At 36.5% G+C, this 69,615-nt stretch overlaps 3 protein-coding genes and 1 long non-coding RNA gene across 6 annotated transcripts; all 4 read right to left on the bottom strand.

Annotated features, from left to right (window-relative positions):
- Positions 1-10,148: 10,148 nt before the first annotated feature.
- Positions 10,149-16,544, bottom strand: LOC130013213 (uncharacterized). 2 transcript variants are annotated; one of them, XR_008788580.1, is made up of 5 exons: positions 16,323-16,544; positions 13,353-13,423; positions 11,775-11,920; positions 11,047-11,151; positions 10,149-10,243 (listed from the first exon to the last, which is right to left on the bottom strand). It is a non-coding gene; the product is annotated as an uncharacterized LOC130013213 (long non-coding RNA). The 2 variants fall into 2 exon arrangements; XR_008788579.1 differs by lacking the exon at positions 16,323-16,544 and having other exon boundaries at positions 13,353-13,677.
- A 7,810-nt stretch (positions 16,545-24,354) lies between these two features.
- Positions 24,355-27,528, bottom strand: LOC130013212 (uncharacterized). The gene is made up of 2 exons (XM_056101947.1): positions 27,415-27,528; positions 24,355-25,408 (listed from the first exon to the last, which is right to left on the bottom strand). The coding sequence occupies exons 1-2, from the start codon at positions 27,430-27,432 to the stop codon at positions 24,371-24,373; spliced, it is 1,056 nt and encodes a 351-aa protein (XP_055957922.1). The 5' UTR covers positions 27,433-27,528; the 3' UTR covers positions 24,355-24,370.
- Positions 27,529-36,138: 8,610 nt separating this feature from the next.
- LOC130010426 (uncharacterized) lies at positions 36,139-53,154 on the bottom strand. The gene is made up of 10 exons (XM_050552791.2): positions 52,634-53,154; positions 49,705-49,775; positions 48,126-48,271; positions 47,398-47,502; positions 46,524-46,622; positions 43,982-44,126; positions 42,785-42,915; positions 40,962-41,098; positions 37,181-37,352; positions 36,139-36,401 (listed from the first exon to the last, which is right to left on the bottom strand). The coding sequence occupies exons 2-10, from the start codon at positions 49,743-49,745 to the stop codon at positions 36,139-36,141; spliced, it is 1,239 nt and encodes a 412-aa protein (XP_050408748.2). The 5' UTR covers positions 49,746-49,775; positions 52,634-53,154.
- Positions 53,155-54,684: 1,530 nt separating this feature from the next.
- On the bottom strand, positions 54,685-66,166 carry LOC126823798 (uncharacterized). 2 transcript variants are annotated; one of them, XM_050552804.2, is made up of 4 exons: positions 66,072-66,166; positions 63,524-63,634; positions 60,536-61,484; positions 54,685-54,821 (listed from the first exon to the last, which is right to left on the bottom strand). In XM_050552804.2, the coding sequence occupies exons 2-4, from the start codon at positions 63,539-63,541 to the stop codon at positions 54,703-54,705; spliced, it is 1,086 nt and encodes a 361-aa protein (XP_050408761.1). In that variant the 5' UTR covers positions 63,542-63,634; positions 66,072-66,166; the 3' UTR covers positions 54,685-54,702. The 2 variants fall into 2 exon arrangements, with proteins under 2 accessions (XP_050408761.1, XP_050408764.1); XM_050552807.2 differs by lacking the exon at positions 54,685-54,821 and having other exon boundaries at positions 59,372-61,484.
- Between the last annotated feature and the right edge of the window lie 3,449 nt (positions 66,167-69,615).

Below are 69,615 nucleotides of genomic sequence, written 5' to 3'. Positions count from 1 at the left end.
CGTTTCTTTTAAGATGACGCCAGTAATTCTTTAATTGAGTCGAACTTCTAACAGGGAAATTTGGCTGTGCACAGAAACGTTTTTCAATTTCTTTCCAAGTCTGTTCTTTGAGAGAAACCGATTCTATATCCCTTCGCTTATTATCAATTATATTTAGGAATTCTTTTACCACTGTCAATAGGAATTGTTTCTCGAAATCTGTCATTGAAGGTGAGCGACTTTTTGGGGTATCCATCACGTACAAATTATGTCTGTTGTACTGAGAAAACTTATCACAACTCTACTTTATAAATATTCACAATAATACAATAATAGAAGCATTGCAAAAGAAATTGGCCAGAGTATAGTACAAACGGTAGTTGTGTACAATATACACAAGATCTGCTACGTCACACAACGTCTTTCAATGCGACTTTTCCGACAACGATACCATTTCGTCCACGCCGTCAGTTATTTCGCTAGGACAAATTTTGTGGTAATTCACTGTTTAAACAAATAAGCTTCGAAATCAGGTGTTTTGGCTGACATGTTGTCTATATCCCACTGTTTGACTTTATCTTCTTTGCAATTCCACTCTGTCAGGAATAAATAGGATTTACCCATACTATCAATATAGCTAAAGTCGGCTTTCTTAGCCGCGTCAATACATTCGGCTTTACACTTGTACAACACACGGGAATGTGCCAACTGGATGACTTTTCCATCTAGTATTCCTTTGTATTCCCATCGGTAACCACCACCCAAAGACCCTTTAATCATTCTCATATAGGGGCAGTTTGGTTTATATTTAGCATGTTCGTGGAATGGATCGTCGAATGGCTTCCAATCCTTCAATATCAATTTACAACTGAAACACTGCACACGACCATTATCCCCGAAATAAACAAATCCGGATTCACTTAACTTGTAAGCTGATGGATGAACATGGGTCCATTGGTTGTCAAACGTGGCTAGACGATTATTATACTCAATGTACTCAGACATGACCGTCTAGTAAAGATGCTTGGTGTGGTGTGTGGGGTGTGTGGATGTGTGTATGGTGTATATCGGGGCCAAACATCTGAAGGTACAATTACCACAAAAATTGTCCTAGCGAAATACCTGATGGGTGTGTATATGGTGTATATTGGGGCCAAACATCTGAAGATACAATTACCACAAAATTTGTCCTAGCGAAATAACTGACGGCGTGGACGAAATGGTATCGTTGTCGGAAAAGTCGCATTGAAAGACGTTGTGTGACGTAGCAGATCTTGTGTATATTGTACACAACTACCGTTTGTACTATACTCTGGCCAATTTCTTTTGCAATGCTTCTATTATTGTATTATTGTGAATATTTATAAAGTAGAGTTGTGATAAGTTTTCTCAGTACAACAGACATAATTTGTACGTGATGGATACCCCAAAAAGTCGCTCACCTTCAATGACAGATTTCGAGAAACAATTCCTATTGACAGTGGTAAAAGAATTCCTAAATATAATTGATAATAAGCGAAGGGATATAGAATCGGTTTCTCTCAAAGAACAGACTTGGAAAGAAATTGAAAAACGTTTCTGTGCACAGCCAAATTTCCCTGTTAGAAGTTCGACTCAATTAAAGAATTACTGGCGTCATCTTAAAAGAAACGAAATGAAGCTAACGAGAACGTCAAAGAAAAGGCCGGGTGAAAGCGTAAAAAATGGGGCTTCGTTTGGTAAGTAATTAAAAGCCACTTAAAACACTATACTACGTTAAAACGACACATTAGATGCATCGGTGGATACGTTGTTTTGTGCTTGAAAGATTTAGATACATTGCAACAACATAAATTATTCACATAATTAAAATATTGATATGTCTTTGTTAGACTAAACTATTTGGATATTTTCTTTTTTCAGATAATACTGAATACTGTGGCGGTCGCCACGGTGGTAATGTAGATCCGAATGTAATCAGTCAGCATCCACTCGACATCATTTCCGAACCATTCAGTGTAAATAATAGGACATCTGCGCATGATTTAAGACTGGCATTGTTAAATGCTAAGATCAATGCTATCGTGAATGAACATAAACTTAAAATGGAGATTCTGCGACAACAAGTCATCGAAAGATAATAAAACCCCATTACGAAATCCAACGAAATTCTAGAGTGGCATACCTAAAACGTATCGAAAACAAAACAAATTTTGTCATACTGGCATGGTTAATATGTTGTTTTTATATATATATACGACATAATCTTTTCGATTTTAAATTTCTGATACCGTAATGTGTATAATAAAGATTTCATTTGAAAGTATGAATTTTGTTAGTTTTCTTGTCCCCCCCCCCCAATTTGTTTATTGTTACTAATGACAAAACGAAGACTAAGTGTGTATCTAGAAGATTATTCCATATTTTAGATGCTCTGACAGTGAAAAACATATTCTGTCAGCACTTGAAGAACAAAAGATTGTATTGCCAGGGGAGTATGGAAATCGAAATTTTGGAAAATAATTTTTAATTTTGGAAAATAATTTTTGATTTTGGAAAATAATTTTTAATTTTGGAAAATAATTTTTAATTTTGGAAAATAATCTTCAATTTAAAAAAAAAGAAATAATTAAATTTTTCGAATAACTTTTTAATTTTATAAATTCATTTTTAACTTTATAAATTCATTTTTAATTTTATAAATTCATTTTTAATTTTATAAATTCATTTTTAATTTTATAAATTCATTTTTAATTTTATAAATTTTATAAATTCATTTTATAATTTTATAAATTCATTTTATAAATTTAAAAATTCATTTTATAAATTTAAAAATTCATTTTATAATTTTATAAATTCATTTTTAATTTTATAAATTCATTTTTAATTTTATAAATTCATTTTTTAATTTTATAAATTCATTTTTAATTTTTATAAATTCGTTTTTAATTTTATAAATTCATTTTCAATTTTATAATGACATTCATTTACAATTTTATAAATTCAATTTTAATCTTATAAATTCAATTTTAATCTTATAAATTCAATTTTAATCTTATAAATTCAATTTTAATCTTATAAATTCATTTTTAATTTGATAAATTAATTCTTCGTTTTTTTGGTTTTTTTTTTAAAGTTCATTAGAGTAACAGATTATATAATAAGGGGGGGGGGGCTTAACTGCATTTAAAAAAATGGATGCTTGGTTTACTACTATAAGGGAATACCCTGTCGTTCCTGTGTTGATAACAGACGGTTGTACATTCGACATACTTCAGTCATTTTAGTACTTCCATTTGATATCACCAGCACACAAATAATATACCTTTCAAACTGCGGTGTCGTTATTTGTCGAGATGGAGTTACTTTTACGTGGATAAACTTAACTGGACTTCGTCGTTCTGCAAAACTGCAGATATTTTAGTCTGAAGAGGCATTTTTCCCTATCTGAACATATGGTCATTCTGTTGCATGAGGCTATATTTATTATTAGATGATTATTTACGCACATAGGGATGATCAAGACAATATGAGCTATATGGTTTGGAATAAGCTACCCCTTTTATTCACAACTTATATGAAACGGGTTAAACATTATTTGGAAATTTCCCCTTCACCGACATTCATTGACAAATCTTTCCCTGTCTAATACCTTATACAATTACTTCCATTCCCCATAACGCGATACAGTTGATTTCCGGCTTTAAATTGAGGTTTCTAGATGGTTTATTATGAAACTTAAAAAATAGGCATGTATCATTTTCCTCGCCGCATTCACGACATATGGAATATGCACCCCGAACATTTGAACTTTAATAAAAGTGCAATTATCGAAATGTATATATATGCCGTTACATTGTCTAGTACAAAACATATTTAAAATTCACGGTTCAAGTCAAACAACTCGGAAAATCACCGTTACAATTGATTAAACACTGAAGAGATTATTTAACAAACATCATTATAAATCTATGTCAATAATGTTTAATCTCTCCAATGAAATGTTTTTATACTTGTTCGAAATAAAACAGTGGTATATACTTACGTGCATCTTACAGAGTTCCCTATAAACTGCAGATATTTTATTATATCAGTCTGAACAGAGATTTTTCAGTCTGGACATATATATCATATAGTAATATTTTTGTCCAGTCACATATTTTATATTCTCTGTGATTTTTAATGAATGCTTATCGTATCTATGCACCGATTGGTAAGATTTTTCCATGAACGTATGAATTTTGAAGCGTTGTGTGTTGTTTATTCACTTACATTCATGGTTATTATATCGTGGAAACGTTATGCTTTATCCCTGTTATGTATATTTCCGGTAGATTATTATAAAATTGTAAAATTTCATATAAAAAACAAACTTGTAACTTTTATCTTTAACTTAAAGATACAGTATGTAAGATTTCGATAAAGAGCTAGCCATTCTTGCTATAATAGTTCGACAATAGATAATGTAAAGTGAATAATTTGAAATTTTCATTCCAATTACTCTATTGCGAGAGAAGATATTAGCCTTTGAAGGTTTGACAAGATGTTGCAATAATTGCAGCCATTAAAATATGGCTGAACCGTTCTCATCTATTTAATATCTGAGAAATCCGAAGCAATCGAGAGTTGATTATGGCCTTGGATCAGTTAATTATGGCCTTGGATCAGTTAATTAATGTCTAATTAATAATTTAGAAAACATTTCAGGCCTAAAGGAAGTCCTGCAATAGGGAGATATAGCCCTTGCATAATGTATGTTTAATGTCTACATCTACCATTTATGGAATATAAATTTGGTATTTCTATGTGATCAACATCTTTTTTCCATATCTTTAAAAAAAATGTTGGTATTTCTATGTGATCAATATCTTTTTTTCCATATCTACAAAAATTATTGTTAAAGTAGCTAAGTCTCTAACTCAATATCATTAAAATCTTCGACATTGAAAACACGAATTATTTGTCAATTCAAATCAGCATTGGTCTTGTGATCTTACAAGGAATAGATGAGCTTCTGATATCCAATATTCAAGACAAAAGAAACATTTTACCATTGATACACGAATCGTGTACCATAATGCGTTTCAGTGCCATTTGGCACAAGGGGCTCGAAGACCGAGGTTAAAAAAAATTCCACAAGTCATGTCAATGCTATATTCTTATATGGAGAGCATGCGCAATAAATACCATCGGTTTAGACTGGAATAACCAGACGCTAAAGATCGTCATTCAATTGAGACTTTGGCGCATTTCGCCGAACATAACTGATTAGAAATTACGGTAAAAACAGAAACGATTGAATGTAAATCAGTTTATATACATTCACATTACCTTATTATATTCGTTGCGACCCATTTCTGTCAATTTCTAGGTCCCATAAATATTAGCGATTTAGCTCCTTTAACGTTTTTTATAGTTACTGCTGATGTATTAATGTTATAGTAAATCAATGTCCGAATATAGGTATTTCTTATTGCAACAAATTTCCCCCGTTTGATAAGCTAATCACAATTGACGTTTGGTGTGTGATTGATGCAATTTGAGAAAATTATTGATAAAACTGCTATTTACTCTCAAAAATGACCAAGTATGAAATACAATAAAATGAACACATTGCATGTATAAACTAGGATGATAATTAACAATTAATTTATTTCTTACAGGTTTTGGGGATATACGGTAACTCGAATGATTTAGTATTTTAGATAATATTATTCACGGGGATATTAACGCTCAGAAATTTGCTTCCTAAACATTTTTTTGTGTGGTTTTTATTTTCAAAATAATGGAATATTGAATGATTAAGTATTTTAGATAATATTTTTTCACGGGGATGCTTTAAAAAGCTCAAAATGAATATTACTCGAAACTAAACGATATAATAGTTGCACACGCGGCTATATCATTTACTTGTGATATTTCAAGAATATAATAAGTTACGTGTTTCGGGCTGAAAAGGGAGTTCAAATAGATAATGAAAATACATAAAGACAAAAAAACAATGACATGAGTAACGGAGCGTTCTAATCACCAATTTTTGAGGAGAAAAAAGAGTAAGGTTGGTATGCATATTTTTAAAAATAAACGACCGTGGAAGAAATATATACATTTTGTAATAAAAAACATGTAAAGGTATTATTCGTGCTGGTTGTCTGTCTTTTCACCATTACATGTGTACTGGAGCGTTCTAATCATCATTTTTGAGATAAAGGTGAGTAAGATTGGTATGCATAATTTAAAAAAACGACCGTAGGGGGGAATATATACATTTTATAATAAAACAACATGAAAAGATATTATTCGTGTTGATGTTAAAGTCTGTGATGGGGTGTTGGGTGTGTGCGCATGTGAGGGGCGGGACCGGGGGGGGGGGGCAAATTTAAATGACATCTGCTAGTTTTCAAAGGTTCCACAATTTGAAAATTTGTTTTGCCTAAAAATATTTTGGCAAGAAGTATAAAATATTCCCCAAAATAAAAAAAAATAAAGTATGAATTCTTTCTTTAAAACAATAAATGTCCAAATAAATAAATGATTTCGACAATTGCAAACGAGAATTTCTAAATTCGCCATTTCGTAAAACAGGGTTAGTTTATGGGGCCACCGTCTCATTTTAATCGAAGTGAACCCTGATGCAATTTACGATAGGTTATAAGATGTAGCTCTCACTAATCCAGTGATTGTTCTAAGGACATCAAGATTTACGTTTTCAAGGTACAGGACCTTGGTTTTTGTAGTACACTCATTTCGGAGTACGTACACGTAGTCGAATAATAGGCGACATTAAAGCCCAGTATATTGATTCTAGATATTTTAAACTTCTGACACAAATCAGTCCTTTTATAACGGAATAATTAGTATGAACAGCCCCATTACAATTACTAATTCTTAAGTTCTTTGCTATCAGTTAACCCAGCTCCAGCACAGCAAAGAGTGTTAAGAGTGCGGTTTAATTTTCTTGAGAAGGTAATAGTCCTTGTTTTGTGTGGATTAAAGTTGATTTTTCAACTTTTTGATTTTTTTTTTTGGCGGGGGGGGGGGGGTAATGTAATTGCAGTATGTAAAAATGCGTTCAAGAGATTTCAATATTCGAAGAACAAAAACTACCCAGTGAAGATTCTTTTATTTTGATTTTGAATGAAAAGCCGTTATACTCTTCAAAAAAGTAGGGGATATTGCAATGAAAATACCTATGCAGTTGTGATATGATAAATAGTCATGGACATGCTCTAAGAGTATGTTCACAGATGAAGAACTTATCACCCCAACAGAACCACGGGGGGAGGGGTTCATTGTCAAATTTGACACTTGAAGGATGGGTTGATGAAAACTCTCGCCTGCTGGCTTATCCTATCCATGTTTGCTTTCCTATCGATTCTTGCATAAGATTTCCTATTTATGGTATCTTTACTTTAGTGTTCTACGTTTAATTTGATCGGAAGACGTGTTCGTCGGCGTCAACGTCAACCAACAACACGGCAAGAATTGGCCGTGGCACTGCAAGATGAGTGGGTCAGATTTCCCCAAATCGTGATTGGACGGTTCATTAGGAGCATGCCACGACGAATTGCTGAATGTCTGAGGATTGTTGGAGCAATTACTCGTTATTAAGACAAATATCAAAAATGTAAGGTTTCTCTAATTGGCACCTGTGACGATTAGTGTTGGCTGCGCGAGTAACGTGAAAGGTAGCACGCTGTGATTGTCTAAATCTCCCAGCGTTAGTGAGCGTTTGGCGCGTACCTTTATCAAGTTGATAAAGATTCTAAGATAAAAACCCACGGAAAAAGACTTGGGAATGTAAAATTCGAGAATTTATTGGGCTTCGATATTTATGATAAATAATCAGTGATTAAAGACAACATCGTCTTGTATGTGCAATGCATTCTCGGTAATCTAGGGTTACCGCTTATTTTATTGCTCAAATTGAATATGCGGCAGTTTTCCGTTTCATCTCTCTATTTCACCATTTATTTATTGATAATGGTTTAGTATATTTAGATTTAACTTGTGTTGAGTAAATGGTCTTTGCTTTTAATCTGATTCCGTCTTTTTATACATAAAAATTGAGATATATGTATATGTTAAATTTAACGTTAAATTTTGGTTGATATTGCCAGAAAACATTTATAATTCATGGTTGATTGCATCCATTGAGAAGTGTATGTTCACTTTGCCGTTACAACCATTCACAAGGGGGTCAGTCACGCGTGCCATATCGTCTGCTACGCGGTCCTTTATCAAGGAGCCTCTATGTGGTTAAGTCGCCGGTTCGCTAGCCTGCAGGTCGCACGTTTAATCCCTGCATTGGCCGAATAACTTCGTCGCGATTGTCTGGCCTCGCCCTCGTCCGGCTACGACGAAAAACTGAGGCCCGTGTATATATTGGCGTACAAACCCTCCTTTCCTAAACCTATCACATCCAGGGGGGGGGGGGGGGTTCCTCGCAAGTAAAATTATCTCAGGTGTGTGTGTGTGTGGGGGGGGGGGGGGGCTGGTAACTGAGTGGAAGGGGGAGGGGGGTAACCAACCCCGGATAAACAATCGCAATCCAATCAATGGTCGATCTTAACATTAGCCCTTAACGCTAGACCACGCACGACCTGACCTCAGCACGAACCCCGACGCGGCTGTCTATAAAGGGGCAACCCCACGCCCCCCTCACCCCCCCCCCCCCCCCAATAATCAATGCGTGACCTCCAGCTAACCTCGTAACAGAAGTCAAACGAGGTCAAAGGATAAACAAGAGTTCATTATAACAATACCTATTCATCTATATTCATATCCCCATTGTTCGGATAACAATACCCTATTCAATCTATTGAATAGAACAAAGGCGTCAACTCTCCTTGGTAAAAATATGGCCAGAAGGCCACAGATTATAACTGACGACCCTACTCCTTGTCACGTAAAACCTGGAAGTCGAATCTACGCCAGTTGACTCAATGTCAGACCTTGTGACACAACGCGCACGCTCTAACCGACCTTCCCGGTGTTAAATGAGCTAAACCTGTAACTCAATAGTTATTATCCATAATTTTTGAAATGTAAAGCATGAATTAGAATTCAATATTGGGCCATTTCAATCAATATTGATGTTGTTATCCTGAAGTAAAAATATGGGATAAATATATCCAATAGCAAAGACACAATGGGCATATTATAATCAGTACACGAGTCGCGTGTTCTTTATTTTCGGATGCCAATTGTAATGAACAAGGAAAACATATCCTATAAGACAATGCTAAAGCAATTGGCAATGGCTCATTCACAAACTGCAAAACAATAATTAAAAAAGCTTATAGAATAAACTAAGCAGGTGTAGGCCTAAACGACTTTCATTCAATTTGGACTGTATACGTATTTCACCGAACATAATTAGAAATTACAATAACGATTTTAAAAATTGAATATAAGTCACTTAATTTGCGATCATATTACATTAATATGTGATATTAGACCCATATATTTCGCCTATCTTAAAGGACAATATTGGTGTCAGCCATTATAAAATATGTGATAGAACTAGTTAAATACATCCCAAATATAATTTTAACACAGAGATCATTGCTACGGGAGATGTGTAACAAGCACGTGAAGAAACGGGAAGTGACGCCAAACATGACAAACACAGTTGTCCTTCTATATAACTTATTGAATTAACGAGCGATAACAGACACGCGATCGAATTTCATTTCACTGATAATTCCGTTGAAGATGAAAAGTTATTATATGAGACGATGAGAGGATATCTGACAATAACAAGACTATATATATTGCTTGAACATGAAACATAGATAAGAATGTTAAAAACTGTTTTAATGTAACATGAAATAAATTGTAGTTAACTAATTCATTCAACACACTTCGGTATAATGAAATGAAATGCCCGTTTAGTTACCCAAACTGGGATACTGAAGGTGGGTAAAGGTCATGCAGTTGGCTTTGAGAGTAATTTTGACAGGATAGCTGCGTTTCCTCCGACGCTTAATCGATTCCAACTGCCGTGGGTTCTTTTACGTGCACGTCAACGCCATCCCCCATCCCCGAATGACTAGACGTGTGTATTAGAAAATTAGAGGATGTTTGATTGAGTGAATAAGACACTAGCGGTTTTCAGATTTAGAATCCAATCGGTTTGTTTCCTAAAGAACCTCAAATCTGAATATATATAGATTTTACAAACCCTGGATTCTTTTAAATAATGAATTGAAATCACTCTCTGGCAAATCTTCATACATTACATGAATCTCTTTGTTTTTTCCACACTTTGATCGAATAACACCTGAAATTGACATGTACATAGATGTATTATAATACACAGTGTGAAGACAAAGATATCGGTATTACTTCATTAACACATTCAGTAGAGGTTGCCTTAATATTTAGATCTAACCTTCAGTAGAGGGGGATCACGTGGCTAAGTGGGTAAGACGCTGGCTTGCTAGCCTGGAGGTCCGGTGTTCGATCCCTGCATTGGCCGAGAAAGTTCATCATGATTTTCTCCCTTGTCAATAATGCAGGACGGAGTGCCTAACAAGGACAGCCGTCTAGTCATTCAGATGATACGAAAAACCGAGGTCTCGTGTATACATTAGAACGCACGTAAAAGATCCCTTGGCAGTTGGAATTCGATATAAGAGTAGGCGATAGTGCAGCTGCCCGGGCAAAATTTCCCTCATTGCACACTGTATGGCGTATGCCCGTCTTCATTAGCCCAGCATAGGAGCAGAACAGTAGGACGTTAAACCCCATTTCATTTCATTTCACTTCAGTAGAGACGGCTTGATCTTAACGATTCAGATTGTGTTTAGCGTTCGTCACATTGATAAGTTACATTTGTAAAGCCAACGTGTATTTATGGTATTTGTATTTAATTGCGATTTAGAATCAAAAGTAGTTTATTTTGCTGCCATAGAGAGGAACGATTACTCGGTTACCAGATGTCTCAGTAACTAGCTTCGATCCAGATGTTTTCAACATGTCTTCCCCTTGTCATTGATGAATGATGAAAGGTCTGTCATAGAAAAGCGTCTAGTCGTTAGGATGGGATGGAAAACCCATTTCATTTTACAACAATATACTTACTAATTATGTCAGTCATTAGTTCCATTGAAATCGAGCCATCCGCGGCACCATATTCGGCTACAGTAAATGGTTCATTTTCTGGATGAGTTTTGGTAACCAGATTTTCTGAAATATTTTGTAGAATGGAAGTATTAGCAAAACTTTATAGATTAATAATAAAAGTAAAACACATATTGATAGCTACGTGAACAATTGAACACGTAATCTGCCTCGTACATGACGTAGATTTCAGTAGTTGTTGCCATTTGTCTGTTAAGATAGCTTATATACAAATCATCGCACTAGTTGTTAAGGATGCAATATGTGAAAGCGAAATCTACATATTTCAGGTCTTTATTTTGGCTTTAAATGTCATATCGACTATTATGCAATGATTTATTTACATGACAATTGACATAAACGGGTGACCGAGCCGCGAAAATTAAACGTTTAACGATAAAATGAGCAATTGCGACTTAGTCTCAAAACCAAGTACCATTGCTACGATAATGAACGGTCTACACTAGATCTTGTTAAACCTTATAACGCAAATAAATTAATTTGAATGGAATTTTCTGTATATTCAATTTTCATGATCTATTTTTGAACTATTATAAATGCTAGCTTTTTATTTCAGGGGTATGGGTTTTTCGATATTATCGCCTTCAAATAAACATTTGATATTCATGATATTGTGCTCTCTGAGAATTATTAGCCCACTTTGATTTTAAAAACAATCGCTAACTAACCAACTATTTTGAGTATCTTGTCTTTAGAGTTATCACAAAACGCTTTGTTTCTTCTCTGAACGTCGCCGTATGATGTCCCCTGTCCACCTGGATTCATCACATTGTAGGACGACCATCTGGACATCAATTTCAAGGGAGTCCCCAATCTACGTAAAAAAGTTAATCCAATTAAATCTTCTACGTGTACATGCATTCTTGGACTAAGTGCGTGGATCGGTTCAAATATAGATGTCGTACCCTGTCCAAATCAACTGTAGGTGTCGTAATACAAAAACATAATATGGAACACAATTACTATTTTAATTAAAGCGACGTTTCATTGAGGGTTCTCTCAACGTTTTCAAGCAAATGATGCTGAAAATAATGTACAGAAGGTTTATATACAAAAACAAGTAACAACTAATTAATCATATTCAATAGGGAAACCATTTAATATATTAAGATTATGATTAAAAACTAATTAAAACTGAGTAAGACGTTGACTCGCTAACCTGAAGGTCCCGTGATCGATCCCTGCGTTCATCGGGATTTTCCGGAGTGCCCCCCCCCCACCGCCTTGTCAGTGGTGCAGCAAAGAGGGTCTGGCAAGGGACAACCTATAGTCATTCGAATTGGACTAAAAACCGAGGTCCCGTGCATTTAAGAGATCATTCACAAAAATTAGTCTTAGGTTACTAGGTTAAAAATGCCCTGTGTGTACCATACTTCATTTTGACAGTTTTCAATACCGTCATGTAACATTGCTTTTTTATTTAAACAATATTTTTATTCATTAAATCTGAATTTGGATTGGGGAACAGGCTATGCCTATGTGTAACCCCTCTCTCTGAGTTAGATACATGTACACATTATAAATATTTACATACATAATTACATAAATATAGAGCATATATGATACATCATGGATAATATAGAGACTTAGATGATTATACAGAGTGCAGGGCTTGGAATGACTTAAGAGTTGTTTATGGAGATTTAAATCTTTTTGATAAGAAAATTAATTGTTGGACTTCTTGGAAAATAAGTGTGTTTATCTCTGGACTAAGTTTTGTTGACCCATACAACAGATAACTGACTGTTTTATGTTTATGTTGAAGGTTATGGATTGTCCGTTTTCTTGCATCTGAATATAAGTGGCATACGAGTAAATAGTGTTCGGTATCTTCGAATTTGTGACCACAGAGGCAAGCAGGGTTATCACCGACATGTCTGAGGAATTTATGGCCTTGTAGGTTCGAGCAGCATAATCTTAGTTTACAGTGGATTATTTGTAATTTTCTTATCCCTGTATAGTAATATGATGGCACGGTGGTATCTAATTTATTTAGTGAATTTCCAAAGATAGCAGGGGATCGGGGGTTTCTAATTTCAACGTTAAGTTTGTTCAATTCTCGTATACTGGAAGGGATGAAGGACCCGGAGAAAATTTCGGTTCTGCATCTGGTTTCCTTTAGTTTATCTTTGTAACATTGCTTAACCTTGAACCCTCTCCGATACATAAGTGGAATGAGAGATAAGCATACCCGGACATTAAAATCATAAATTTCATAGTGCTACATTCTATTCATAATTATTTACCTGAACAAACCGACACATCTACATACCGACATCATCATCATTTCTTAACTGAACACCAGAAATCTATTCTTCTGAAATATAAAAGATAGTAGATCCCGAATTATTTTTAAGTCCCTATTATATTAACATACAAAGACGCCTGTTGATTTCAGGTCCATTTGGTACTCTCAATGTTGTTGTTGTTTATTGCAAATTTAACGTCCAATACATAATATTATGGACATGTTGATTCAATTAAGATTATTTACATATGAAGGAGTAATAAAAAAAAGGGTAAAGGAGTAAAAACATAAAAAAAAGTTCTTGTATATAAAAAAAAGTCACAGCGGAAATCACGGTGTTAAAATTCACCGATGAGGATCAAAATGTAGATATGTATAAGATATACTTTTGAAATTTATACGTTTTAGTAATTGTGTGTATAATTTATGTATAATTTATATAAGCTTCTGCTTGTTTTCAAATCTGTCGTACTGGAAATAAAATATTGTTTAAAGCTAACTTCGTTGTCGTGCGAAGAGAGGGTTGGCCATCTTCTTCCTTCGTCACAATCTGTTAATAGTTGTCAAAACTTGTCTTATAGGAGTATATGTCCGGGTATGCTTGTTGTCACACATTTTTCTCCATTCTGCACACCTCGACAGCCCCAAGTACACTATTTGAGCGTCTTACTTTTAAAGTGACAATTTCATATTTTTAAGTTATATTTTTAAAATGTATTAAAATAAAGCCCTAAAATAGATGGTATCTATAAACAGTCCTACCTTGTTAAAGAATAATACTATTAATCCTATAATTCACTATTGCCAGTTGAGAAATTGGCAAAAATATCATTTTCAACTTCAAATACAAACGTTTGAAGATAGCTATTCCACGGTGGGGAATAGGAAAACAAGGGAGGTAATTGGGAAGTAATTTTATTATTTCCGGTGTGAAGATTTTTAAGTGTGAGAAAGATAACCTATGATCATATAATAGTGAGTTGACAACCTATTGAGCAAAAGACATAGAAATAATTATGTTTTGACTTTCTTAGAAAATATGAAATTGTAACTTTAGCAACGCAATATAGCTTTCCATTAGAAAACATTTATTTATCTAATAGAGGATTTATCGCAAAATATTACATTTCCCACGGCTTAATCCACTGCATTAAATATATACCCAGATTTATCATTTAACATTTGAGAGAACACAATCAAATGTTCAAACTTTAGTAGTATGTGCATTATCTCCCGGTTTCGATTCCATAGGATTAAAAACAGACCCGCCAATTACATTTCGCGAATCAATCACGACGTCATCCGACAATAAAAAAGGCTTGTAAATAAAATCGCCAAACTTCAATGTTTTAAGTATTAATATATAACATTAACATCCTATACTGTCTAATAAAGATAGCTAAATAAGTTATTTTTCCCTATTAAACTAAAGTCAGAAACAATTCCCGTCATCCAAAACCTGGGCAAAACAAAACCCCTTAGTTATGATTCTTATAACATAAAAGCTGGTAATGACACATAGTAATATACCCCCTTAACGACCCTAGAAAATTAAATTCTGAAATAAAATTGCCTAAACTATGCATGTTATTCATTTAAAATATACATTATGTAAGATTTAGATAAAGAGCTGACCGTTCTTGCTATAATAATTTGAAAATAGATAATGAAAAAGGAATATATTAAAAATTTCAAATTAGTTTATTCTATGCCAAGTTATAGGCGTTTGACGTTTTGACAAAAAGTAGCATGACCGCAGTGTTCAAATCTACTTAAAATCGGAGCAATACAATGGCCCAGGGAGTTGATTATGGGCTTGCTATTTAACGAGTGTTTAAATAATCCGTCTTCATTAGCCCAGTTTAGGAGCAGAACAGTAGGACGTGTAACCCCATTTCATTTCGTTTCGTTTAAATAATAATTTATATAACACGCCAGAAGAAAGACATGCGATAGGCAGTTTAGCTTTTACATAATGCATCTTCAAAGAAAAGTTTACAGACAATTTAAAAAAAAATATATCATCCATAAGTTATTCGTGCCTTGCAAATGTTCCCATTGTCGATTAAAGAATTATGGGCGTAAGCTTCGTTGTCTGAAATCCTTCTGGAGATAAACCGCATATTTGTAAAACGAGTCCTTGACGTCATAATATATACCACAATACTAACGCCTTGCGAAGTTGAATAGTTATTTTTAAAAAAAAAACCAGGTCAATGGACAGATGCGTTCGTAAAAGTACAATAATAAAATCTAATGTTAGATTTTTTACCTGGGCGCAGGAGGCTTTATTTCTTTTTTAAAACAGGTCAATGAACAGAGGTGCTCGTAAAAGTAGTGTTAGATGTTTTACCTGGGTACACTTCCACCAATGCTCCAAAGGTTTTTTTTCTATTTTTTTAGGGGGATCAATTATTCACATTACAATTGACCCTTTCGCCGAAGCCTAAATATTCTAAAATCATTGCTGTACTGTTATTTCCCCCATGGAACATAAATCGTTGGCAAAAATTCGTTTCTTAGGAACGCTGTCGACTGTACCTTCCAAAGTCTCCAAGTGCAAGGCTAATTCGGTAACATGATCAACCTCCGCTGTTATTTTTGTTTGGCAATATAAATTAAACATTCAGAGCATTTTTTTTTGAAGAACGTGGATACTGATACAATAAGGATCAAATGTGAAATCCAACTGATCTTTACTGTAGTATTACTGGGTCGTCAGTTATTAAATTAGGATTTCGTCTTTGACTGCTAACCTTGTGCATTTCCCCGTGACCCCCCCCCCCCCCAAAAAAAAAAGGACTGCTGCAGTTAAACAATGGGACATTATTCTTCGGATCCGGGTATTTGAGTGAAATATTGTAATAAAGCACCCCTCCCCTCCCATCACATACAAAAATAAACAAATCCTCCCCCCCCCCCCGAAAAAAAACAAAACAAAAAATCCAAACAATCAGAATTTACTTACCTTCGTCGTGTAAGGTGAGGGTGGCCACGATTGACAAAAACGCGCGCTACTGTGTTGAGATGACTACCAAAACAATGTAGGCTATGTATATATATATTCGAGGTCATGGTCATTGGTTACGATGTCATCGCTGGGAGGTAGTTTTATTTCATTTGTTAGTTATTATCGAAATATATATAGATAACAATTACTTTCTTCATCCTAATGTTTATGAATTTCAGGTGCACACTTTCGGGGAACCTCGAAAGTTGGAAAAAATGCCCACAATTTAAACTTCAGGTTCCTGCGCTACCTCTAACCCTGGTATCAAATTCGAGTTGTTAAGGATTCTTTTACGTGCACACTAATGTGTACACGGGACCTAGGTTTTCTGTCCCATCCGAACGACCATATGTTGTCCCTGGAACCACGCCGGAGAATCCAGATGAACTTTGTTGCCAACACCGGGATCGAACAAAGGACCTACAGGTTAGCGAGCCATCATCTCTTACTCACCGAGCTATTGTGGCTCCCGATTTGTAGAAAGTACGTGTTTCCTTTTAAAGCCCATGTCGAAATTTAGAGAGAGAGAGAGAGGGAGAGAGAGAGAGAGAGAGAGAGAGAGAGTTTAACGTCCACTCGACACAAAATAGGTCATTTCGGGACTAACATATGATTTAATTTTATTTCAATAATTCGCTTGCGCGTAGGGGTCTTTAGCAGTGGGAGGAAACCGGAGGACCCAGAGAAAACCCACGAGGTTGGACAGGCGACCCTACTCTGTCGAAATTATACTTCGGATTAACCGTAACACCACTGTAACCATGATTGGTCATACAAGGGGGCGGTGCCACGCCCCGTTTTTTGTCTGTAAATTCTCTACAGGTCGCAAGTATTAACAGGTTTTGTTCGAATCATTTCAATAACAGGATTATACCAATTTATCAACGGCGGAGCTATGCCCAGTTTTTTTTTTAGCTTAAAGTCTTGGGGCAACACCGAAAAATCCTAAGATGAGTCACACCAAGATCAATTGAAAATAGATGAGTCAAAAGATATGATGACCAGGAGAAAGGTCTGTGACAAAGTATCTGAATTTACTGACCCCCAGCTGGTTTTGATACCCCATAATGATCTATGTACAACCTGGTGGCCAGCTAATCTAAACAACTCCAAATATGATAACGACTTTGTGTTGTAAGGGGCAAAATGGTTGTAATATAGGAGCTTTTCCGCGTGACGTACTTCCGGTGTATATTTTCAGCCTGGCCTTTTTCGTCACGTATGTTAACATGGTAAATTCTAAGGAAAACTGGGTTTTTAGTCTTTTTCTTTTAATAGAAAACGCATTCTTGAATGCCACTCTTGTTGTAAGACGCGTGTAGCATTCGTAATAAATTACCGATTTTAAATCATGCCTAATTATTTTTTTTCGTTTTATTGACGATATACTGAGTTGTAGCACACGATCCAGTTGACCGCTGTAGGCAAAAGCATAAACAAAGATGCATTGCTGCATGAAGCCGATTTATATGTTTTGTGTTAATTTTACTGCAAACAATTAATAGATAACATCTGTTTGGTTGTAAACTGCCACGAAATAGAGTACAAGAGTACATAATACAATAGGTTAGAGTGGTGACCTGTGGGTTTTTAGTCTTTTTCTTTTAATAGAAAACGCATTCTTGAATGCCACTCTTGTTGTAAGACGCGTGTAGCATTCGTAATAAATTACCGATTTTAAATCATGTCTAAATTATTTTTTTTCGTTTTATTGACGATATACTGAGTTGTAGCAGACGATATATTCCAAGCTCGCACACGATCCAGTTGACCGCTGTAGGCAAAAGCATAAACAAAGATGCATTGCTGCATGAAGCCGATTTATATGTTTTGTGTTAATTTTACTGCAAACAATTAATAGATAACATCTGTTTGGTTGTAAACTGCCACGAAATAGAGTACAAGAGTACATAATACAATAGGTTAGAGTGGTGACCTGTGGTTCTACGAAAGAATTATTCAAGACGATATTAAAATTTAAGCACGACCGTAGCACATCTAAAAAAAGAACAAATAGTAATCACGCTGTAAAAAATAATTCTGTATAGAATGCACCGAGTCTAGTTATATATTTGCATTCAACAGTTGCTCTCTGGACCAAATACTGAATTAGAAATTGATAAAAAAGTTGCGACAGTAGAGATAAACTGACTACGATTTATGTGGTTACATAAGGAAAAGGGTTTTAGAAAAATTCACAGATTCAACTTGATCATCGTTTTATTCTTTCTGTTATTCATATTCCATCAAATGGAAATTTTATAAATTTTATAAATAAATTTATAAATGTTACCATTGGTTAGAGCCGTCTAAACGCGGCGGGGAAGTTTACAGTAGCTATTGGCCAACAGCACGCATAAAAAATCAACAGGGGCGTGGCAGTAGGCTTTCCCATGATGCCTCTTGAAATAAATACGCTTACTTGAACCTGTAAAAAAAAGTCAGGTTAAAATTTCACCTATGTTAAAAGGGGAGGAGTGTTACCAATGTTTTTAAGTCTGAGAATGAAATTATTGTTGTTGCTACGATGCCCTATGTTATTGCATATGGAGCCGCTTTAGCATGAGAGAATATAACTACGGGGTCTTTAATTGACACTGGTTTATAATACAGTACGCCACGAAAAATTAGGGATAATACAATACATGCTCCAGCCGAAAATATATTTTTGGTATTCTAATCGCCCCCGTTACTCTCCGAATATGGTCTTTTACATTCACGGATAAAGTGTATGTAGCTCCCATAACAGATACAGATTTCTAAAGAAAATGGAAAATTATCATTGACTTATTACATGGGTGTTTGATATTTACATAGGTCATGAGACTATCCCTATGGCAACTGGAATAAAGCCTACATGTAATACTACTAGTACCCCATACTGCCCCAGCTATGGCCCCGACCACGGCTAGGTCAGTTACTCGTCTACCTTGTAAAATGGATAGGACATTAACAGATTGTGTTATCGCGCCTGTATTAAATGAACAGTTACTTATTGGTCGCACTTTACATTTGGGTACTAAAAATAGTATCCGTAATTAAACAAGTCCTAGAGTAGAGAGTTAAAACAGTGTCCACGCCAGACAAACTTGGACAATAAGGGCCGATGGTCAGGTCTTAATGTTATCTTTTGAAAAGGGCCATTGGAGAAAAGATTGGGACGCTCAATTGTCAGTCCATTATGTTCCGAATTGAAAGAATTGCAGTTGAGTTGCGCGGGATTCAGTACTGTCACAGTTCTGATAGTCCCGACGACGGAGGTGGTGCATGTAGAATCGTGACGTAATTCAGCACTGCGAATCCATGTCAGCTTTCATGGTTGGTTGAGATATATGTTTATGCTATCGGCGCATGCGTTGTTGTTCGAAATCCCCATTTGCATTCGATTGTCCCTATTTTTGAGATTGAGTGAATTCAATTCCGGAACGTTTAATCCATGGAAGACCAAACAGCTCTTTATTCAGTGTTCTTAGTCCTTATATTTCTTAATTCATAGTCCTTAATTCTTATTTCTTCATTTGTTGTCGTATTTCGACATTTGTACACTAAAATTAACATTTGTATCTTAAAATCAATATTTGTTTTACATGTCAGACATTTGTCATATCAGATTTGTAAAATGTATTGTAATTGCATTTTAATATAAACATAAAATTTATTTTAGAAATCAAAATTAATTACCCTACATTTACATTTCAGAGACATAGAACGAAAAACAAATCTGGAACAAATTTCCAACAAATCTCCAAATACAAATCTTACAAAACATTTCTCCAAAAAACATTTCTCCAAAAAACATTTCTCCAAATAACATTTCTTAAATAACATTTCTTTAAAAACATTTCTCGAAATCCATCGAACCGTAATATTATGACGACTTGAGCGGAATTCAGCCTGGCATACAATAAGGCACCATAAAATAAAGGAGAATCGAGCAAGCATATTATATACAATAAGAAAAATCGTTCGATGACCACGACTCTGGGGAGTGAAACCACGGGCCGGACCTTCGAGAAAGAAAATAAATGGAAAGTAATCTATTTTCAGAATTTAGGTTTTGTCTGAAAGCGACATAATTATTTCTTTTCTCAAACACTCTTTCGTTTGAGAAAAGAAATAAATCTCTTCTAAACCCTGTAATCATGAATGTACCAGGGAATAAGTAATATATTGAAAGAAGGATAAATAAATATATACTTTCCGCTCATGCATTACACGATAACCCGTATTTTAACTTTTCAATATAATTCTTTGCTATAGATTTCACTTTTACTGAACCTGATTACATTACGGCGTAGTGATACATCATTTTTTGATTCAACCATTTCAAAGTCCTTTATATTGACCCAGTGTTTCCACCAAAGTCAATTAAATATAAATAGCCCCTTTTTAATAAGAAAAAGGTTACTTTTAATAAAAAATGATCAAGGGCAATAACTTTGGCAGTAATTATCGGAAATCGTTGAAAATCAATATGATTCTTTGGCTCATGACCTCAAACACTATAAATTTAAAGTCAATCGGATATTAACTGTAGCCTCTAGAGCATTTACAAGATATTTTGAAGTGACCAAGGACCATATCTCTGGCAGTAATTATCGAAAATCGCTGAAAATGAAAAGACTTCTTCGTCTCATGACCTTAAACACTGTGTATAAATTTAAAAGTCAATAGGATATTAACTTTAGCCTCTAGAGCGTCCACAAGATTTTTCAAAGTCATCAAGGGCCATAACTCTGGCAGTAATTATCGGAAATCGCTGAAAATCAATAGGCTTCTTCGGCTCATGACCTGAAAAACTGTGTATAAATTTAAAGTCAATCGAATATTAACTTTGGTCTCTAGAGCGTTCACAAGATTTTTTGAAGTGACCAAGGACCATAACTCTGGCAGTAATTATCGAAAATCGCTAAAAATGAAAAGACTTCTTCGTCTCATGACCTTAAACACTGTGTATAAATTTAAAATCAATCGAATATTAACTTTGGCCTATAGAGCGTCCACAAGATTTTTAAAAGTGATCAAGGGCCATAACTCTGGCAGTAATAAATCGGAAATCGCTGAAAATCAATAGGATTCTTTGTCTCATTACCTTAAACACTGTGTATAAATTTAAAGTCAATCGGATATTAACTTTAGCCTCTAGAGCGTCCACAAGCAATTGTGGAGGCCGGACCGACGGACGGACGGGGGCGGCGACAATATAAAAAGAGGGCTTATTTGCCATTTGTTTCGCACAAATCAATAATCAATAACAAATTTATTTTTGGTACAAAAAATATTTGACAACTAATTTAATGCTTTAACACAGTCGAATAAATAACACCCACAGTCTTGATAATTGTGCACAAACGTTGTGGGCATAATCACCATGGCTCTGAAAGATCTGGCGGGCTGGAAGTCTTTAGGAGATATTTTACCCAAACATGTCCAAAGGTGTGGCGCATGGACCGAAAATGGAGGGTTCCCAGACATAGTAAAACGTCTGCAGGAGTTCATTTTTAAATATATATATATTCTATTTATAGCCAATAAAAAGCAGATTTCTTGAATTTAGTTTCTTAAATCGTCGTACGCTAACACCACGTGATGTAGGAAACACCCCAATGGGTAGGGAATTAGTGTTTGTACAAATCGGGCTTGTTCTGTGGTATTTAAAAATAAATCTGACTGCAATCTCTGACAAGAACACGTTTCTTTACTTGAACTACGTGAGTTTTCTATTCTCAAAACTTCTGTCAGGGCAGTCATATAAATTCTTGTAAGGTGGTCGTATAAATTCCTGCAAGGTGGTCACTTAAATTCTAAGAAAATGGTCATCACATAAATTCCGGCAAGGCCGTCACATATATTCTAGCAAGGCGGTCACATAAATTCCAGGAAGGCGGTCACATAAATTCCGACAAGGCTGTCACATAAATTCCGGCAAAGCGGTCACATAAATTCTGTCAAGGCGGTCACATAAATTCTGTCAAGGCGGTCACATTAATTCTAGCAAGGCAGTCGCACAAATTGCGGTAAGGTGGTCACATAAATTCTAGCAAAGAGGTCACATAAATTCTAGAAAAGCGAGAGCGCGGGCGCGCGCGAAAGAGAGAAAGAGAGAGAGAAAGAGAGAGAGAGAGAGAGAGAGAGAGAGAGAGTGTGTGATTTCGGGACTAACATATGGTTCAATTTTATTTCAAGAATTCGCATGCGTGTAGGGGTCTTTAGCAGTGGGAGGAAACCTGAGGAACCGGGGAAAACCCCATGATGTTTGATAGGTGACCCTACTCCTTGTCACGTACAACCGGGAAATCGAAACCACGCCAGTTGACTCATTGACGGACTTTATAAACAGCGCGCATTCGCCCCCCCCCCCACATTCTAGAAAAGCGGTCACATAAATCCAGACAAGTCGTCACACAAATTATATATATTCCATTTAAAACGTTTTAAACAGCCGCGGTCATACGCAGACAAGAATCTTCAAGACTAATAATCAATTTATAGTGGGTGCAGTCGTACGTGTCTCAGTGAGTAGGATGTTGCCTTGCTAACCCTGGGGTCATGTTTTCGATCCCAGTGTTGACCGAGAAAGTTCCTCGGGATTTTCCTTTTCCTGCCTTGTTCCACCATGTCAGTGGTTTGGGACGGGCAAGGAACAACGTATAGGTCCCGTATACACATTGGCTTGCCGAAATAAGAGTACAGGCAGTAGCACACTGTATGGCATAATATGTACAATCTGGTTAAAACACAGATCCTATATTTCGTTTCGCTTTTAACGTTCAAAATTTCGTTTTACTTGTCTTTACTACACTCAGGCCCGTAGCCAGAGGGGGCAAGGGTGGGCAATGCCCCCCCCGAAAAAAAAATTGCCGACCATAGCTCTAAAATACCTACTGTAGACTGTGCCAGGTGGGTGTGCCCCCCCCCCCTAAAAACTCCACTGCCCCTCCGAAGCTAGCAAGCTGGCTACGGGCCTGACTAAACTTGGATCTGGAAGAGTTGTTATTTAACTCGTGTTCTGAATGATGTCAGGGATAAGCCAATGAAACGGTCTGTTACGGCGAGCTTGGGCGTGTTTTGCACGGAACTGTGGGTAATCCACTATTAACATCAATGCTGATTGGTTAATCAAATGTCCGACGTCATAGGTCATAAGTCGGTCTTTTGACCCCTGACGTGACCTATCGCTATAACTTGTCAGACCTTCATGTAGTGTAGGCCATCGAAAGTATAAAAAAACGAAACGAAATATAGATCTGTATTTTAATCAGATTGGGCATATGTACCTCTAAAATAGACCAGTCGGAGCAGAAATATAGGACGTTAAACCCCATTCATTTCATATTCATTTTCAATCTATAGTACCCAGAATATCACTGATATTATCACTATTCATAGCCTGTGGTAAAGCCGTAAGACTCGCGTGTTAGTATATTCATCCAGTGTCTGGTTATACTCAGAATAAAATAAAGAAAATCTAGAACCTGAGCCAAGGCCAAAGTTATTGCTTATACAAATCTTAAATGCATCTAGGTGGAATGATAACTGATATTCAAACTTAAAGACAAAATGTCGGGGATGGAATTATGGAATCGGATTTTCAACACGCGGGCTAGGTAAATGAAATGAAATGGGGTTTAACGTCCTACTGTTCTGCTCCGAACTGGACTAATGAAGACGGGCATAAGCCATACAATGTATTATGAGGGAAATTTTGCCTGGGTAACGGCAGTACAGTCTACTCTTATATCGAATTCCAATTGTCAAGGGATCTTTTATGTACACGGGACCTCGGTTTTTCGTCCCAACTAGACGACTGTCCCTGTCAGTCCCTCCGTCCTGCATCACTGACAAGGGGGCACCACGCCGGAAAATCTGGATTGACATTCTCGGCTAATGCAGGGATCGAACACCCGACCTCCAGGCTAGCGAGCCAGCGTCTTACCTACTTAGCCACCGTGACCCCAGCCCCCCCCCCCCGTGGGCTAGATGAACACACCAGACGGTGTATGACCTCACCAGATGGACGGCTGAAACATATCATGAGTGAAATTACATGGAATAACGTTCCCGCCAATAAAGCAAAACAAGTCTGTTGGTGTACCTCGGATCCAGGCAGCATGACGTCCAACACCACTATAACTAATCACCAGCACATTACAGGTACTTAAAATATGCTGATCTAAAATAACTTTCCTAAATCCCTCACAAGATTTCTTTTGGTCCTGTTCTCGGTCCACGTGTGCTATAACACCTTCTGTATCTATGACAACGTCTGGGAATGATTGCTTAACTTTTACTCTGACTTGTTCAGCATCAGTTGTTACAAATATTCTAAAAAGTTTAGGATCATCATACTTTCGAAAAAAATCTAAAATTTTAATTACGTGATCAATATCATTACGTATAACGGTATCGCTGGGTATGGACGGGTTGCGTCCAATTCGGACCTGAGCACAAACCAATTTCCTGCCGTCAGTTCTTTTTATAAAGTTTTTATAAATTCTTTTCAAGTCTGCGGTAAGTGCCATATTTTCCTGCCAAATTGTAGCAAATATTTGCCCCATGCTAAGTCTTTTTAACCAATTTAAACTGTGACTGTAAAGTTTGTTTTGCCGAATATAATGACTAAAGTCACTATTTATTGTTAAATAATTAATATCCTTATTGAAGAAATCTGAAATGTTTTTTGTTTTTAGATTTTGACGGAGTTCTCTCCCGTATCCGTCTATATAAGCACTTTCTTCTGTACACAGATTCTTTGTCTTATCTTTCTCCAGTCTCCAATCTCGTGATTTCGGTTGTAAAAATGAGGTTACGTCACAAGGTTTGTCAATCTCTATTTTAAATCCAGATTGGGTAGCATTAGCCAATAGATAAACAGCTATTAAACCCTTTTGTCGGTCGGCCCAGCCTCCACATAACACCCCCTTTTTGCACGTATACACAAACGTCCTTTTATTTGAGACTGCCGCACACGGTATCAAGTGGTAAACACCAAAAACAAAGAAACCGACAGACAAAAACAATCCAGCATATGTTTTAATCTTTTTCTGAAAAATAATAAAAAAGGATACATGGGTGTAATATGGACTAACACATGGTGTATATGTATATATTATGTGCATTGACCTACACATGGTGTATACCATGTATATATTGTGTATGAATTAGAAATGAAATGAAATGGAGTTTAACGTCCTACTGTTCTGCTCCTAACCTGGGCTAATGAAGACGAGCATACGCCATACAGTGTGCTATGAGTGAAATTTTGCCCGGACAGCGGCACTACGGCCTACTCTTATATCGAATTCCAACTGCCAAGGGATCTTTTACGTGCACGCCAATGTGTACACGGGACCTCGGTTTTTCGTCCCATCCGAACGACTAGACATCTTTCCTTGTCAGCCCCTCCGTCCGGCATCACTGACAAGGGAGAACCACGCCGGAAAATCTAGATGAACTTTCTCGGCCAATGCAGGGATCGAACACCCACTTAGCCACGTGATCCCCGTGTATGAATTAACCCAGTGGTTCTCAACCTTTTCTTGCCTACTACACACCTTGGGACACATAGAAAAATAGTGGCACACCTAGCTAAGTATATATGAAAACTATTTGAATTTTGCAAAATAAAAACATGGTAAGTCAGACGGCATATAACCATAGACAGAGACTAGTCATGACACAGAATGACTCAAACTAAAAGAAAAACCACAGCTATGCACTTAACAGTAGACACGAGTGAATATTCATTTGGGATCATTTGGTTTTTCGCATTTTATTAGTGTACCGTTCAAAATTTCGCGGCACACTTAGGAAGATCTCGCGGCACACGGTGTGTCAAGAAACACTGGTTGAGAATCATTGCCTTGACGTAATCCATTTGAAATAAAACACTAGTTGAGAATAATTGCCTTAACGTAATCCATTTGAAATAAAATGGACGAAATTGATAAATTGAAACACAGTAAAGCTGTTTCGAACTGAGATAGAATATCCAAACGTTGTGTAGATGTCCATTGGACGAATATCTTGGCTATGTTCGATGATGAACAATTTGATTGGTGAAGACATTAGAATGTTTAAACTTTGAGTAGATGTTCATTTGGCGAATGTCTTGACTGAGGCCGATGACGGACATTGTCCTATGCGGCCAAGCAAAGATGCGCAATTTCTTTGATCCATACTTTGGATGAGGGGGGGGGGGATTTAAATAATTTAAATTCTAAAGAACACAGTTATAAATACGCCCACACGGCAGCTTTGTCTCGAAAAAAAAAATGATTGCCATAGAGATTGCTGCAACTTATTGAAAACACCAAATGTCAAGCAACTGACAGAAAGAAGCAGAAAGCACATATTTTAATCTTATTCTGAAAAATAATAATATTAAACGATAATAAAGATAGCCATGCATAGCGTGGATATACAAATATACGCCTACACAACAGCTGTCTCTCGGTAGCCATAGTCAGCAGCTTATCCGAAAGGAAAACTTGGATGTCTTCAAGAAATCCATTTTCGATTGAGTACACAGGCGTTGCAGGGCACATATTATATCTCTGGAGCAGAAAGTCTTAGAATCAACAGAGTCATCCTCGCAGATTCGACATCCTCTCACAGTTCTAATCTTTCACACCTAGGGAGCCACGGTGGCTAAGCGAGTTAGACGCTGGCTCGCTAGTCTGGAGGTCGCGGGTTCTCTCCGGTGTTGGCCAAGAAAGTTCATCGTGATTTTTCGGCGTTGTTTCCCCTTGACAAATACAGCTGTCTATAGTAGTTCGGTAGAACAAAAAACCGAGGTCCCGCGTACACATTGGCGTGAACGTAAAAGATTGGCAGTTGGAATTCGATATAAGAGTAGGCCGCTGTCTGGGCAAAATTTCCCTTATAGCACACTGTATGGCGTATGTCCGTCTTCATTAGCCCAGTCGGAACAGTAGGAAGTTAAACCCCATTTCATTTCCAAAATGTGGGCGTATGCTAATATTAATCCAGACAATAAAGATCACAGAGTCCCATGTATCTTGACATAATTATTCTAACCGTAACTTACCTTCAATCGAGTTGTCATACTGTTTCTTGAGATTATTTCAAAAAATCAAAATCATCTTAAACATACATTATGCTAGAGCTAAATCTGCCTATTGCATGTCTTTCTTTAGGCCTGAAATGTTATATAAACTATTAATTAGAGATTTAAGAAAACCATAATCATCGGATACTCGCTATATTAATTAGATTAGAACGGTTCGCCATTTAAAAATTTGATTTAAAAATGGAAAATGGAGGCCAAGTCTTGAATATACTTGTGCCCTGGTTACCACTATGCACACCACTTGTCAAAATTACAAACAGTGATAACTCAGTGCTAGGACTATCTAGGAAAAAGTGCTAAATTTTGGATGTTTGGGTTTGGTCCGGTTCACTGATTTTAATTGCTTGGTATGCTGATCTAAACAACATGTCCGTCTTGAGTAGCATTGCCCTAATATAAATTACATAAGCGTTGACAACTATTAACCGGCCAGTGGGAGTATCAAATAACTTAACATTTTAATTTCTAAAATAAAAATCTCATTTCATATAAAGTCTTTGATATCAGTTGTTTAGTCTTCCAAAACACAAGTTTTATCATGCTGAGCTATTTTTGTACGCCCATATTTTGAAGTGGACGTGTATCGAGTCGCCCCTGTCAGCCCACAATTTATTTGTGAACATGCGGTTCCTTTCGATATTGGCATTCTATCCAATATTAAAAGCTGTTCTAACATATCACCATTCCACCCTTATGATGGTTGGGTTCGAATTTCATGAAAATCGGATTGAAACTGCCCGCTCCTCGTTCGCAAATAGTATAAAAGTATATAATACCAAGGTTGTGGACACTGTAGAAGTCACAATTTTTTTATCCGATTTTGATCAAACTTAAAATATATGTCTATATTCCACGGATTTTTGTTTCTTTCCATATTCGCACATATCGGTCCGTAACCTCCTAGATTGTGGACCCTGGGTGTAACAAAAATTACAGTTTATACCTGATTTTAAAAACCGTTTAAATATACACCGTTACACCCTGGGTTTGAATTTTGTGATAATCGGATCGAAGGCTGTGGTCCCTCTAACGATTTGTATCCGGTTTTGAAAAAAACTTAATATTATATGTTTATGTATCAAAGATCTCGGTTTGATGTTCGCGTATATCGGGCCTATGGTTATGTGTAAGAATATTCAGTTCAATATATTCACGGTGTATGATTTTATTCATACTTCAATTTTAGTGAGTTACTTCTGCAACGTTTTTAGAAAAAATTGCTATTAATTTGGCCAGTACTGTAATAGCAAGTGTATAAATATTTTCTGTTCAGTCTGTACACAGTAACATATCTGAGAACCATATTATCATTTCTGCCCAAGGCTCCCTGTGATTTATAGTTAGCAGTGATACAAGGCAATCACCAATTTTCCATGCTCTTGGCCTGAAGAAATAAAATAATAAAAGTCAAGTTTTTATTATTATGCAAGTGGAAAAATACAATTCTTCATGGTATGATTTGAATAAATACAACTGATTTGAAGTTGGAATTATTATTTGTCTAAGATGACTGGGCATTTACAAATTGAAATAGCTACTCTTCATCAAGAAAATACATGAATATTTTTCCCAATTCACCTGGATTTTATTGTAGGTCTTTGTACGTGAAATAGCTTTATTTAACGTCCGCTTCCACCGAAGTGATATTGCAGAAAATTAACAAATTCGGATTCCCTTTTAAAGGAATTAGACTACACTATCGCTGGATTGTATTATATTCAAAATGGCGCCCAGAACACAAAACAAACATTGCAATTCAGGGCGGACTGGTGTCGAGGTTGTATCCTAAGAATGATTTTTTGAATATTTAATCAAACAGAAACACAATTATGCACATGCAGTTATGATATAATATTAAATTAGCTTACCTCAAATACCTCGAAATATACTGTTTGGTCAGTTTGTCCGCCCGCCATATTTCTATTAGTCACACATCCTTCGGCCAATTAAAATGGACGTATATTTTGTTTTAACCGAAACGAAAAATTTGCGTTATAAATACATTGTATTAAAAAATACCAAAATCACAAACCTGATATTCTTATTTTCTGAACAAACTTTTTTCACAACAATATCACTTTTTTCGATACTAATGCATAATAATACAGTTAACATTTGCAGTACCACAGGGTTTAATACCGCAAAATTACTTCAATAAATATTTCTTTCTTTGTTTTAAGAGTAATTCATTTTAATTGGTCATTTACAGGTAAGAATAAATTTCCAATTTCGATTAATGAACCAATTAAATTAAATAAAAAGATTAACTCGACTATTTCCACGCCCATTCAAACATTTTTTTAAAACGTAAATATAACACAATTGTTATTGTCTTTGATGTGTCAAATTTATTGGGGCGATATCAATCAGACACTTCCAAATGCAGACATTGTAATAACCTGTCTCTGTATATTGTCTTAGACAAGATGTGAAAATAAACAAAGAGTAGAATCAGAATAATCTTTTATTATATCTAATTAAATAAATAGTTTATATTTAGATAATAATTGACTAAAACTTTGATCTCTTATATCAGTATACTGTTATAAAGTACGTTGTTTTAAAAGAGCTATTAAATGCATCGCACGATACATACATTGCGATTTCTACTTAATGTTTGTAATAATTAATATATCCTTTTAGATAATTAGAAATATTAAAAAATAAATCAAGTGAATTACTCGACATTCAAATTCAGGAAGAGTGGTTTTACATATAGGCTAGGCCAGATCCCTAATCCAGTTCCCCAATCCCATTCAGATTTTCTCAATAAATAAAAAACATAATGTGATAAAGGAACATAATAAATGTTATCTTTAATGTCGACGTAATTAATTATATGGAAAAAAAAACCACATAAGATTTTATAAATGTACACAAGTTTGTGTTAAGACATTGAAAAGAACACAAACTTGTGTCATTGCAATGCAATACAACATAAACATGTGTTAAATATTTTTAACACAAGTTCTTGTGTTGAGATCCAACACAAGGGTTTTTTCAGTGTAAGAAAAACTATGTATTTTTATTACAAGATTCAAAACTTCTTGCATATTATATGGATTACTGTATAAAAATTAAAATATAACGTATTGTAAATATATTCCAAAATGATAAATAAATGAATTACCCCCCCCCCCCCCCAATACTTAATAAGAAAATTCCTCCTCTTCGTATGCCTCTCTATTTCAATAATTTAAAACTAATTCTATGTCCATTCATCTAAACCCAGCCGTGACTGGTACTTACAATATTAATTCATACCACACAAACAGGATATAGTTGAATTAACAACTAAAAAATCTTTCAAACACGCTTATTGACAAATATAATGGTTAAATTAACACTTGACAACAAATTCTTATTCATAAATGTATACATATATATACATATACATTCACACTTAAAACAACTATACCCCATTCTTATTCACAAACATACAGTTGAATTCACAATTAAATCGAAACAACTCTCGCACAAAAATACAGCAGAATTCACGCTTGATGCAACTCTCTCACAAACATACTCACAATTAAGTTGAATTCACAAACATATTATTCCCAAATAGTAGATAAACCAAATACAACATCAATAAAATATGATTTGGAGTTGATTCTGTGTCTGTTAAAATATAAGTTTCTGTTCATCGCCCATTCTGGTACATCAACGACTTCATCTTCAGAAAGATCATCAGCCCAATTAATAAAATCTTTTGTCAAGTTTTCTTTAGCATCGCTATCTAAACCTGTTGCCCGAGAAGATCCTACTTGGCTGATTTTAGTAGTGGCATTAAATTTAAAATCAGGAATCAAAGCCCAGCTAGGAATGTCTACGGCTCCTTCATACATAGGTTCTTCAGCCCAGTTGATGACAAATTTATGGTAGATTGGGTCAAATTCTCCAATATTGTCTCGGGCGAAAGAATAGATATGGCGGTCGTAATCTAATCCAGGTATCAATGCCCAGTCAGGGACATCTACGGGTCCATCATACACAGGTTCGTCAGCCCAGTTGATAACATATTGATTGTGAATTTGGCTGAAGTCATCAATATTTTCTGTGGTAGCCCAATGTCTTCTAGAACAATCAACTTTCTCATGTCGATTAAAATCAAATGCAGGTATTAAAGCCCAGTCAGGGACATCTACGGGGCCATCATGCACAGGTTCTTCGGCCCAGTTGATAACATATTGATGGTGAATTTGATTGAAGTCATCAATATTGTCTGTGGTAGAGTAATCATCTTTAGCATTTCGATCAAAATCTAATCCAGGTATCAATGCCCAATAAGGAATATTTGTTGGTTTTTCATATGAGATTTCGTCAGCCCAGTTGATCACTGAATAATGTTGGTTTTGGTTTAAATTCAGCTGACAAGTGTCGTCTAATTCTTCGTCCATATTCTTACTATCTCCATTGGATGATGCTGATGATAGAGATGATGATCTTGGAACTCTCATTTCACAAATCTTCTCGTATCCATGGTTGGATTTCTTAAAGTAAGTTACAACTGAAAAAGTGAAAACATTTTAAGAAATGAAAATAAGAAATTAAAAGACCAATAAATAATTGACCCTATATAATAAATAAATGTTCAAATCCACTACAAGTAAAGTACGTAAAACAAAGGTCTTCGTGCATGTATTGCACATCAAAATATTGCTTGGCAGTTGGAATCAAAAAGTAGGCGAAAACGCCGCCACCCCCTTCCCCATCCCCGTATTTCACACGTAAGTATAAATACAAAATACCGTATGTTCGTGTCAAGCGACAAGTTGACAACAAATAAATAAATAATTCTAACCATTTTATTTGTGTGATTTAATCAAATGCATGATTAGTAACGCGTTAGACTTACTAGAAGTTGACTAGTGTTGACTAGTAAAGTGTTAGACTTAATAAAAGTATTAACTGTAGAGTTGACCAAAAGAGTGTTAGACTTACTAGAAGTATTAACTGTAGAGTTGATCAAGTCTTCATCAGTTAATGTGACAAACATGTTATTATCATTATATATTATCTGGCGTAATACTTCACCATAGTCTAAACTACTATCACTATAGTCTGGTATTTCTCTGGAATAAATATAATACAAAATAAAAGTGGACGCAAGAGAAAGTAAAATACTCTTTATAGTTCAAACTTTTTTAATTTAAAAAAAAAGCAAAAACCGTATTCAAAACATATAACAGAGAAAATCAGTTGATCTATTTGTTTTTATCTGTTCTCAACTCAACTACAAAAATACTGAAAACTTATTTGAGATTTTAACGGTTTTTTTTCTTTCAATTCTTAGAATTCTTTACAAAATAATTAAATATACTTACAATACAGTCATAGTTGATGTTATACTTTCCTATCTGGAGTCACAAAAACGTAGAAAATTTAATTAATCACAGAATTATCACAGAGCGTCTTTCTCTTAGAAGATAAAATAGCTCAATGATAGAACAATAAGATGACGTTTTACCTATTGTGACGTCATAATTAAAAGACGTTAAAAATTTTGTTAAATTTCCCCAAAAAAGTAGTTACGTTCGCTTGACATTTGAAGCTTTTCCCCGAAATTTATTATTTTTTGTCGAAATTTTTACCCCCAAAAAGGATATTTCCTAACCGATTCATAGATTATTCTTTTTCCAATTTCAAAGATTCATTCTCGACCAAAACAGTTAACTTTTAAATACTAAACACTGACAAGTGAAACCTATTATAAGTTTGTCTGAGATACTGTTCATCAGAAAAGTTTATTTTGGGGCATAACAAGGAAAGGATTACGCATAATATTTGAACTAACATTGGAAATTCACAGTCAATCAGTACTTCAAAAATTGACGAAGCCTTACCAGAACAGGGAAAGCGTGCGCTGGAAGTTGACGACCGCAAAGGTTTGGACTGATCCTCCAGTGGAATGAGAGTTAAAGACAACACATGTGAAGTGATTAACCAAAGCAGCGCCAATAGTGCAGCCAATCAATATACTACTTCTAATTTTAAGGATCTATCCGTGGCCAACCAGACCATGTTATACATCTTGTAACAATAAATAGTGAACATGGGCTAGGGCAAGATCTGCACAGTTTTAAAAAATACAATTGCTGGACAGTCTGAAATCACCCTTTTTGGTGTATAGATAAGGGTAAACATTATTAAATTAACTATAAATATTTTGTATGTAGGTATAAAACATTAACTTTCTTGGTTGTATCCCAGAGATAACTAAAGGACTAATCACTAACCATATTACCATAGTATACTTATGTTTGGATTTAACTTCAAGAAATGCACATTATTATTAAGACGTTCACTAGGACGTTAAAGCCCATTTCATTTCATTATTATTAGGATAAAATGATGAACTCTGTATTCATTAAGTCGAACTTTGACACTATTATCTTTAAAAATATCGTGCACGGTAATATAATGCCATTGTAATCAAGTGACATTATCCATTGGCGTGCACGTAAAAGATCCCTTGACAGTTGGAATTCGATATAAGAGCAGGCCATAGTGCCGCTGTCCGGGCAAAATTTTCCTCATAGCACAATGTATGGCGTATGCCCGTCTTCATTAGCCCAGTTCGGAGCAAAACAGTAGGACGTTAAACCCCATTTCATTTGTGTAATTTGATGATTTATTTGGAAAACAAATTAAAACTATTTTATATTTCAATATTTTGCTCCTCCAAATACCGTTCAAAATTTTTAATCGAAAAAAAAGATAATCCAGCCCCCTGCCACGAGAATCTTTTTTGTCAGCCTGGAGGAGAATCCAGCTTTATCTTATATTTGTCGTTAGTCGCTGTCTATTTACCATAAATATCGAAGCCTAAGTAAATTACTGGATTACCTTCTGCCAACTTCTCTTTCCGACGTTTAGACATAAAAATAATGACACAAATTCAATTTACTAAGAGGATTCCCGCTTCTTTTTTGTGAACGTTAGGGTCAGTGGCGTAGCCAGGATGTTTGTAATGGGGGTGGATGGCTTGGATGCCGTACGCATCCTGCGCGAACAAACTGAAAGTGGGAGACAGGAGGTTCCTGTTACATGAACGTAACAGGGCTTTATACTGTCTTGCAGAAATACACGTAACATCACCTAAAATCAAATTTGAAAATCGACGACGTGGAGAACTGATCTGTATATAATAATTCAGCTTTGTGGTTTGATATATTATTGGCCTGGGACATGTGTGATCAAATCTTAAGATTTACAGATATACTCCGATATTTAAGTTCAATTTGTCAATTTGAAAAATTCGACGAGCTTTAGATATGTGTTTGAATAGCATGTAGTTCTTGGGGACCTTCAGTTTTGAGTGTTTTTTAAGAGATACAAATTATTTATATATTCTTTCGGCAGAAAACATTGAATTTAAGGTTGATGTTTTTATTTTCTTTGTTGGAGTTATAATACTTCTCTTCAGGTATAGTAAGCTTTTCAATTTTTAAAAAACAAAATTTGGATTTTTTACTTTTATTCGAATATTGTATAGGTATAGAGTGACCATTATTGATAGGTATATTAAGCTTTTCAATTTTTAAAAACAAAATAGAATACACTCTCGGGGCATTTGGATTTTTTATTTTTATTCGAATATTGTATAGGTATAGAGTGACCATTATTGATAGGTTTACTTTCATCTTGACTACAAAATAGAACAAAATCCAAAGACACGTTTTGTTTGTCTAATTGACACTATGGTCATACATACCGTCGATAACAAACTTTCATATCAGTCTGGACAACACATCCTTGAATTAGAGTCGTTAATAATTAATTACACCCACTCTATAATATGCTTCGGCATTTTAAAATATACTGCTATAAGACAAAGATCTGTAGAATAACGGTTAACAAGAACAATTCTGTCTGATCAGAAAACAGTTTCTAAGAATTCAATTTTCAAATTCTGTCCCACAGGAAATTGCTCCCAGCAATGACATCAAATAAAAGGAAATGGCTCAAATTATCAAAATTTTATCAGTGGGGGAGGGGGAGGGGAACCTCCTGTCTCCCACTTTCAGTGTGTTCGCGCAGGATGCGTACGGCATCCAAGCCATCCACCCCCATTACAAACATCCTGGCTACGCCACTGACCCTAACGTTCACAAAAAAATAATAAAATCAACAAGAATCATAACATGACATAAACTTGATGTCGACTTGTATGCAGCTGCTTTCCGGCCATAAAATGATCGGCGACCAACTATATAGACATGGCGATCTATGTTTTACTGGTGCGCTCAGTGTTAAACCAGTATTTTGTTGACATTCATTGTGGGGTGGGATTATAGATGGCGCCCTAGATTTGGACCCCCCTCCCCCACCAATTCACAGCTTCTAGATCTGCTACTGATTAATATACTCCCTAAACAACACAACAGTACTTCTTATTCCTTTCCCATAATCGACCAGAGTACGCGGACTTGTGTCTGATATAATTGGAGGTAAATAATTCAGTTACGCCCTGTAAGAGGAAGCCAGCTACCGATGGAAACCCTTAGTGGTAGTAGCAATGAATGTCGTGTTCTCGGCGATTGTAGGAAGGATGACATTTTGAACTTCTTTAAATGACTGCATATTTTGGCTCGAAATCACTTGAACGTTTAAGTTTTCCAGAAGTAGATATGAAACCACCAAGGAAATAACTGCATTGCTTTAATAATAAACAAACGGTTACATTAAGTAAGGGATGCTTTTGGGGGTCACCGCTGTCTGTTCCTTTTGAACATACGTACTTGTGTAAAAACAATAGGGATTCATGTCCCCGGGATATTTAGATAAAAGACACTCCTCCATTCCTTTAAATACTAATTCACAGATCTGTGATTTCTGTTCCTCGCTTCGCTCGCTACTCAGTGCTTCATAGAAAGTATTATAGGTAGGTGTTTTTAAATATTTCGTCATATCTCGAGCTAAACTTTCTCGATCATCGATACCTGTGAATAATAAGTAAAGAGAATAATAAACAAGATCTCTCACTGAGTAAGACATTGGTTCGCTAACTTTGAAGTCCTGTGTTCGACCCCGGTGTTGATCAAGAAAGTCCATTGTCAGTGATGCAGGACATAGGGCCTGGTAAGGTACAAAGCATAGTTGTTCGGATAGGAGGAAACCGAGAGCCCAAGTAAATATTGACGCGTACGTTAACGAAGTCTTGGCATTTAGAAATCGATGACCATCATCATTGGTCCAGTCAGAGGAGAACAGTAGGACGTTAAACCCATTTCGTTTCATTTCATTTCATTTAAAAAGATAATTGGATAATCTCATGAAGGGTATAGGGGAAGTGGGCTTACCACCCACCTCATCTTTAAAGAGATCGCTTCTATCAACAAATAGGTATGGTGGCTGATAATGGGCATGTGAAATCTCGCTCTTTTCATAACACGATAACACTATACGTAATCATAAGACCGATATTGTCTCTTTCATAGTTATGTCCCTTTTCTTGACAGCTTGCTTTTCTGTCAATTGTGTATTGGGGTAGCTTTTATTTCAAGAATATTATGAACAGAATCTTAGTGTTTACAAACCACGAGCCACCCCACCCCACCCGACTGCTAAGCTCCGCCAATAAATATCACATCCCCTCGCCCACAAGCATCTCCGCACAACGTCGAGACTGACAATGCCACTGAACAAAACCATACTGCTTCTTTAAGAGCATTGACTATACGCGATTTGAAAACCTCAAGAGAAAGATTAGTACATTTACCTTGCTCTAACTTTTGCTTCCATTCTGTGACATAAAAACAAGGAAGAGCATCCAGTCTAATTTCATGCAGTTTAAGACCCATATTGTGTAACTCTATGGAATCACGGATTGGTTCTTCTAGCTCACGCGGGCTTCTCGAGCAAAAAGCGTATGTACCTTGTTTTAACTCGGCCTATGAAACATAAGTTAAAAGAAATTATAGGTTTTACTCAAAGCAGACGAAAAATGCACCAATTGAAGCTAGATAATTTTCCTTTTTAATGCTATAGTTTCAATAAACCTTTTGATGCTAACAAAATCAGTCATTTTGAAACTGTTCTTTGAAGGGGTCAGAACCAAATTGGGCTAACCAACAATTTTGAAAAAAAACCAACCCTTTTTTATACCGTTAGAAAGCTCTCTCGGAGTCCTCTAATTAGTGTTATAGTGGCCTATCTAGTATGTGTATTCCCCCAGTTAATAATAGCCATTTCTAGTTTCCAGGCACTATTCAATATTCTCAGGAGAAAAGTGGTCTAACCCACAATTTTAGACAAAAGTCTGGACCAGACTGGTTTAAGACACAAATCTGATATGGCATCACCCACGAAACACAGTATGTGTTTTAAGGAAAAAACTGACCAGATTAGGTTAAACAAATAACAAAAATTGATCATGTCCAAAGTATGATTGGAGATGATGATAGCGCTCAGCCAAGCCCCCAACCCCTCCTGACCGTAATTATCGGAAATCGTTGAAAATCCCCAGACTTCTAATATCATGACTCTAAAGATACCTTTCATGATTTCTTGATATATTTAGACAACACACATTCTAACTACTGTACATTTAAGTCTCTTACTGTTCTCACAACCGCTAATAATTCGATAAGCACATACAAAGCCATCCTCGATATTCCCAGTGAACCCATTCCGTTCTATACCACTATACCCTGGGTTAATCCATGGGGTTTCCACGATTTCAAATTATCTGCCCTGGCCTTGTTTGTAGCTCTAGTCTACGAACAAATCAAAAAACAGTTTACAAACCTGTAGTTTCGCCTTCGTTTTTATAAAGGTAGATAACCATATTCATGTCCATTTACTAAACTATTTATGTAAATAATGTATATATTTCTAATTGATTTATATTTATTTGTATTATCAAAATCTGTAGTATATTTCCTTGATTTCAAATATGTATAACATCTATATGTTTGACTTTTTTTTATTATTATTACAATTAGTTCTTTGTGTGAAATGTTTCATTCTGTTGTGTTTATTATTATCGAACTTACATATGGCAATTTCATTCACAATAACGTAAAACTCCGCTAACCATCAAACGATTTCCAATAAAACTCTTGAAATTTCATAAACGTCCGGTCTTCAATAAATACGCATTTAGAATAATTTGGACTTCTCTCATTTAGGCCAACTCCTAACCTTGACCGATGACAGTTACTTCCCTTTGCCAACTTCCTTTTCAATTAACGATTTATAGGATTGGTCGGAAAAAATAGCACAGTCACCAAGGGCGGATAACTTGAAAACGTCCCGTCCCCCCCCCCACACCTAACATAGATTAACCCAGGGGTTAGTGGAGTAGAACGGAATGAAACCACTAGGGATACCGAGGATGATACAAAGCGGTTCCTACATCAATCGAGCAGACAACAAGCCGATGCGTTGCCAGTTAGTGATACCTTTACATCTTTGCCCTTTGCGCGCTCCATAGGTGTTTTTCAGGGATTCCAACAGTTCTATAGTAAGAAGGGGGTGTCTATATTTTCTATGACGGTGAAGTTCAAACTGGAAGTGGCCCAGTGGCCGCCCCATGTTTTATTTAGGGAATCCAATAGTTTTCTAGTAAGAATGGAATGTCTCTACTTTCCATTTGTACCTAATTTGCCATACTTTTATGATATATGGAAATAGATTAAAATCAGCTAAAAAACCGATTCATCCCCACATCTTAAAAATTATTAAGCTCTGAAGTAGACCCATGTGTGTTACCAAACCCTGAGAATATAAATCAAAACTGTTACATGTTAAACAAGCCTTTGTCATGCAGGATAAGCCTACATTTTGCAAGAGATGGGCAAAGAACAATCTAAAAAGCGACTTTTCTTACATTTAGGGACCATAATCTAGGATTTTATGCCATAATATCAAAAGAAACCAAGATCTTAGGGATATGAACATGTATTTTGTGCTTCATCAAAATCGGAAAAAACATTGTGACCTGTAGAGGGTCCACAAGGTCCTTGGTATTACATACTTCTACTCTATTTGCGTACGAGGAATGACCATACGTACAATCGAGGGCCATAATCCATGAAGTTACGGTCCGATACATGCAATATCGAAAGGAACCGAAATCTTTCGTCAAAATGGGATAAAATTGTGAGTGACCTTTTGAGTGTCCACAATCAAAATCGGATAAAAATTGTAACCTGTAGAGGGTCCACAAGGTCCTTGGTATAACATACTTCTACACTATTTGCGTCCGAGGAATGGCCATTCGTACAATCAGGGTCCATAATCTATGAGTTTACGGTCCGATAATGCAATATTGAAAGGAACCGAAATCTTTCGTCAAAATGGATAAAATTGTTACCTTTTGAGTGTCCACAAACAAAATCTGAACGGACGTCCGGACGGACAGGGGCAACGACAATATACGCCAGCGTGAAAACGTGGGCGTACAAAGTTTTTTTAAAACATACTACTGTTTCTACACTAAGACAGAGTCTCATTTTAGAATTTTTGTTTAATCAGTAAATAGAAGTCTTCAAGTAAAAATGTTTTCATTACAATTATTCATTTTTGTGCTTATGTTTTTGCGGGTTAGAGTCCCAAAAGTGGAAAATCCTTTAGAACCACAAAATCTCAGGAAAAAAATGTGAACTTAATAATACAGTGCACTCTGTCACATCCGACCTCTGATCACTCCGGTCCGGTACTCTGTGAAATCCGACGCCATTACGCATGTTAAATGAAATAAAAATTAATGTTATAAAATTTTGAATGCACAGAAAGGTTTATCATTTTTAAAGGGAATAACATTCTGGTGAATCGAATCTACACTATAATAATACTTCCGGTTTTCGAAGTTACAATATTTCCGGTTTTGAGAAAACTGGATATTCCGACACCCTGTGTCGATCCGTACGATGTCGGATTTGACAGAGTCCACTGTATACTTATGAATTAAGGCATGTCATGGCACGTGGGATGTCAAAGTATCACTAATCTTGGTGAATTACAGAATTTTTAATCATCGATAAACACTGAAGTCAAATATATCGAAAATGGTCAATGTGGGTTAGTCCTCTTCGGTGCTGACCCTTCATTTCCCGTCTAGGTATTGCACTGTTCTTTGCCATCTGCGATTCGGACAAACCTAGAATATCAATGTGTCTGTCTTATTAAAAAATGCTATCATCTTTTCCAAAGTTGAAATATACACTTGACGACAGTTAATACAGATATTGAGATCATGTTATACACACAGAGAAAAAATTATCATAACTACCGAATATTTATGAGCTCAAGAGAAATTTATTACGTAAATAAATTTATACGAAAGTGAATTAAAATTGTTGACGTAATCTGTCCTCCTTTGCATATCAGTGATAGCAGCACTTAACAGACCAACGGCGCAAGCAAAACATGAAACCCTCGCGTCATGAAAACCAGTTTTCTTAAACCAGCTATTGTATTTAGGGCAGTTTTAAAATCGCTGTATTCACTACGTGTACGTAACCTGTTATTAACTTTTTCACTGTTTCGACAATTACCTTTGTAATAATACTACGATCAAATAAATCTTTCCAACTTTTACCCGCAGCAATCCATCCATCCTGAAAAGCTACACAGTCTGGTTCTTCCGGAGAAGCATCTCTTCCCCCACCCGTTGCGAAGACACCCCAACCACCTATAATAAAATAAATATTTTTACAAGGCGTTGTCTCACTATTCAGGGGTACTGGGTTCTGTCCCGTTTGCAGCATAGTCGTCGGTCGAATGCGCAAAGCGAAACCGAAAGCTTACCTCATCCGACCCGTGTCACCATTCTTGCTACACTCCTTTGTTTGACTGGCGCCAATATTATTGGAACTCTCTAATCTTGGACTTCATGTTCTTTGGCATAAATATGGCTGCCCAATCAGATATATACCAGCAACACAAATATTTTCTTAATTACTTTTGCTATCAAGCAGGAAACAGTTTTCAAGCAAAGGTCTATATAAAAACTAAAAGATCAAATGACTTTCATTCTCTCAACCAACTCAGAGAAGTCCAGCCGGAAGACATTAAGGCATGGTCTTCTCACAATCTGAATGGCATCTGATTTGACATGAATGATTTTGCTCATTTATATTTCCCGATTTCTCCCATTAATTAGCTGTTTTTTTTAAATTACATCCAATGCCTTAAGACTTAGCTAATTATGGACAGTGGCCTTCCCAGCATATCCGGTAAATTTCCGTTACGATATCAATTTGAAAACATAAACAGATATATGTTTTTGACAACAAACAAAAGTAAATGACCAGTCTCTGCTAACTCATGGGTCATTTTAATATATAATATCTCCTATTTCCGTTGTATTACGTGATTTAAAACTTGTTTTCGAATTTGAAAACAATATTTAGGTCGAAGTTATAATATTGCTACACATTGTTGCCCAAGAAGTTTCTCGGGGTTTTCCGGCATGGTTTCCAATGTCAGAAGTGCAAAGCGGGAAGGAAGCTGACAAGGAACAGAATATAGTTGAATGAACAGTACGAAAATCGAGGTCCCGTGTGCACGAAAAAGAACCCCTGGCAGGTGGATTTCTACAGAACGACACTGTCCGGGCAAAATTGCACCAATCGCACACTGCATGGCGTGTATCCGTCTCTATTACGCCGGTCGTTGCAGACATGTGGGACTTTAAACATATTTTCAATTCCGGAATAAGAGTTAAGGCGAAGACTAAACTCTGATAATACTTAAAGCCATTTGCATTTTTCGGAAAATATAAGAATTTCCAAAAAAGTCGTCCGACTTGAATACAATTGGAGTTTTAAGTACTGAACCGTTTTTGGACCGATATTTACCGTCCAATAATCCTTTGATAGCAATTTAGGTATATTATAAATGTAGGAGATGACGAGCACACATGAAGTGGGATTTAATGACGCAGATGATAGAAAAGCAGACGACTTCTGAGCCCTTTTTGCATTAACTGGTATAAAAACATGCACAATCTGGGCAAAAGTAAAATAGTATTGAACTTTTAATCACCACGCCAAGGTCTCTTATGGAACAGCATAAAGTATAGTTTTGATATAGTTTATTTCATTAATTTTCATGTACCCAAAGTAGCGCGAGTAAACAGAGAAAGCCGAAGACACTACGCGATCCTTCTTATAACATACAGATATCGTTTCAACAGATTGGTGAAGAAAATGGTAGAATCTACTGAAGTTAGAAAGGAAGAGATGTGTCTTCTAATGAATGTAGAGTCATCCAATGTAAATGCTAATGGTTAAAGTTCAGTTAGGTGAAAGGTTACAGCACTGGGTGTTCTAACACCAAGAAGCGCGGTAAAACTTGACAAAAGAAAAATACTGACCTGGTTTCAATTCTTTGGTTCTGTTTTTCAGGAAGAGTACCCAATCTTCGGCTGCTTGTTTCGTTAAGGCGTCATTTTCGTCTTTATTTTGGGTGAAATAAGCATACACGTGGTCATGTACATACACCGGTCTAAAAATAAAAGATGAGATTATGTAGGATAGCGGCCATAGCTCCGACCAAAACAGATACGGTAGGTACAACCTAGATTGTAACCATGCAGTTACAACCTAGGTGTTTGTAGAACCATTCCACATACGGTACCTGTCACAGGTTAGATTGGGGTGGGACTATTCTAGATACGGTACCTGTTACAACCTAGATTGTTGTGGAACGATTCCAGATGCGGTACATGTTACAGCCTAGAATGTTGTGGAATCATTCTAGATACGGTACCTGTTACAACCTAGATTGTTGTGGAACCATTCCAGATGCGGTACATGTTACAGCCTAGAATGTTGTGGAATCATTCTAGATACGGTACCTGTTACAACCTAGATTGTTGTGGAACCATTCCAGATGCGGTACATGTTACAGCCTAGAATGTTGTGGAATCATTCTAGATACGGTACCTGTTACAACCTAGATTGTTGTGGAATCATTCCAGATACGATACTTGTTACAATCTAGAATGTTGTGGAATCATTCCAGATACGGTACCTGTTACAACCTAGATTGTAGTGGAATCATTCCAGATACGGTACTTGTTACAACCTAGATTTAATATACAGAGTTTAAAGCCATTTAGGATTAGAATATTGATGCCAACAAATATTTACAAAAGTTTCTAAAATATACAAAACAGAACAATCAGAGAGAGAGAGAGAGAGAGAGAGAGAGAGAAAGAGAGAGAGAGAGAGAGAGCATAATATTATGGTTCATATTAATTTCAATGATTGGTTTACGCATAGGTATCTTTGGCAGTAGTATGACCGGGAGACAACCCACCCGAGGTTGGACAGGCGACTCTACTCCTTATGATGAATGAGCCGTGAATAGAGATCACACCAAGTGACTGACTCAGCGCCAGGCCTTACGATCTAAAGCGCACGTGTTACCCCCCCCCCCACATGTTACCAATCATATATACAGGTATAATGACAACATAACACCGAATGTTGTGAATGAAAATGGGGTTTAATTCCTACTTTTCTGCACCGACACTTAATGTTATTTAATTGTATGGCAGCTGACTTACTTCGATAACCAATGTGATGCTGTAAAAGACAAGGCTAGATCTACAGAATTGGAAGGAAAACACTGCTTGAAAAAATTGGTTCCTGTAGATGTCACATAAACATTTTCATGATCCAGAAGATATGATCTGGGAATGGGTATAATACCTAGAAAACAAAGTAGAAATTTAATTCTATATAAATTTAATTTTATACAGATATGTAATCTTATTATAATTTAATCTAATTTTATACAAATCAAATCTAATTGTATACAGATCAAATCTTAATTTATACAAATCAAATCTAATTGTATACAAATTAAATCTTATACAAATCAAATCTAATTGTATACAAATTAAATCTTATTTTATACAAATGTAAAGATGTATTATGTAAAAGCTAACACTGTCTATTGAAGGTCTTTCTTAGACATTTATTAACATGACAAGCCTATCAACTTTCTAGGGCATCGGATGGCCGAGGTTTAAATGGATTTAAACATCCGCGAGATTTAAACTTTCAACGGTAAAACGGACAATCGAGGGTAAGTTTCGGTTTTCAAGTATGGTTGCTACGATAACGAACGATCACCACCGATATATCTTCAAACAGTCATAACTTCGCTCAGAAGAAAGTAATTTAAATGACATTTTTAATATATTCCTTTTTCATTATCCATTTTTGAACTATTATAGCAAGAACTTCCAGCTCTTTATCTAAATTTTACATAATGTACCTTTAAAATGTCATAGTAAGTGCAGGAGGGCTGTTACACACATAAACAAACACACTTAAGGCCAAGACATATACATTACAAATACAGTAAGTTATAAATAAGAAAGGTATATATAAAATCAAATGAATGGGTCCAGGGCCAACCTTAAGAATCGATGGCGCTGTACAGTAATGCAGGTTTCAATCAAAACGAAAACCGAATCAGAAGGGGAAGGCAATCAACAATATTACCCAAACGTTGTATTATTCTAGCACGAAATAGCCCATAGAAGTAAACGGTTAATAACTACCCAACTTAGAGAAATGATTCAAGTCAAAAGAAATAAAGGACGCCAGACAGTAATCGATAGGGTTCAAGTCATAACAAGCCAACAGTGAGGCTGATGTCCCCCGGCCGAAATCCCAAAACAGATAGATGACACAGTTATGACACAATTAATTGCACAGTTATCGTTTTGAAAAGTATCGAGCAATCAAACTGATTATCAACTATACACTAAGTTTCATCACTCTCCATCAGTTAGAATCAAAGTTACCTTGTCCCAAAGTTTTGACCAATGAAATTGCTTAGCTCTGCTTAGATTTAGCGGGAAATGTTAATCATTGAACTCAGTCAAGACATTCACCTAATGAACACTCGTAGCTCAATTAAAAGTAGCGTTGTTATGTCCCAAAGTCTTGACCAATCAAATTGCTTATCGCTACTTAGTCTAAGTAGAAAATTCTCTTTATCGAACTTAGTCAATGAAATTATATAATGAATCTATACTCGCAGTTTCGGCATTCTCACCCAATTGGAACCAAAGTTATCGTGTTCCAAAGCCTCAGTCAATCAAATTGCTTATCTCTGCTTAGCCTTTATGGAAAATGCGCATGACCGAACTCTGTCAAGGCATTCACCTAATAGACAACTACACCAAGTTTAAACCCTAAATTAGAAGGAGTGTTATTGTGTTCCAAAGTCTCGACCAATCAGATTGAAGTCTCTACTTTGCCGAAGCAGAAAATGCTCATCATCGAACTTTGTAAAGGTATTGATGTAATGAAACTATACACGAATTTTCACCAATATTACTTAATTAGAATCAAAGTTGTCGAGCTCCAAAGTCTCAACCAGTTAATTGGTTATCGCTCTGCTTACCCAGAGCTCAAAATGCTCATTATCGAACTTATTCATGTGATGAAACTATACACCAAATTACATCACTCTCACTTAACTATAAACAAAGTTATCGTGTCCCGAACCACCAACCAATCAAATTGCTTATCTCTGCTTACCGTATGCAGAAAATGCTCATCTTCATACTTCATCAAGGCATTCACCTAATGAACGCCTACACCAAGTTTGAACATTCTACCTCAGTTTGAAGGAGGGTTATTGTGTTCCAAAGGTTTGATCAATCAAATTCCTTATCGCTCTGCTTACTCTGAGCAGAAAATGCGCATTAGTTTCATCACAATCACTTAAAAAGAACCAAAAAGTTATCGTGACCTAAAGGATCAACCTATCAAATGCTTACCTCTGTAGAAAATGTTCATCTTCGAACTTCATCAAGGCATTTGCCTAATAAACACTTACACCAAGTTTGTGCATTCTAAATATTTGAAGGAGAGAAGGACAGACCGACAGATGGACAGACAGACAGACAGACAGACCCATAGTCCCTTGCTATCTTCGAATTGCGGGAGACTATAGGCATTAAAAAATATGTAAGCGCATAAAATACAAAACTCAAACCATATGTCCTTAGCGGTTTTCAGATTTAGAATCCAATCGGTTTGTTTCCTAAAGAACCTGAAATCTGAATATATATAGATTTTACAAACCCTGGATTCTTTTAAATAATGAATTGAAATCACTCTCTGGCAAATCTTCATACATTACATGAATCTCTTTGTTTTTTCCACACTTTGATCGAATAACACCTGAAATTGACATGTACATAGATGTATTATAATACACAGTGTGAAGACAAAGATATCGGTATTACTTCATTAACACATTCAGTAGAGGTTGCCTTAATATTTAGATCTAACCTTCAGTAGAGGGGGATCACGTGGCTAAGTGGGTAAGACGCTGGCTTGCTAGCCTGGAGGTCCGGTGTTCGATCCCTGCATTGGCCGAGAAAGTTCATCATGATTTTCTCGGACAGGGACAGCCGTCTAGTCATTCAGATGATACGAAAAACCGAGGTCTCGTGTATACATTAGAACGCACGTAAAAGATCCCTTGGCAGTTGGAATTCGATATAAGAGTAGGCGATAGTGCAGTTGCCCGGGCAAAATTTCCCTCATAGCACACTGTATGGCGTATGCCCGTCTTCATTAGCCCAGCATAGGAGCAGAACAGTAGGACGTTAAACCCCATTTCATTTCATTTCACTTCAGTAGAGACGGCTTGATCTTAACGATTCAGATTGTGTTTAGCGTTCGTCACATTGATAAGTTACATTTGTAAAGCCAACGTGTATTTATGGTATTTGTATTTAATTGCGATTTAGAATCAAAAGTAGTTTATTTTGCTGCCATAGAGAGGAACGATTACTCGGTTACCAGATGTCTCAGTAACTAGCTTCGATCCAGATGTTTTCAACATGTCTTCCCCTTGTCATTGATGCATGATGAAAGGTCTGTCATGGAAAAGCGTCTAGTCGTTAGGATGGGATGAAAAACCCATTTCATTTTACAACAATATACTTACTAATTATGTCAGTCATTAGTTCCATTGAAATCGAGCCATCCGCGGCACCATATTCGGCTACAGTAAATGGTTCATTTTCTGGATGAGTTTTGGTAACCAGATTTTCTGAAATATTTTGTAGAATGGAAGTATTAGCAAAACTTTATAGATTAATAATAAAAGTAAAACAAATATTGATAGCTACGTGAACGATTGAACGCGTAATCTGCCACGTACATGACGTAGATTTCAGTAGTTGTCGCCATTTGTCTGTTAAGATAGCTTATATACAAATCATCGCACTAGTTGTTAAGGATGCAATATGTGAAAGCGAAATCTACATATTTCAGGTCTTTATTTTGGCTTTAAATGTTATATCGACTATTATGCAGTGATTTATTTACATGACAATTGACATAAACGGGTGACCGAGCCGCGAAAATTAAACGTTTAACGATAAAATGAGCAATTGCGACTTAGTCTCAAAACCAAGTACCATTGCTACGATAATAAACGGTCTACACTAGATCTTGTTAAACCTTATAACGCAAATAAATTAATTTGAATGGAATTTTCTGTATATTCAATTTTCATGATCTATTTTTGAACTATTATAAATGCTAGCTTTTTTTTCCCGGGGTATGGGTTTTTCAATATTATCGCCTTCAAATAAACATTTGATATTCATGATATTGTGCTCTCTGAGAATTATTAGCCCACTTTGATTTTAAAAACAATCGCTAACTAACCAACTATTTTGAGTATCTTGTCTTTAGAGTTATCACAAAACGCTTTGTTTCTTCTCTGAACGTCGCCGTATGATGTTCCCTGTCCACCTGGATTCATCACATTGTAGGACGACCATCTGGACATCAATTTCAAGGGAGTCCCCAATCTACGTAAAAAAGTTAATCCAATTAAATCTTCTACGTGTACATGCATTCTTGGACTAAGTGCGAGGATCGGTTCAAATATAGATGCCGTACCCAGTCCAAATCAACTGTAGGTGTCGTAATACAAAAACATAATATGGAACACAATTACTATTTTAATTAAAGCGACGTTTCATTGAGGTTTCTCTCAACGTTTTCAAGCAAATGATGATGAAAATAATGTACAGAAGGTTTATATACAAAAACAAGTAACAACTAATTAATCATATTCAATAGGTAAACCATTTAATATATTAAGATTATGATTAAAAACTAATTAAAACTGAGTAAGACGTTGACTCGCTAACCTGAAGGTCCCGTGATCGATCCCTGCGTTCATCGGGATTTTCCGGAGTGCCCCCCCCCCCACCGCCTTGTCAGTGGTGCAGCAAAGAGGGTCTGGCAAGGGACAACCTATAGTCATTCGAATTGGACTAAAAACCGAGGTCCCGTGCATTTAAGAGATCATTCACAAAAATTAGTCTTAGGTTACTAGGTTAAAAATGCCCTGTGTGTACCATACTTCATTTTGACAGTTTTCAATACGGTCATGTAACATTGCTTTTTTATTTAAACAATATTTTTATTCATTAAATCTGAATTTGGATTGGGGAACAGGCTATGCCTATGTGTAACCCCTCTCTCTGAGTTAGATACATGTACACATTATAAATATTTACATACACACGTACATAAATATAGAGCATATATGATACATCATGGATAATATAGTGACTTAGATGATTATACAGAGTGCAGAGCTTGGAATGACTTAAGAGTTGTTTATGGAGATTTAAATCTTTTTGATAAGAAAATTAATTGTTGGACTTTTTGGAAAATAAGTGTGTTTATCTCTGGACTAAGTTTTGTTGACCCATACAACAGATAACTGACTGTTTTATGTTTATGTTGAAGGTTATGGATTGTCCGTTTTCTTGCATCTGAATATAAGTGGCATACGAGTAAATAGTGTTCGGTATCTTCGAATTTGTGACCACAGAGGCAAGCAGGGTTATCACCGACATGTCTGAGGAATTTATGGCCTTGTAGGTTCGAGCAGCATAATCTTAGTTTACAGTGGATTATTTGTAATTTTCTTATCCCTGTATAGTAATATGATGGCACGGTGGTATCTAATTTATTTAGTGAATTTCCAAAGATAGCAGGGGATCGGGGGTTTCTAATTTCAACGTTAAGTTTGTTCAATTCTCGTATACTGGAAGGGATGAAGGACCCGGAGAAAATTTCGGTTCTGCATCTGGTTTCCTTTAGTTTATCTTTGTAACATTGCTTAACCTTGAACCCTCTCCGATACATAAGTGGAATGAGAGATAAGCATACCCGGACATTAAAATCATAAATTTCATAGTGCTACATTCTATTCATAATTATTTACCTGAACAAACCGACACATCTACATACCGACATCATCATCATTTCTTAACTGAACACCAGAAATCTATTCTTCTGAAATATAAAAGATAGTAGATCCCGAATTATTTTTAAGTCCCTATTATATTAACATACAAAGACGCCTGTTGATTTCAGGTCCATTTGGTACTCTCAATGTTGTTGTTGTTTATTGCAAATTTAACGTCCAATACATAATATTATGGACATGTTGATTCAATTAAGATTATTTACATATGAAGGAGTAATAAAAAAAAAGGGTAAAGGAGTAAAAACATAAAAAAAAGTTCTTGTATATAAAAAAAAGTCACAGCGGAAATCACGGTGTTAAAATTCACCGATGAGGATCAAAATGTAGATATGTATAAGATATACTTTTGAAATTTATACGTTTTAGTAATTGTATGTATAATTTATGTATAATTTATATAAGCTTCTGCTTGTTTTCAAATCTGTCGTACTGGAAATAAAATATTGTTTAAAGCTAACTTCGTTGTCGTGCGAAGAGAGGGTTGGCCATCTTCTTCCTTCGTCACAATCTGTTAATAGTTGTCAAAACTTGTCTTATAGGAGTATATGTCCGGGTATGCTTGTTGTCACACATTTTTCTCCATTCTGCACACCTCGACAGCCCCAAGTACACTATTTGAGCGTCTTACTTTTAAAGTGACAATTTCATATTTTTAAGTTATATTTTTAAAATGTATTAAAATAAAGCCCTAAAATAGATGGTATCTATAAACAGTCCTACCTTGTTAAAGAATAATACTATTAATCCTATAATTCACTATTGCCAGTTGAGAAATTGGCAAAAATATCATTTTCAACTTCAAATACAAACGTTTGAAGATAGCTATTCCACGGTGGGGAATAGGAAAACAAGGGAGGTAATTGGGAAGTAATTTTATTATTTCCGGTGTGAAGATTTTTAAGTGTGAGAAAGATAACCTATGATCATATAATAGTGAGTTGACAACCTATTGAGCAAAAGACATAGAAATAATTATGTTTTGACTTTCTTAGAAAATATGAAATTGTAACTTTAGCAACGCAATATAGCTTTCCATTAGAAAACATTTATTTATCTAATAGAGGATTTATCGCAAAATATTACATTTCCCACGGCTTAATCCACTGCATTAAATATATACCCAGATTTATCATTTAACATTTGAGAGAACACAATCAAATGTTCAAACTCTAGTAGTATGTGCATTATCTCCCGGTTTCGATTCCATAGGATTAAAAACAGACCCGCCAATTACATTTCGCGAATCAATCACGACGTCATCCGACAATAAAAAAGGCTTGTAAATAAAATCGCCAAACTTCAATGTTTTAAGTATTAATATATAACATTAACATCCTATACTGTCTAATAAAGATAGCTAAATAAGTTATTTTTCCCTATTAAACTAAAGTCAGAAACAATTCCCGTCATCCAAAACCTGGGCAAAACAAAACCCCTTAGTTATGATTCTTATAACATAAAAGCTGGTAATGACACATAGTAATATACCCCCTTAACGACCCTAGAAAATTAAATTCTGAAATAAAATTGCCTAAACTATGCATGTTATTCATTTAAAATATACATTATGTAAGATTTAGATAAAGAGCTGACCGTTCTTGCTATAATAATTTGAAAATAGATAATGAAAAAGGAATATATTAAAAATTTCAAATTAGTTTATTCTATGCCAAGTTATAGGCGTTTGACGTTTTGACAAAAAGTAGCATGACCGCAGTGTTCAAATCTACTTAAAATCGGAGCAATACAATGGCCCAGGGAGTTGATTATGGGCTTGCTATTTAACGAGTGTTTAAATAATCCGTCTTCATTAGCCCAGTTTAGGAGCAGAACAGTAGGACGTGTAACCCCATTCCATTTCATTTCATTTCGTTTCGTTTAAATAATAATTTATATAACACGCCAGAAGAAAGACATGCGATAGGCAGTTTAGCTTTTACATAATGCATCTTCAAAGAAAAGTTTACAGACAATTTAAAAAAAAATATATCATCCATAAGTTATTCGTGCCTTGCAAATGTTCCCATTGTCGATTAAAGAATTATGGGCGTAAGCTTCGTTGTCTGAAATCCTTCTGGAGATAAACCGCATATTTGTAAAACGAGTCCTTGACGTCATAATATATACCACAATACTTACGCCTTGCGAGGTTGAATAGTTCTTTTTAAAAAAAAAACCCAGGTCAATGGACAGATGCGTTCGTAAAAGTACAATAATAAAACAGGTCAATGAACAGAGGTGCTCGTAAAAGTAGTGTTAGATGTTTTACCTGGGTACACTTCCACCAATGCTCCAAAGGGTTTTTTTCTATTTATTTGGGGGGATCAATTATTCACATAACAATTGACCCTTTTCCCCGAAGCCTAAATATTCTAAAATCATTGCTATACTGTTATTTCCCCCATGGAACATAAATCGTTGGCAAAAATTCGTTTCTTAGGAACGCTGTCGACTGTACCTTCCAAAGTCTCCAAGTGCAAGGCTAATTCGGTAACATGATCAACCTCCGCTGTTATTTTTGTTTGGCAATATAAATTAAACATTCAGAGCATTTTTTTTTTTTGAAGAACGTGGATACTGATACAATAAGGATCAAATGTGAAATCCAACTGATCTTTACTGTAGTATTACTGGGTCGTCAGTTATTAAACTAGGATTTCGTCTTTGACTGCTAACCTTGTGCATTTCCCCGTGACCCCCCCCCCCCAAAAAAAAAGGACTGCTGCAGTTAAACAATGGGACATTATTCTTCGGATCCGGGTATTTTAGTGAAATATTGTAATAAAGCACCCCTCCCCTCCCATCACATACAAAAACAAACAAATCCTCCCCCCCCCAAAAAAAAAAACAAAACAAAAAATCCAAACAATCAGAATTTACTTACCTTCGTCGTGTAAGGTGAGGGTGGCCACGATTGACAAAAACGCGCGCTATTGTGTTGAGATGACTACCAAAACAGTGTAGGCTATGTATATATATATTCGAGGTCATGGTCATTGGTTATAATGTCATCGCTGGGAGGTAGTTTTATTTCATTTGTTAGTTATTATCGAAATATATATAGATAACAATTACTTTCTTCATCCTAATGTTTATGAATTTCAGGTGCACACTTTCGGGAAACCTCGAAAGTTGGAAAAAATGCCCACAATTTAAACTTCATGTTCCTGCGCTACCTCTAACCCTTGTATCAAATTCGAGTTGTTAAGGATTCTTTTACGTGCACACTAATGTGTACACGGGACCTAGGTTTTCTGTCCCATCCGAACGACCATATGTTGTCCCTGGAACCACGCCGGAGAATCCAGATGAACTTTGCTGCCAACACCGGGATCGAACAAAGGACCTACAGGTTAGCGAGCCATCATCTCTTACTCACCGAGCTATTGTGGCTCCCGATTTGTAGAAAGTACGTGTTTCCTTTTAAAGCCCCTGTCGAAATTTAGAGAGAGAGAGAGAGAGAGGGAGAGAGAGAGAGAGAGAGAGAGAGTTTAACGTCCACTCGACACAAAATAGGTCATTTCGGGACTAACATATCATTTAATTTTATTTCAATAATTCGCTTGCGCGTAGGGGTCTTTAGCAGTGGGAGGAAACCGGAGGACCCAGAGAAAACCCACGAGGTTGGACAGGCGACCCTACTCTGTCGAAATTATACTTCGGATTAACCGTAACACTACTACCATGATTGGTCATACAAGGGGGCGGTGCCACGCCCCGTTTTTTGTCTGTAAATTCTCTACAGGTCGCAAGTATTAACAGATTTTGTTCGAATCATTTCAACAACAGGATTATACCAATTTATCAACGGCAGAGCTATGCCCAGTTTTTTTTTAGCTTAAAGTCTTGGGGCAACACCGAAAAATCCTAAGATGAGTCACACCAAGATCAATTGAAAATAGATGAGTCAAAGAAATGATGACCAGGAGAAAGGTCTGTGACAAAGTATCTGAATTTACTGACCCCCAGCTGGTTTTGATACCCCATAATGATCTATGTACAACCTGGTGGCCAGCTAATCTAAACAACTCCAAATATGATAACGACTTTGTGTTGTAAGGGGCAAAATGGTTGTAATATAGGAGCTTTTCCGCGTGACGTACTTCCGGTGTATATTTTCAGCCTGGCCTTTTTCGTCACGTATGTTAACATGGTAAATTCTAAGGAAAACTGGGTTTTTAGTCTTTTTCTTTTAATAGAAAACGCATTCTTGAATGCCACTCTTGTTGTAAGACGCGTGTAGCATTCGTAATAAATTACCGATTTTAAATCATGTCTAAATTATTTTTTTTCGTTTTATTGACGATATACTGAGTTGTAGCAGACGATATATTCCAAGCTCGCACACGATCCAGTTGACCGCTGTAGGCAAAAGCATAAACAAAGATGCATTGCTGCATGAAGCCGATTTATATGTTTTGTGTTAATTTTACTGCAAACAATTAATAGATAACATCTGTTTGGTTGTAAACTGCCACGAAATAGAGCACAAGAGTAAATAATACAATAGGTTAGAGTGGTGACCTGTGGTTCTACGAAAGAATTATTCAAGACGATATTAAAATTAAAGCACGACCGTAGCACATCTAAAAAAAAAAGAACAAATAGTAATCACGCTGTAAAAAATAATTCTGTATTGAATGCACCGTGTCTAGTTATATATTTGCATTCAACAGTTGCTCTCTGGACCAAATACTGAATTAGAAATTGATAAAAAAAAGTTGCGACAGTAGAGATAAACTGACTGTCAAAAGCTGGGCCAAGACGATTTATGTGGTTACATAAGGAAAAGGGTTTTAGAAATATTCACAGATTCAACTTGATCATCGTTTTATTCTTTCTGTTATTCATATTCCATCAAATGGAAACTTTAAAAATTTTATAAATTTTATAAAATTTTTATAAATTTTATGTATTTATAAATTTATAAATGTTACCATTGGTTAGAGCCGTCTAAACGCGGCGGGGAAGTTTACAGTAGCTATTGGCCAACAGCACGCATAAAAAATCAACAGGGGCGTGGCAGTAGGCTTTCCCATGATGCCTCTTGAGATAAATACGCTTACTTGAACCTGTAAAAAAAAGTCAGGTTAAAATTTCACCTATGTTAAAAGGGGAGGAGTGTTACCAATGTTTTAAGTCTGAGAATGAAATTATTGTTGTTGCTACGATACCCTATGTTATTGCATATGGAGTCGCTTTAGCGTGAGAGAATATAACTACGGGGTCTTTAATTGACACTGGTTTATAATACAGTACGCCACGAAAAATTAGGATAATACAATACATGCTCCAGCCGAAAATATATTTTTGGTATTCTAATCGCCCCCGTTACTCTCCGAATATGGTCTTTTACATTCACGGATAAAGTGTATGTAGCTCCCATAACAGATACAAATTTCTAAAGAAAATGGAAAATTATCATTGACTTATTACATGGGTGTTTGATATTTACATAGGTCATGAGACTATCCCTATGGCAACTGGAATAAAGCCTACATGTAATACTACTAGTACCCCATACTGCCCCAGCTATGGTCCTGACCACGGCTAGGTCAGTTACTCGTCTACCTTGTAAAATGGATAGGACATTAATGTTAATGTTAATGTTATCTTTTGAAAAGGACCATTGGAGAAAAGATTGGGACGCTCAATTGTCAGTCCATAATGTTCCGAATTGAAAGAATTGCAGTTGAGTTGCGCGGGATTCAGTACTGTGACAGTTCTGATAGTCCCGACGACGGAGGTGGTGCATGTAGAATCGTGACGTAATTCAGCACTGCGAATCCATGTCAGCTTTCATGGTTGGTTGAGATATATGTTTATGCTATCGGCGCATGCGTTGTTGTTCGAAATCCCCATTTGCATTCGATTGTCCCTATTTTTGAGATTGAGTGAATTCAATTCCGGAACGTTTAATCCATGGAAGACCAAACAGCTCTTTATTCAGTGTTCTTAGTCCTTATATTTCTTAATTCATAGTCCTTAATTCTTATTTCTTCATTTGTTGTCGTATTTCGACATTTGTACACTAAAATTAACATTTGTATCTTAAAATCAATATTTGTTTTACATGTCAGACATTTGTCATATCAGATTTGTAAAATGTATTGTAATTGCATTTTAATATAAACATAAAATTTATTTTAGAAATCAAAATTAATTACCCTACATTTACATTTCATCAGAGACATAGAACGAAAAACAAATCTGGAACAAATTTCCAACAAATCTCCAAATACAAATCTTACAAAACATTTCTTCAAAAAACATTTCTTCAATAACATTTCTTTAAAAACATTTCTCGAAATCCATCGAGCCGTAATATTATGACGACTTGAGCGGAATTCAGCCTGGCATACAATAAGGCACCATACAATAAAGGAGAATCGAGCAAGCATATTATATACAATAAGAAAAATCGTTCGATGACCACGACTCTGGGGAGTGAAACCAGGGCCGGACCTTCGAGAAAGAAAATAAATGGAAAGTAATTTATTTTCAGAATTTAGGTTTTGTCTGAAAGCGACATAATTATTTCTTTTCTCAAACACTCTTTCGTTTGAGAAAAGAAATAAATCTCTTCTAAACCCTGTAATCATGAATGTACCAGGGAATAAGTAATATATTAAAAGAAGGATAAATAAATAAATACTTTCCGCTCATGCATTACACGATAACCCGTATTTTAACTTTTCAATATAATTCTTTGCTATAGATTTCACTTTTACTGAACCTGATTACATTACGGCGTAGTGATACATCATTTTTTGATTCAACCATTTCAAAGTCCTTTATATTGACCCAGTGTTTCCACCAAAGTCAATTAAATATAATTAGCCCCTTTTTAATAAGAAAAAGGTTACTTTTAATAAAAAATGATCAAGGGCAATAACTTTGGCAGTAATTATCGGAAATCGTTGAAAATCAATATGATTCTTTGGCTCATGACCTCAAACACTATAAATTTAAAGTCAATCGGATATTAACTGTAGCCTCTAGAGCATTTACAAGATATTTTGAAGTGACCAAGGACCATATCTCTGGCAGTAATTATCGAAAATCGCTGAAAATGAAAAGACTTCTTCGTCTCATGACCTTAAACACTGTGTATAAATTTAAAAGTCAATAGGGGATATTAACTTTAGCCTCTAGAGCGTCCACAAGTTTTTTCAAAGTCATCAAGGGCCATAACTCTGGCAGTAATTATTGGAAATCGCTGAAAATCAATAGGCTTCTTCGGCTCATGACCTGAAAAACTGTGTATAAATTTAAAGTCAATCGAATATTAACTTTGGTCTCTAGAGCGTTCACAAGATTTTTTGAAGTGACCAAGGACCATAACTCTGGCAGTAATTATCGAAAATCGCTAAAAATGAAAAGACTTCTTCGTCTCATGACCTTAAACACTGTGTATGAATTTAAAATCAATCGAATATTAACTTTGGCCTATAGAGCGTCCACAAGTTTTTTAAAAGTGATCAAGGGCCATAACTCTGGCATTAATAAATCGGAAATCGCTGCAAATCAATAGGATTCTTTGTCTCATGACCTTAAACACTGTGTATAAATCTAAAGTCAATCGGATATTAACTTTAGCCTCTAGAGCGTCCACAAGCAATTGTGGACAACGGACCGACGGACGGACGGGGGCGGCGACAATATAAAAAGAGGGCTTATTTGCCATTTGTTTCGCACAAATCAATAATCAATAACAAATTTATTTATGGTACAATAAATATTTGACAACTAATTTAATGCTTTAACACAGTCGAATAAATAACACCCACAGTCTTGATAATTGTGCACAAACGTTGTGGGCATAATCACCATGGCTCTGAAAGATCTGGCGGGCTGGAAGTCTTTAGGAGATATTTTACCCAAACATGTCCAAAGGTGTGGCGCATGGACCGGAAATGGAGGGTTCCCAGACATAGTACGAAACACAGATTATGGAATAAGACACCCGTGGGCCATCTTGACTTTCCCATCGATCCGCTACCATGGTCATAGTCAAGATGCTTTTCAATATTTAAATCAGAATTAGAAGAGCAAACATACGTGGAACACGGTTTTTATGTTTATCTGTGGTTTCAATTCACAAAAGCATACCAAATGTTAATCCCCTATTGTGTTTGTTATCAATTTTCAGTACTAAATCTTGAGGCATATTCGCAATGGCAGATTAGGAGGCACTTCCAAAGAAGTCGTGCCGAGATCATTCGCCGATGTAAAACGTTTGCAGGAGTTCATTTTTAAATATATATATATTCTATTTATAGCCAATAAAAAGCAGATTTCTTGAATTTAGTTTCTTAAATCGTCGTACGCTAACGCCACGTGATGTAGGAAACACCCCAATGGGTAGGGAATTAGTGTTTGTACAAATCGGGCTTGTTCTGTGGTATTTAAAAATAAATCTGACTGCAATCTCTGACAAGAACACGTTTCTTTACTTGAACTACGTGAGTTTTCTATTCTCAAAACTTCTGTCAGGGTAGTCATATAAATTCTTGTAAGGTGGTCGTATAAATTCCTGCAAGGTGGTCACTTAAATTCTAAAAAAGTGGTCATCACATAAATTCCGGCAAGGCCGTCACATATATTCTAGCAAGGCGGTCACATAAATTCCAGGAAGGCGGTCACATAAATTCCGACAAGGCTGTCACATAAATTCCGGCAAAGCGGTCACATAAATTCTGTCAAGGCGGTCACATTAATTCTAGCAAGGCAGTCGCACAAATTGCGGTAAGGTGGTCACATAAATTCTAGAAAAGCGAGAGCGCGGGCGCGCGCGAAAGAGCGAAAGAGAGAGAGAGATAGAGTGTGTGTGATTTCGGGACTAACATATGGTTCAATTTTATTTCAAGAATTCGCATGCGTGTAGGGGTCTTTAGCAGTGGGAGGAAACCTGAGGAACCGGGGAAAACCCCATGATGTTTGATAGGCGACCCTACTCCTTGTCACGTACAACCGGGAAATCGAAACCACGCCAGTTGACTCATTGACGGACTTTATAAACAGCGCGCATTCACCCCCCCCCCCCCCCCACGTTCTAGAAAAGCGGTCACATAAATCCAGACAAGTCGTCACACAAATTATATATATTCCATTTAAAACGTTTTAAACAGCCGCGGTCATACGCAGGAAAGAATCTTCAAGACTAATAATCAATTTATAGTGGGTGCAGTCGTACGTGCCTCAGTGAGTAGGATGTTGCCTTGCTAACCCTGGGGTCATGTTTTCGATCCCAGTGTTGACCGAGAAAGTTCCTCGGGATTTTTCTTTTCCTGCCTTGTTCCACCATGTCAGTGGTTTGGGACGGGCAAGGAACAACGTATAGGTCCCGTATACACATTGGCTTGCCGAAATAAGAGTATAGGCAGTAGCACACTGTATGGCATAATATGTACAATCTGGTTAAAACACAGATCCTATATTTCGTTTCGCTTTTAACGTTCAAAATTTCGTTTTACTTGTCTTTACTACACTCAGGCCCGTAGCCAGAGGGGGCAAGGGTGGGCAATGCCCCCCCGAAAAAAAAATTGCCGACCATAGCTCTAAAATACCTACTGTAGACTGTGCCAGGTGGGTGTGCCCCCCCCCCCCCTAAAAACTCCACTGCCCCTCCGAAGCTAGCAAGCTGGCTACGGGCCTGACTACACTTGGATCTGGAAGAGTTGTTATTTAACTCGTGTTCTGAATGATGTCAGGGATAAGCCAATGAAACGGTCTGTTACGGCGAGCTTGGGCGTGTTTTGCACGGAACTGTGGGTAATCCACTATTAACATCAATGCTGATTGGTTAATCAAATGTCCGACGTCATAGGTCATAAGTCGGTCTTTTGACCCCTGACGTGACCTATCGCTATAACTTGTCAGACCTTCATGTAGTGTAGGCCATCGAAAGTATAAAAAAACGAAACGAAATATAGATCTGTATTTTAATCAGATTGGGCATATGTACCTCTAAAATAGACCAGTCGGAGCAGAAATATAGGACGTTAAACCCCATTCATTTCATATTCATTTTCAATCTATAGTACCCAGAATATCACTGATATTATCACTATTCATAGCCTGTGGTAAAGCCGTAAGACTCGCGTGTTAGTATATTCATCCAGTGTCTGGTTATACTCAGAATAAAATAAAGAAAATCTAGAACCTGAGCCAAGGCCAAAGTTATTGCTTATACAAATCTTAAATGCATCTAGGTGGAATGATAACTGATATTCAAACTTAAAGACAAAATGTCGGGGATGGAATTATGGAATCGGATTTTCAACACGCGGGCTAGGTAAATGAAATGAAATGGGGTTTAACGTCCTACTGTTCTGCTCCGAACTGGGCTAATGAAGACGGGCATAAGCCATACAATGTATTATGAGGGAAATTTTGCCTGGGTAACGGCAGTACAGTCTACTCTTATATCGAATTCCAATTGTCAAGGGATCTTTTATGTACACGGGACCTCGGTTTTTCGTCCCAACTAGACGACTGTCCCTGTCAGTCCCTCCGTCCTGCATCACTGACAAGGGGGCACCACGCCGGAAAATCTGGACTGACATTCTCGGCTAATGCAGGGATCGAACACCCGACCTCCAGGCTAGCGAGCCAGCGTCTTACCTACTTAGCCACCGTGACCCCAGCCCCCCCCCCCCCGTGGGCTAGATGAACACACCAGACGGTGTATGACCTCACCAGATGGACGGCTGAAACATATCATGAGTGAAATTACATGGAATAACGTTCCCGCCAATAAAGCAAAACAAGTCTGTTGGTGTACCTCGGATCCAGGCAGCATGACGTCCAACACCACTATAACTAATCACCAGCACATTACAGGTACTTAAAATATGCTGATCTAAAATAACTTTCCTAAATCCCTCACAAGATTTCTTTTGGTCCTGTTCTCGGTCCACGTGTGCTATAACACCTTCTGTATCTATGACAACGTCTGGGAATGATTGCTTAACTTTTACTCTGACTTGTTCAGCATCAGTTGTTACAAATATTCTAAAAAGTTTAGGATCATCATACTTTCGAAAAAAATCTAAAATTTTAATTACGTGATCAATATCATTACGTATAACGGTATCGCTGGGTATGGACGGGTTGCGTCCAATTCGGACCTGAGCACAAACCAATTTCCTGCCGTCAGTTCTTTTTATAAAGTTTTTATAAATTCTTTTCAAGTCTGCGGTAAGTGCCATATTTTCCTGCCAAATTGTAGCAAATATTTGCCCCATGCTAAGTCTTTTTAACCAATTTAAACTGTGGCTGTAAAGTTTGTTTTGCCGAATATAATGACTAAATTCACTATTTATTGTTAAATAATTAATATCCTTATTGAAGAAATCTGAAATGTTTTTTGTTTTTAGATTTTGACGGAGTTCTCTCCCGTATCCGTCTATATAAGCACTTTCTTCTGTACACAGATTCTTTGTCTTATCTTTCTCCAGTCTCCAATCTCGTGATTTCGGTTGTAAAAATGAGGTTACGTCACAAGGTTTGTCAATCTCTATTTTAAATCCAGATTGGGTAGCATTAGCCAATAGATAAACAGCTATTAAACCCTTTTGTCGGTCGGCCCAGCCTCCACATAACACCCCCTTTTTGCACGTATACACAAACGTCCTTTTATTTGAGACTGCCGCACACGGTATCAAGTGGTAAACACCAAAAACAAAGAAACCGACAGACAAAAACAATCCAGCATATGTTTTAATCTTTTTCTGAAAAATAATAAAAAAGGATACATGGGTGTAATATGGACTAACACATGGTGTATATGTATATATTATGTGCATTGACCTACAAATGGTGTATACCATGTATATACTGTGTATGAATTAGAAATGAAATGAAATGGAGTTTAACGTCCTACTGTTCTGCTCCTAACCTGGGCTAATGAAGACGGGCATACGCCATACAGTGTGCTATGAGTGAAATTTTGCCCGGACAGCGGCATTACGGCCTACTCTTATATCGAATTCCAACTGCCAAGGGATCTTTTACGTGCACGCCAATGTGTACACGGGACCTCGGTTTTTCGTCCCATCCGAACGACTAGACAGCTTTCCTTGTCAGCCCCTCCGTCCGGCATCACTGACAAGGGAGAACCACGCCGGAAAATCTGGATGAACTTTCTCGGCCAATGCAGGGATCGAACACCCACTTAGCCACGTGATCCCCGTGTATGAATTAACCCAGTGGTTCTCAACCTTTTCTTGCCTACTACACACCTTGGGACACATAGAAAAATAGTGGCACACCTAGCTAAGTATATATGAAAACTATTTGAATTTTGCAAAATAAAAACATGGTAAGTCAGACGGCATATAACCATAGACAGAGACTAGTCATGACACAGAATGACTCAAACTAAAAGAAAAACCACAGCTATGCACTTAACAGTAGACACGAGTGAATATTCATTTGGGATCATTTGGTTTTTCGCATTTTATTAGTGTACCGTTCAAAATTTCGCGGCACACTTAGGAAGATCTCGCGGCACACGGTGTGTCAAGAAACACTGGTTGAGAATCATTGCCTTGACGTAATCCATTTGAAATAAAACACTAGTTGAGATTAATTGCCTTAACGTAATCCATTTGAAATAAAATGGACGAAATTGATAAATTGAAACACAGTAAAGCTGTTTCGAACTGAGATAGAATATCCAAACGTTGTGTAGATGTCCATTGGACGAATATCTTGGCTATGTTCGATGATGAACAATTTGATTGGTCAAGACATTAGAATGTTTAAACTTTGAGTAGATGTTCATTTGGCGAATGTCTTGACTGAGGCCGATGACGGACATTGTCCTATGCGGCCAAGCAAAGATGCGCAATTTCTTTGACCCATACTTTGGATGAGGGGGGGGGGGGTTAAATAATTTAAATTCTAAAGAACACAGTTATAAATACGCCCACACGGCAGCTTTGTCTCGAAAAAAAAAATGATTGCCATAGAGATAGCTGCAACTTATTGAAAACACCAAATGTCAAGCAACTGACAGAAAGAAGCAGAAAGCACATATTTTAATCTTATTCTGAAAAATAATAATATTAAACGATAATAAAGATAGCCATGCATAGCGTGGATATACAAATATACGCCTACACAACAGCTGTCTCTCGGTAGCCATAGTCAGCAGCTTATCCGAAAGGAAAACTTGGATGTCTTCAAGAAATCCATTTTCGATTGAGTACACAGGCGTTGCAGGGCACATATTATATCTCTGGAGCAGAAAGTCTTAGAATCAACAGAGCTCATCCTCGCAGATTCGACATCCTCTCACAGTTCTAATCTTTCACACCTAGGGAGCCACGGTGGCTAAGCGAGTTAGACGCTGGCTCGCTAGTCTGGAGGTCGCGGGTTCTCTCCGGTGTTGGCCAAGAAAGTTCATCGTGATTTTTCGGCGTTGTTTCCCCTTATCAGTGGTACAGGAATGAGGTTTGACAAATACAGCTGTCTATAGTAGTTCGGTAGAACAAAAAACCGAGGTCCCGCGTACACATTGGCGTGAACGTAAAAGATTGGCAGTTGGAATTCGATATAAGAGTAGGCCGCTGTCTGGGCAAAATTTCCCTTATAGCACACTGTATGGCGTATGTCCGTCTTCATTAGCCCAGTCAGCCCAGTCGGAACAGTAGGAAGTTAAACCCCATTTCATTTCCAAAATGTGGGCGTATGCTAATATTAATCCAGACAATAAAGATCACAGAGTCCCATGTATCTTGACATAATTATTCTAACCGTAACTTACCTTCAATCGAGTTGTCATACTGTTTCTTGAGATTATTTCAAAAAATCAAAATCATCTTAAACATACATTATGCTAGAGCTAAATCTGCCTATTGCATGTCTTTCTTTAGGCCTGAAATGTTATATAAACTATTAATTAGAGATTTAAGAAAACCATAATCATCGGATACTCGAGATTTTAACTAGATTAGAACGGTTCGCCATTTAAAAATTTGATTTAAAAATGGAAAATGGAGGCCAAGTCTTGAATATACTTGTGCCCTGGTTACCACTATGCACACCACTTGTCAAAATTACAAACAGTGATAACTCAGTGCTAGGACTATCTAGGAAAAAGTGCTAAATTTTGGATGTTTGGGTTTGGTCCGGTTCACTGATTTTAATTGCTTGGTATGCTGATCTAAACAACATGTCCGTCTTGAGTAGCATTGCCCTAATATAAATTACATAAGCGTTGACAACTATTAACCGGCCAGTGGGAGTATCAAATAACTTAACATTTTAATTTCTAAAATAAAAATCTCATTTCATATAAAGTCTTTGATATCAGTTGTTTAGTCTTCCAAAACACAAGTTTTATCATGCTGAGCTATTTTTGTACGCCCATATTTTGAAGTGGACGTGTATCGAGTCGCCCCTGTCAGCCCACAATTTATTTGTGAACATGCGGTTCCTTTCGATATTGGCATTCTATCCAATATTAAAAGCTGTTCTAACATATCACCATTCCACCCTTATGATGGTTGGGTTCGAATTTCATGAAAATCGGATTGAAACTGCCCGCTCCTCGTTCGCAAATAGTATAAAAGTATATAATACCAAGGTTGTTGACACTGTAGAAGTCACATTTTTTTTATCCGATTTTGATCAAACTTAAAATATATGTCTATATTCCACGGATTTTTGTTTCTTTCCATATTCGCACATATCGGTCCGTAACCTCCTAGATTGTGGACCCTGGGTGTAACAAAAATTACAGTTTATACCTGATTTTAAAAACCGTTTAAATATACACCGTTACACCCTGGGTTTGAATTTTGTGATAATCGGATCGAAGGCTGTGGTCCCTCTAACGATTTGTATCCGGTTTTGAAAAAAACTTATTATATGTTTATGTATCAAAGATCTCGGTTTGATGTTCGCGTATATCGGGCCTAACTTCTTGCCTTGTGGCCCCTATTGTACGAGAAATTGTAAGAATAATACTACGAGTTCTTGATGTGGAAATTTACACGGAAATATTTATTTATGGCTAGGGATATGATATCATATCTTATCTAAATTACATCCTGGTTATATATATATATATATATATATATATATATATATATATATATATATATATATATATATATACACACACACACACATATATATATAATTGAAATTAAAGATGGCAAAATAAAACTACATTTTTATGCTAACGTTTTCACCGCGATAGCGGCTCTTCAGGCATTTATTAAACAATAATGCAATTAACAATAGTCTATGACGTCACAATGTCATAGTTACATTATTATACAGGCAAGGGTAGTAATTTCTTAGCCTACAGGCTACAAATATTCAATCCCACCACGGTCTTTATTTTATTTCATTTCATTTAATTTAGTGTTTTTCCTTTATATAGACTTAATAGCAAAAACAACGACCTCTTGGAGGCAAAAGAAAGCTATTTTATTGAGAAGTACCACCCGAAACTTAATTCTAATTCTAAATAAGAGAATAATTAAATTAAATTAAATAAAATAAATTGCTTGAACAAAGTTCTTTTCCGGTAACACAGGAGCGTAACTAAATCTGCCCCACAGACTGTTGATTAAAGAAAAATTCAGACCGCAACCAGATACACTGGGCAAAAATAGCAATGTGCATGCCAACTTACCAAATCTCGCCCAATCGAGATTACGCGATTCATAGAAATATTTTTATGACGCGTTTAATCAATGACGTCACATATTTCTGACGTCAATGAAAATAATTCTCACACTTTTTTGTTCTTTTTTACAAAATTAATCATATAATTCAGATCTAAATTAAATTCAATTCGGAAAAACGAGATTATTTAAATTACTTGTATCACTTGAGAATCTTAATTATGAAGGTTTTATATTTGACAATAATCAGCTTCGCTCTACTCAGGCAATGCCTGTTACATATTAATGTAACTATGACATTGTGACGTCATAGACTATTGTTAATTGCATTTAGGAGATAAACACCTCCTGTTTCGCATTTAGAGGGGTGTGATTGTCCAATAGACATGTCCTGAGATCATTAGGACCCAAGACGCGTTAGCAAATCGGTTTTAGTGACGTAAAAACCAAAGAAATCAATTTTGACTTAATGAAAACGTCGTGACGTAGCGGGGTAACTGGCTGCTCATGTTACATTTGGCTCGCTTATCGTCTGGTTGCTATAGTAGCCGTATGAGTATAGACACACAAAAAAAACCCCTAAAATTCTCACTTCATTTTTTAAAAGTACTTTTTGAAACAAAATTTATGTTTTTGTAATAGATTTTTGAATATTTTGTTGTTTGTAGCTGTTACCTGACAAGGGGGTGGCGTTTCAAGTTCATCTTCGGACATATCTCCAAATATTTCATCTAATGTACCGAGATCAAAATTGAGTGTCTCCATTGTGGTTATCTCCATTAAAGTAGTGCGCATAATATTAATACGCAGTGATTTTTCTATATATATATATATATATATAATATATATAAGCAGGATCTAATTTAGATAAGAAAGATATGATATCATATCCCTAGCCATAAATAAATATTTCCGTGTAAATTTCCACATCAAGAACTCTGTGGTGACAGAGAATATAAGTTAGGGTGACCCACCATAAATAAATATCTCCAAATATCTCGACAATTACGCCACAATATTTATATATACTATTCAAAAAAAGTAGGGGATATTTGATTTTTAAGTGTTATTAAAGTCACCTAATGAAACTGACGAAGAAACAAATGACAAAATGAAATGAAATTCACATTCATCGATTTATTCCAAATGATCGTTAGACTAAGTAAGGCACAGACTGACCATTATAAGGGTAAAATGATACCCGGGGTCAAACAGCAAAGTTACCACAGCATCACAACCAAGTCAGTAACGGGTAAATCCTCCTCTGTTTGCCAAACAAGCATTGATCCGACGTGGCATACTCCTAATGAGACGTCTAAGGTCATTTTGGTCCAGATTGTTCCATTCCTGTTGCAACGCATCAGCAAGTTCTTGGACATTGGCAGGACGTTGTTGACGTTGACGTAACCTCTGTCCAAGCATGTCCCAGACATGCTCGATGGGGGAGAGGTCGGGACTCAGTGCTGGCCAAGGTAATGTGGTGATGTTCTGTTGTTGGAGGTAACCTGTAACGATCCTGGCCCTGTGACATCTTGCGTTGTCATCCTGGAAGATGAAACGGCGGCCATGACGTCGTGCCAACGGCACAACATGGACTGCCAAGATGTTGTCCCGGTAGTACTGGCCTGTAACACGCCCTGCAACAACATGTAAAGCCGTTCTTCCAGCAACAGTGATGCCTCCCCACACCATAACAGAACCACCCCCAAATCGATCGTTTCGACGACGCCACACCCTCCTACGTCTGTCCAAAAAATCAACAGTGAACCTTGACTCATCTGAAAACATCACATTGCTCCAGCGTCGATTATCCCAGTGTTGACGATCCCTACACCAACGACGTCTTGCCTGAATGTGATGATCTCTCAAACAAGGGATCACGCGAATACGTCGGGCGCGAAGGTGACCCCTATGCAGTCGATTCCGAATCGTCTGGCCACTCACTCTCACACCAGTGTCTGTTTGAAGACGATCGCTGATCTGATTTGCTGTGATGACACGATTTCTCAAGGCCAAGGTACGGATAAATCGATCCTGGGCTTGAGTTGTCGCCCTTGGTCGACCTGAGCGTGGTCTGTCCTGTACAGATTGTGTATCACGGTATCTGGACCATAGCCTGCTTATGACAGACTGAGAAACATTCATTGTCCGCGCCACAACCGCCTGTGTTGTGCCGATCTGTAGCATGCCAAGGGCACGTAACCTTTCATTTTGGGTAAGCCGACGCATATCAAAATTTGTTTTCTGGTCACTAAAACAATTAAACTGATGTTTCCACCCTGGAATTCAATGCCACAATGACTGTAACACTCAAAGTCAGAGTCGTGCAAATCTTGGGTTGGACCCCCATGATGATCCCAAGCATCACCTGCATTCCATGCGGTAGCTATTGGTGCGTTTGGGCGTCACATGTAACTGGAAATGTTTCTTCTGTTAGGTTCTATAGTGACTTTTTTCGTAGTCATTTGCATATTTTAGTATTATGCCCCCAAAATCAAATATCCCCTAGTCACTAAATAAACGATCAGGTTGTACTTAATAAGCTATGACCATTAATCATCTATAAATAATAGACTGAAAACCGGTTCCAAGTGTCGTCCATAACATCCAGACACTTTTGAGTAAAAGATAGGTTACGTGCCCTTGTTTTGAAATTAGTCAGAATGAATTAATTTGAATGAAATTTTCAACAATATTTTCAGTTAACATTATCTATTTCTGAGCTATTATCAAGAATGGCCAGCTCTTTATCTAAATCTTACATAATGTATCTCTAAATATAATTAATATTGAGGTATGAAAAAATGGAAAGGAGTTTAACGTCCTACATATTTGGACAGGATTAAACAAGTTCTGCAATTGGGAACATTTTCCGAAATGAAATGAAATGGGGTTTAACGTCCTACTGTTCTGCTCCTAACCTGGGCTAATGAAGACGGGCATACGCCATACAGTGTGCTATGAGGGAAATTTTACCCTCGGAAACTTTTCCGAATCAGACTCTCCGTCCTGCACCAATAACAAAGGGATTGGCAGGAGAAACTGTCTCGGCCAAAACCAGTCGTGTGCTTTTGGGCATGCATGTAAACATTCTTACGGTATTGTTACTTTAGCCATATAATTTACACCTAGTTCGTTTGTTTAAAATTTCATACAAGCACTTTGTGATCGACATACTTTGACAATTCGGATGTGCGTGGGTGTTTTTTTAACCGCGGGGGGGGGGGGGGCTTTTATATGATAATTAACCATGCCAGAACATCAATTCATACGCTGAATACAGGTCGTCTCATTCCTCGAAAATAAACAAGAGTTATGTCCCTTTCCTATGATAATCGATGAAAGTCATATTTTCTCACACAAATGATATATTTGTTAAATCAAAAATAGCATCTGCTACCAAAAACGTTCAATAAACGAAATATGGTAGTAATTAATCTGATCTAACTTAAAATGTTTGTGGATTTCAATAGAAATTTGTAAATCTTACCGCCCGTGTCGGTACGCCCCCAGATCCTGGTCACAAATAAAATTGCCGATTTCACATTACGGATAGATTAATCACACACCGGTTCGGGTTTACAAAACAGTAAATAACAAGCCTTCTATAAAACCCCTGTAATTATACAACTTTAATATAAATAACATGTATAACTAATCAAACATATAAAATGAATCCACTCATATTCATTAAAATAATATGAGCGCCATGGAAAACGCATCACTTAGTTTTTCGTATAACAAAATGATCCTGTAAACATATCTTATTTATTTTGCTTCTTATTGTGAACAATATTCAAATGGGAACACATCAATAACAACACATTTGTACACTAATGGATGTTTAATCTGTAATCAACGGTACAAAGTCAGAGGGGTCAAAACCGAAAGTACGACACAGATGTCAGTAGCCTGTGTGTCCTCCACGGGCTCTTACGCACGCTGTGCAACGACGTCGCATGGAATTTACCAATGTTTGAAAGAAGGCCTGGGGCAAATTGTTCCATTCTTGGACAAGAGCAGCTTCTAAAACAGCAATGGTGCGCATCTGTGGTCTCCGATACAGACGGCGTCCAATCTCATCCCAGACATGTTCTATCGGTGCCATGTCCGGAGACATGGCTGGCCAGTCCAAGACATTGATGTTGTTAGCAGCCAGGTAGTCCATACTAAAACGGGCGGTATGCGGACGTGCATTATCCTGTTGGAATTGCTGAAG

Source organism: Patella vulgata, chromosome 6, assembly GCF_932274485.2.
Source record: "Patella vulgata chromosome 6, xgPatVulg1.2, whole genome shotgun sequence".
In the NCBI taxonomy this organism is placed as follows: domain Eukaryota; kingdom Metazoa; phylum Mollusca; class Gastropoda; family Patellidae; genus Patella; species Patella vulgata.
Note: the sequence above shows the minus strand (reverse complement) of the source record. Positions and strands in the feature narration are given on the sequence as shown.

Bases quoted from the DNA above. Each gene is read 5' to 3' on its own strand.
- LOC130010426 (XM_050552791.2), bottom strand. From the start codon at position 49,745: ATGATGATGATGTCGGTATGTAGATGTGTCGGTTTGTTCAG. The intron at 46,623-47,397 runs GTAAGTATATTG...TGTCAATTTCAG, and splicing joins ACTAATGACTGACATAATTA to GTGTTATTCGATCAAAGTGT. The intron at 44,127-46,523 runs GTTTGTAAAATC...TTTGTTTTCTAG, and splicing joins ATTATTTAAAAGAATCCAGG to GTATTATACCCATTCCCAGA.
- LOC126823798 (XM_050552804.2), bottom strand. The intron at 54,822-60,535 runs GTACACCAACAG...TTTTTTTTACAG, and splicing joins TCATGCTGCCTGGATCCGAG to GTTCAAGTAAGCGTATTTAT.